We start from the raw sequence: 66520 nt of genomic DNA, 5'->3' as shown, positions 1-66520 counted from the left end.
GTCAGCGCTCCGTCGGTCATCACCAGGTGGGAGCGCCAGAGTCAGGGCACCTGCAAGGAAACGGGAGAGCATGCGGTTAATTTGCAAAGTGTCATTCCCTTCTGCCACGGAAGGGTTAGTTTGTTTGTGCTTAGTTAGAAGCAACTAGCATGCATGAGTCCAGTTAGCTGTTGAGTCATTCTTTCTATCACGGTAGAAAGGGAGTTAGGCAGACATTTGCACCTCTTCCCCTTTACGAGAAGTTCCCCCACTTTTTCGCAAAGTCCCCCGAGTGCATTCTGCGCCTGCCAACGTGAATGCCCTCAGCCCGTTTCGGTTTTCAAAGGGGCAATGCCACTCAGCACACGGGCAGAGCCTCTGGCAGAGTGCTCACTTACCTGGGGGTTTGGGCGGCGCTGGCCGGATGTTTTGTAGGGCGGGTTCTCAGATGATTGGGTGCAGAGAGGGGGGCTCGTCCACGCCGGGCGCGCACGCTGATTGGTCCCCGGGATAGTTCTCATCCTATGATCCTTCGGGCCATAGGGGCGGGGCGGGACGCTCAGAGAGGGGGCTGATTTTTCGAAGTTCCATGGACGCCTATGGGCTACGCCTTCTTTTTCCGTGGCGTAGCTTTTTTGCGCCGCTGTGGGCGTTCCCGCTTCTGGAGGAGCTTAGGGAGCGGACTAACTCTGACCCCGCCTTGTTCCCCGCCCCCCCCCGCGTCGGCGTAGGGCTCTACGCCACTCCTGCGCCGCCGCCCGGGCGCCTGTGGCTTGCACCGGTGCTGGCCCGCCGGCGGGCCAGCGCCGCGTCCCAGCGCGGGCGGAGGGCCACTTACGCGGGCGTAAGGGCCAGATGCGCCGTCGCAAGCCTTAGTTCGGTTCCTATTCACTTTCCCCGCCCTTCTTAGGATTGGGCTGCCCGTCTATTTCATGAAGAATAGAGACTCCCCTTTCCATGGTGGGAATCCTCACTAGAAAACTTAAGTGGTTACATGCAAATAAGTAACACAAACAGTTGAACTTTTATTATCTCCCGCCCACCTTCAGCTTTGAGGTCAAAGCAGTAACCTTTTGAGACTTTAAAAGAGGAGAGAAGAGCTGCTTTAGAGATTTAAGATTTTAAGGAGAACTTACAGACCCAAGCTGTAATTCACTTGGAGTCTCAGTGAGAAAGACAGATTAGAGATAATGTGAATAATTAACGAACAGACAACCAATCAAACCAAAGAAGTTTTTTGAGGCAGATGACTTGGAGCTTTCAGAAAATTTCTTAGGCTCTGTGTACTTTGATACCAGGATTTCTATTGATCCTACAAGGCAGAAGATTTTTAAGACAGAATGTCACTTATAACAGTGAAAGAAGTGTAGAAACAGAGTCATAAGATTAGAATTGATAGGGGGTGCTAAATAAGCACCAGGAAGACAGCTGATTAGTTTATAAACATAATGTGAGTTAGAGATGAACTTGAAGAGAATATTTAGTAATTCAGTGACCTTCATTTTGAAAAACATAACTCTTTTGAAGCGGCTACTGTTAGAAAAAAAAACTGTGGCAGCGGCTTAGGAAAACAGGCACTTGATTGTAGGAGAGAGAAACTATTATCTTTAGGTAACTGAAAAAAGACATCTCCCACAAAGTTTGCAAGAACAGTCTGAAACTTGCACAGAATTACACAGGAGGTGATTGAAATCATTTTTTTTTCTTAATAACAAAAACAGGAGTATTCCATGGACTAGTGGAGGGCTCCACATGCTGAGCTTGTAGCTGTTCCTGAATTAAATCATGTAATGCATTAAGTTTGTCCTGAGGAAGAGGCCATTGATCAATCCAAACAGGTTCATCAGTTAACCAAGTAAGTGGAATGGCCATAGAACCTTATTCTGCAAAAGAGAGAGAAGCTTGTAGCTGGGATAACAAATCCCTGCCCCACAAGTTCACATGGACTGGAAGAACAAATGGACGGAGAGGCACAGTCTGTGCTGAACCAGGTAGAGAAACTTGGACAAAATTAACACTCTGCCGTGCTTTCTGCTGTCCTCCAACCCCCCAAACAGTTGGACAGTCTTCTAGTGGCCACTCTGGAGGCCACTGTTGTGCACAAATTACAGTAACATCAGCCCCAGTGTCAAGAATACCTGAGAAGGAGCGGCCGTTAAGAAAGAAACGCTGTTGTGGGCGAGCTCTGGAAATGGATGCTGTAAGACCCACCAGTGTTGCTTGAGCCTGGTCCGTGGACCCAAAGCCTCCCTCCCCACGATCACGATCTTGTCCCCCTGCGGGGAGAAAATAGGGAAGGAGAATCAGCTGTGCCACGGAATCACCAGCTGCTAAAGACTGTGGCAAATTAGTCCAGAGCTGAATCTGAATAACTCCTTGATAATCACTATCAATGACCCCTGGGACTACAAAAATACCCCGTTTAGAACTAGAGGATCTAGGAAGAACTAGACCCACAGTCCCTGACGGAAGAGGTCCTTTTAGTTGAGAAGGAGTAACCAAGACTTCTCCTGGGAATTTGAAAGTTAGAGCAGTCTGTTAGAAAAGATCCAGACCTGCACTTCCCCTGGTTGCTGACTTTGTTGTAGGAAGATGGGATGGAATTAACCTAGGGTCAGATTTTGCACTGCCTGATCCAGTGCTGTCTCCGTTTGGACTGGGGCCAGAGACCAAAGGCCCGGTCTTGAGTTTCCCGACTGTGGGACAGACCTGCAATCACTATTCCAGTGAAAACCTTTTCCACATCTTCTGCATTTAGTTTTTGGCTTTTGAAAAGACTGATTGAATCGTGGATGACTTCCATGAGGACGGGGCTGAATTGCTCCCCCTCCTTTGGCTCTGCAATCTGCCTTAAAATGACCAGGTTTACCACAATTAAAACACCTCCCTGCTGGTTTATTAGCTTGACAAAGTGCTGCTGCCAGCAAGGTCGCATTATGAGAAGCAGAGCCAATATCCTGACAAGCTCGAATCATCTCAGCCAGTTCAGGATTGTATCCTAAACCTTGAATTGCTCGTCTACATTCAGGAAGAGCATTTTCCTTAGCTAACTTAAGCAATAGTTCAGTCTGTGCTACTTCATTTTTAAGTTGCCTTTTGATTGACTCTTGGAGGCGATCAACAAAGTCAGAGTAAGATTCATTTGGTCGCTGTCTGACCGTGGAAAAAGAAGGCTGAGATTTCCCTGATGTTGGAACTCGCTTCATAGCATGGAACGCAGCCTGAGCTGACTGCTCCAGCGTCCCTACAGGCAAAGCTATTTGCGCATCAGGCTGAGCAAAAGCCTCACATCCGTAAAGCTGAGCTGCTGTGTAAGCTCCACCTGAATTAGCTCCGCGAAGAGCGCATTCCTGCCTGAACTCACTCTCCCAGACTACATATTGAGCAGGGGTTAGAAGCATCCGGAAAAGATGCTTCCAATCCTCTGGAACCATACGACTGTTTCTGATCATTGCTTCTAGAAATCCATGAGTGAAAGGAGAGTTTAAGCCTGTATCTCATATAGCATTTTTTAACTGAAGAAGAACTTTATACTGAACTGGTCTGTACTCTACAAATTCATTTCCAGCAGCGTCTCTGTTCCCTGTAAAGTGTACTGGGCAGATAGCCAACATTTCTGTGAGTTCCCTAGTATGCTCCTCTGAAGCGTCCTCCAGAGCTGATTGCAACCTTTCTCTGAGATATCCTCCTTTAGGTTGAACAACCCGAGCTACTTTTTCAGGGAACTCCCTGCTTGAAATTCCAGCTTCAAATGTTTCAGAGTTAGAATCTTCGGCTTTAGGTGCCGAAGGAACAGAGGCGGAAGAAGGCAGGAGGTGAGGGGGAGACGGAGGCAGGACTTGAAGAGGACAGTACTGAGGAGTAAAAGAAAGAGAAGCTCCCGGGTGTTTTGAAAGTGGGCCAAGACGGTCCACCGCATGGCGACATTGGTGCCAAGTGTGTAGCATTTGAACAGGTGCCCTAGGCTCTGTATGTAGAATTCTGCCCACCTTTTCCCAGTCTTTGACTTTTAAAGATCCAGCCTCCGGGTAAGCTGGACAAGATGTAGCTAGGTGGCGCAGGAGACATGCAATCTCTCCAAATGTGGTAGACCCTCCTGACTTTTTGATTAAAAACCATAATTCATCCGCATGCCTTCGCTGAGGATGCGTCAAGGATGTACCCATGCTTACCAGTTGAAGAAGGGGAGTGCACTCGATATGGGGCCTATTCCAGGCGCTGGTAGATGGGGGAGGGTCCCTGGCTGTTCGGGCGCCAGATGTAGGAACGACATGAGACAAGGTCTGGATGCAAAGTCTGTCCCTCCAAAATGGAGGCGAGAGTTTTATTAACTTGTATTCAGGAACTCCCGGATGCCCAAATATGGCTATAGCAACAGTTACAAGTTACACATTCCATTCTCAGCCAACGAAGCACAATATTGCTGTGTTCAGACTTTTGTCTTATCTAGAAAGCATAACAGAATGAAAGGTACATCATGAGCTTCTGAGCATAGAAGAATGTTACTTAGAGTGTATGAGAGTATTGTGCTCTGTGAATGGTGAGAGACTTATTGTTACACATTTAAACTACTCCCTGAGTCTTCCCGTGTGGCATGCCAACTGACCAGGAGATCAGGAACGTAGAAATGTAAAAGAGCAATTAATGGAGGCTGTGTGGCATGCCTACTCCGGCCCACACCACCCCTCACCCCCCCCCAGATATTTTTCCCCATGGGGAATTAAGGAGAGTGGCTAGGGGGCACCTCCTTTGGGGGTCCATAGAATTGGACCTTGGGGGTCCATTCTTCATGAAACTTGGGGTTCTTTAAAGGACAGCCAGGAGTAGGTTCTCCACAAATTTGGTGAAGTTTTCTTGAAAAGTGCCCCCCTGCCCCCCCCCCCAGATAGTTTTCCCCATAGAGAACAATTGCCGAATGAGCCCAGAGTTCTCTGATCGGACTGAGCCAGATGAGAGGATGTTTCCCAGATTTGGTAAATCCTGGATTTTTCTGGGATTTCTGAAATCTGGATCTGGATTTTTGGGGGCACAGACCCCTACTGATGACTTTAAGGGTGGGAGTGGGACAACAAGCACCTGGCAGGGTGAGGCGAAGGGCTACCGTGCCAGAGGCTTTACTCCACGCAGAGTTGCACATCATCGTGGAAATCTTTGCTGCCACTATCAAGAGGCAAGTAGTACCGTCGGTAGGCAGGATTCCTGGAGACCAATGGCGGCAAGAACATCTTAGCGGTGGCAGCTTGAGTGGGCCCTAAGCATATTTACTGTGTGGCCCACAAGCTTCACCTAGTGATGGACGCGATATGTCTGGGTTCTTCTGAGGAACCCAGAACGTACATACGTTCCAGCTTGTGAGTGCCAGTGTCTCATCATGAGGTGCCCGTGCATCATGGGTCACTTCTTGTTCAGTATGAAAGCCACTCACCAACTGTGCCAGAAACAGGTCTGGGGAGGCAGGCCAGAGTACCGCCTGGCCACCAACATTAGCACTCACTGAACGTCACTCATGCCTTGCTCGCTGTGTGGCTCTGGCAGAACATAAAACTAACTGTTCCGTCTTGGAGAGCAACCCTGAGATGAGGAAGAGTCAGTTCAGCCCAATGGACCGGCTGACAATCTCCCAGATAGGTCTGACACAGCAACTAGCAGTGTGTGACCCAGGATTTGTGACGAGGCTGAATAGTCAGATGTATGCAGATCCAGCATAATCTGGCTATGGTGGGTCAAACTGGAGAATCCCAGATTGGATCTGGGGGCTGAACTGTCCTTGGCCAGATTTATTTGGCCAAGGCAGCTACTCTAGCTGGCAGCTGCAGCAGAACCAAAGCAGCAGCAAGCAAGGTGGCAGTGGCACAAAGCAGAGTCAAGCTCCACGTGGTGGCAGGAGAGTGGCATGAGGCTGGCAGGGTGGAGGAGGAGGAGGCGTCAGGCAGAATATGGATCGCCCTCCCATCCCGCTCCCCCAACCCTCTCAAAAAGAGCCCATCAAGCCACCACCAGCTGCCGCTTACGCTGGGTGGCTCTGGCAAGCCCTCCTCCCACCCCGGCTCCAGTTACAAGGGACCCTTCGCTGTGGTTCCTTGGTTTGACGTTGGGATCCGCTGGTTTGACATTGGTTCCGTTTGTTTCTGTTCAGGTTTATTAGTTCACCTTGCATTGGGAGTGGGACTAGCATTTGGGACTAGCTTTTGGCCAGGGGTTGCCTTTGCTAAATGCCTGTAAAGCCTTGGAAATGTTTCCCCGTATAAAACAATGGAGTTTGGCTGGGGGGCACCTTTGACAGGGCCCGTTGAATTAGGCCCTTGGATCCAATCTCCCTGAAATGTGGCGGGGAGTCTTTAATGGACAGGGGAAAGGAGGTTCCCTGGGTCTGGTGGAGTTTCCTCCCCCCTCTTGAAAAATCCCCCCCACCTCATAGGGAATTATTTCCTCATTGGGAATAATGGAAGGATAAATCACGATTAGAGAAACTGACCTGGCTTTCAGGGATTCCAGATCACCAGGAATTTGATGTATTGTCGAAGGCTTTCACGGCTGGAGAACGATGGTTGTTGTGGGTTTTCCGGGCTGTATAGCCGTGGTCTTGGCATTGTAGTTCCTGACGTTTCGCCAGCAGCTGTGGCTGGCATCTTCAGAGGTGTAGCACCAAAAGACAGAGATCTCTCAGTGTCACAGTGTGGAAAAGGTGTTGGCAGGTCATTTATATCGACTCAGGAGGGGTGGGGTTGAGCTGAGTCATCCTGTAAGAGTTTCCCAGGGTGTGGAATGCTAATGGCGGGAGGCTTCACTGCCATTCACTGCCAGGAATTTTGGCGGGGGGTGCACACCCCTAACGGTGACCCCCCCCTGGTCTGGTCATTCAGATGCTTCAGGGGGAAGTGAGCTCCCTTCTGGACCCAGGCACACGACAGGCAGACGTTGTTCCAGCCGCGCATGTGTTTGTGAGATGTCTGTAACAGGGCATCAAGTCCTGGCTGCAACCTTTCATCAAGAACAAATTACACATGTTGGCAACCATATAGGACCCACACATCAAGAAGGGAACTTTCTGAGCGGGTATAGTGTGTGCAGGTCAGGAGGGATACCCTGCGGGCAGTGGGGGAGGGGGGGAGACGAGCTGGCCTTCACACCTCCCCTTCTTGGCAAGGTTTCCCCATGGCCACTCTCCTATGGAGACGGTGGTCATGGGGAAGGGACTTGCCCCTCTGGGAAAAGGAGGCGCCTGGGAGAGGATATGGCAGAGGCAATAGTCAGGGACTACCTATCAAGGCTCTGCAATTTGTATACCACCTGTCCTCTGAGCTACTGGGCCAAGAAAGAGGCAGTTTGTGTAAGAAGAGAACTAATGCTGTCCCCTTACTCGGGTTTCACAGGGGACAAGCCAGTTAGAATGGTAGAGAGGTCAGAGACTCAGGGAGCTGTTTACCCTCTGCTCCTTACTGCCCCCCCCCTGGCATTATTCCTTTGATGTGCCATTGCTATCCTCAGGACTTACTCTTTGTAACACCTTTTTCTTCCTCTGTCACACATTAACCCCTTGCTTTCCATCTCGAACCGTGAATGCAGAACTTCTGCCATCCATTGCCAGCCTTAGACTAGATACCTAGATAGGGATCTTGCCAGTTTGGTCTAGTGGTTAAGAGTGCGGGACTCTAATCTGGAGAGCCGGGTTTGATTCCCCACTCCTCCACTTGAAGCCAGCTGGGGGACCTTGGGCTAGTAGTCACAGCTCTCTGGAGCTCTCTCAGCCCCACCCACCTCAAAAGGTGATTATTGTTGTGGGGATAATAATGGCATACTTTGTAAACCGCTCTGAGTGGGCATTAAGTTGTCCTGAAGGGCGGTATATAAATCGAATGTTATTATTATTATTCTCTTTCCTATCTAGTATGGAGTTCTTACAATACAGAAATCTCATTTCTTTTCTCAAGCTTAACCAAGACTCTGAGTCTCTCTCTCTCCAGCACCCGACATTTCTGTGCATTCCATGCCATTCTGCTCACGCTCTGGCCAGGCCTGTTTCTCACAGCTCAAGGGCTCCTCTCATGCCTTCGCTGCTCCCCTGTAGAGTTGAGCCATTGGACTTCCTGAAGGTCAGCTTGTCGCCCTTCAGTTTCCCAACTCTGGACTTCAGAGCGAGTGAAGTGAGAACCCGGTGCCTGCAACTCTGTCATTCTGTGTTGGGGTGACGGTGAAAAGCACCCTTCCCCAACTAAAAATTAGGTAGACACTTTATACACTGGGACACTTTATACACTGGGCACACAACAAAATGCACATTCCAACTTGGAATCTTCTGCCCTAAAAAAAAAAAAACTCTACCAATCTTAGCAAAAATCTGTACGGAAAATTAAGAAAAACAGCACCAAAAACGCTGTCCTCTTACCACTGGAACAGGAAGATTCAGAGAGATATTAGGGAATTTGACACCATGACCATGCCAAAATTTTAAATTAAAACAAGCAGAAGCAAACCCGCAGAAACACCAATAAAAGAAGGTAGCGAATGCTGTTTTGTTGTTCTTGTGTCCTGCTAACTTTCTTCTTTGCAGGAGTGGGGGGGAACCTCTGTGTGTGTGTGTGTGTCTGTGTGTGTGTGTGTGTCTGTGTGTTTGCCATTGCCTGTGCTTCTGCTGGATGGTTGATGCTGGTGCTTGGTTCTGTCCTGTGGTGTTCCCACATTGGCCCTGGTTCTTCCTGGCATTGACTCACAGTGGTTCTATTGGGCTTGCAACAGTGTCCCTTGCTTCAATTTGGTTCTGGGCAAGAGTCTCAGGTTTGACATTGGTTCTGCTATGATCCTCTGCTTTGACGTTGGTTCTGTTGAGCGTTCTTGGTTTAGCTTGCATTGGGACTGGCTTTTGGCCAAGGGGTGCCCAGTGTGTCTGGTTAAGGTATCTTAGCCCTGGAAAGACTTACCCCATCTCTGGAAACAATAGAGAGTGGCTGGGAGCTGCTTTTTCAGGGGTACATAGAATTGGGCATCTAGGTCCAAACTTCTTGAAACTTGGGGAGTCTTTAATGGACAAGAAGAATTAGGATCCCTACACTTTTAGTGGAGCTCACTTAAAAAGGCCTCCTTCAATCCCACAAATAGTTTGCTCCATAGGGAATAACTGGCAAATATATTTGAGATTCCCGGGAAAAAATTGGATCCAAATAGTGAATGGGACCGTTATCCGGAACACCGAACATTAATTGTATTCCAGGAAACAGGATCCAAATTCTAATGCTGAGGTTCCTTGAGGATCCATGCTTTGGATCCATTTATTTGTGCTGTGGAGACACCCTGAAGCAGCAGATCCCTGATATCTGGTTCAGGCTGTGGCTGTGATACATGATTGTATAATGAGTTTGGGGTGAGTGCATGTAACATTCCTGAGGATCCAGGAGGATCCATGTGTTGGATGCATGTTTTTCCCCTGTGGCAGTGCCACAAAGATGCGGATATGTCACATGAGTGGTTCAGGCTGTGGCTATGGACATGCTATGGGATTGAATGGCACATTTTGAGTTACCTCATGTAAAAATCCCTAGGATCCATGAGGATCTGTGCCTTGGAATCACGTTTTTGTGCTGTGGCATCAGCTATGCAGCAGTGAAGGTGTGATACTTGTGGTGCATTCTGTGGTTACAGACGTGATATGGAATGGTATGGTAAGTTCTGGGTGACTCCTTTTAAAAATCCAGAGCATCCATCCTTTCCAACCACATTTTTGCACCATGGTGCTCCTGCAAAGCAGTGGGTGAGTAATGTTTGTTGTTCAGTCTGTGGCTACAGACCTGATATGGGATTATACATCAAATTTTGGGCATGGCTGTGCCATGAAGTAGGGTGTGTGTGTGTGTGTGCATGATTGTTTCTGTGCTGCCTATAAAGTAAGACACGATCTACAATTTTTATGTTTTTAGAGTCTTTTTAGAGTCTTGCATTGTCCCTGGCGAGTTTTTCTTGCTAGCTGAAGATTTGTGAACGATAAGTGTTAAAGGCATCGGGCTTCATAATAAGCTTCTTGCATAGATATGCATACTCTGATGAATAATATGAAATGGGATCAATTTGACCTAGGAATCTCACAAAGGGAGCTTTGACGTGTGGAAATTAACCTTCATATGTAAACTCTGAACGTTCCTTAGAACCACCGAGTGGGAAGGTATCTCCAGGGTCATCCAGTCCCAGCCCTGCACAATGGAGGAAATGCACAACCATCTCCCCCCTCCGCACACACTAGCGTGACCCCTGCACGGTGTCCAGAAGACAGCAAAACACTTCCCGGATCCCTGGCCAAACTAGCCTGGAGGAAAGTGTTCCCTGACCCCAAAGTGGGACCGGCATTATTGCCCCCAGTGTGTAAGAAAGGGCCAGGAGAACGAAGCGCTGGTACAAGCCTTCCTCCAGGGCCTTGTTTTCTTCGCAGCTCAGACGGAGGGAGTTAATAAATCAACATATAAGGGTTTGTAAATTGTATTTACTGAGTTATTAGACCATTGGCCAATTTATAGATTTTATTATATTTTATTACCTGTGGATTAAAATTTCGCTAAGCATTGATTCCACACAGGAGAGTTTGTATGTATGCTGTCTTTAGAGGCTGCGTTTCCTCGCAGTTTTTGTTGCCCAGAGGGGGCCCGGCAGGGAGCCCAGCAGCCGCGCCGCCCAGCACAGCGCCCAGCCCTCGGCGGGCGACTCCAGCCGCCCAGCAAGGAGAGGCGCCGCGCCGCGCCGCGGGGCTCCCGCGCAGAAGCCCTGGGGCTCCGAGGCGGGCGGGCGGGCGGGCGGGGGTCCCGTGGGCCGTCAATGCGGCGGCGGCGGCGGCGGCAGGGCTGGAACAAGGAATGGAGCCAAATCCCGGGGGCGAGGCCAGCCCCGTCCGCCAAGGCCGGCGGGTCCCGGAGAGCTCGGTTTGCGGGGAGCCGGGCGCGCCTCTCGGGTGCCGCCAGTGGCCGCCCCCCTGCAGACCAGCACGGCTTCCGCCGAGAGCCCCGCCCGAAGACGCCCCCCGAGAGCTGCGGCCTCCCGTCTGCTCCAAGCCGACCAGCCCGCGCCCGCGCCCGCGCGCCTCCAGGGCCGAAGAGTCGGCACGGCGCCACCCGCGCGGCCGCGGGCGAGCAGCCAGCCCTCCGCCAGGCGGAGCTGAGGCGCCCCGAGCCAGCGCCGGGGACTGGGGCAGGCGGCAGGGCCGGGCCGTGGCAGCGAGGCTGCCCCGGGCAGGTGCCGAGCAAGGGCAAAGAGAAGCCCGGGGCTCCCGCTCGCGAGCGGCCGGCAAAGCGCGGGGAGGCTCGGCAACCGGCCCAGACGCGGCGGAGCATTCCTCGGCCCTCCCGGGCAGGCGGCCGCCCTGTTTTCGCGCGGGACCCAAACGGCCCCAGGAGCCAGCGGGCGGGCGGGCGAGCGAGAAGGCGGCGCCGCCGGCCCGGGCAGAGAGCGCCGCCAGGCCGGCGCGGGGGCCGCTCGCGCTTCTTCGGGCGGGGCTCCTGCCGATGCCCCGGAGGGCCACGAGCCCCTCGCTGCGCCCCGAGACCAGCCCCAGCAGCGGCTCTCCTCGCCCGCCTTCCCTGCCCTGCGGCGTCCAGCAGCACTGCAAGAGGCGGCGGCGGCGGCTCCCCCTGCTGCGCCCTCGCCGCTTTCCTCCCAGCGCCGCCGCCGCGGCCCCTTCCCCTCGGCGCTCCCCCTCATGCGGCGGCCCGACTGGAAGCGCCGCCCAGCCCAGCGCAGCCCCTACCCCAAGACTCCGGCGGGCCGCGGGGCAATGACTGCGCTCAGCTTCGGCTGACCCCGCTAGCCGGCCGGGGAGCAGGCGAAGCCACTCGGGGGCCCTTCCCAAGTGGCGAAGCTTGCGGCGCCAAGAGGCACAGCGGGGCCCAAGGAGGCTTCTCCCGGCCCAGCAGAATGAGGTCCACAGGGGCTGAGCTGTGGACCCCGCCCCCCTCTTTTGCCGCCTCCCCTCCTGCGCAGGCCTCTCCCGGCAGGCGAGACCCACTGCAAACGCCCCTCTTCAGTGCAGGGGGCCCTTGCTGCAGCAGCCCCTGGGAAGCCAGCTGGCCACGGCCAGGCTCTGGTGCAGACAGCTCAGGACTCCTCACTCGCATCCACCCCCCCCCCCACACACACTGGAGAACCTCTGCCTCCAGCCTGAAAAGGATGCCTGCCCCACAGCTAGGGCTGTCCTAGGGGGACCAGCCTCCAAGCGGGGTCTGGGGCACACTTGGAACTCCAACTGGTCTCTAGCCACCAAAGGTCACTTCCATATAGGAAACAAGTAAAGAGTCCAGTAGCCCCTTTAAGACCAACCAAGTTTATTGTAGCATAAACTTTCGTCAGATGCAGTCAGGCCAACTCCTTTGGATATAGGAAACAGCTGCTTTGGACACTTACACCTTGAGGTCCACCCCCTCCCCAACCCCCACTTTGTAAGTTCCATCCCCAAATCTCTAGGAATGTCCCAAACTGGAGATGGCAACCCTGGTCTCTCCCCACTGCCCACCTCCAGGAAAAGCTGCTTTACAGAGTATCCCAAACTGGCACCTCAATGGGCCGCTCTCCCTGCACGCCCTGTGCCAGGAGCGGCCTCCTTTGTTGACCGTGCTGAGCGAGGCACCTCCAGTCCTCACCCCCCTTTGGCGGCTGGGGCACCTTTTGATGTAGGACAGCCAGAAGCCAGAGCGTTCTGCTCCACACCTCCTGCCCTCTGTGTTTCCTTAAACCTCCTGAAGGCTGTAGGCCCTGAGGCAGGGGCCCAAACTCCAAAACCGACATCCCAGATAGGACACATTAAGGACACATGCCATTTCCCCTGGGAGATCGAGAGCTAGGCAGAAAGCGGGAAGGGCAGGTTCAAGCACCTCAGCAGAGACCTCCCTTTTCTACCTGTGAAGGAAAATGGAGGCGTCCATCATTATCTAAGGGGGTGAGTGGAGGGAGTGCAGCAGGTTCTGGGCCACCACTCCTTTCCCAGCCAGGGAAATCTAGCCTGCCCCTCCCCTTCCTTTTCAATTCCAGCCTTTCTACAAAGAAGTTGTATTTTAATCAATGTTGCACCTCTTGCCCTGAGCCCACTTGTGGGGAGGGCGGGTTAAAAATAAAAAATAAATTTAAAAAAATTAAAATAAATACAAGGGCTCACTGGCACAGCTCTCCCCTCTTATCTGCTAGAAGGCAGGTGAGGCCGACAGTCCCCATGGCTGAGCACCCACAGCTGACTCCAGGACCTTTAGTCACCCCCTCCCTGCTACCTTTTTGTCTGTTTGGAGTCACACAAGCAGAACCAGAAGTACTTTTATTCACGCCTGTCGGTACAGAACGAAGGCAAGGAAGGCATGTCTGGAACCACCAAAAGGGAGAAAGAAGAAGGCACGCCCAGTCTTAGGTTTATTCAACAAAGATATTTATACTGCTTTAAATACAACTGCTGATCACTATTCATCTGAGGATCACACCCCTTTGCTCCAGACAACTGCCAAACCCTCGGGAAGAAACAAAATTACCTGCAGGAGAAAAGTAAACAGAAGATTTGGAGAAGTCAGAAACCGTTGGCAACAAAAAAGAGCGCTGAAAAAGGGCGAGAGGGATGCCCTCCAAAGCCTCTCCTCAGCACCAGTTTCAGAGCTCAGAGGGTGAAATGGTCTTCCACTGGGCTACCCAAGCCACACTGCTAACCGTTGCTTGAATGAGTGAGCCAAGCCACACCCATAAAGGGAGGCCACATCTCAAGCAGGAGCCAAATCCAGCCACCCTAGTTTAACCCCTGCCCCCCCACCCCGCATCATTCCATTTCTATATGATCCCCTCTAGGAGGAAGAGGAACAGAGACCAACGCTGCCATCCTGGCCCAGCTCCAGAGGCTCCCTGGGTCTCCCACTCACAGCATCCCCCCCCCCCCCTCCTAGAGTTTGCGCACTGCCAGGCTCTTCCCTACCTGTTCAGCTTGACAAACACTTATTCATAAACGTCCTTCTTATCTGCTATATAATCAACAATCTCTTGCGGACACATCAACTTCTCTGCTTCCACATCTGGGATTTCAAAGCCTGGAAGAGATTGGCCCTCTTTAGTCCTCAGGAGAAGCAGTCCCAGCCAGCCAGAAACAAAGGTGCCTCCGGACAGAGAGGGGAGGGCTCCCACTTGCCTCCTGACAGTGATATGAATACACGGTGTGGGTGTGTGTGTGTGTGTGTATCAGGGAGGGCCCTTTAACCCTGCTTCCAGGGATATTTAGGAGGCCTGACATAAGGTATCTGAAACTGTCAGGATCCACTTGCTACGTTCGAACAATAGCCGCTTGTCAGCAAAGACGGCAGGCATGAGGGAACTGGGGTACTGTGGCAAGGAAAAGCTGAGCAGCGTCTTTTCCCGAAAGGTTTTGTGCCTTGTCAGAAAGCAGCAGCCCAGCCTACAAGCAAGAAAATCCCCAGCAATGAAGAGACAGATGAGGAAGGCTCTGCTTTGAGGCTGGCTTTTCTCACCAGGCACAAAGCTGCAGAAGGGCAGGCTAGGCAACTTGGATGACTCTGCCTCTCTGATACTCCGTGGGTCTAAGAACCTAAGCAGAGGGAAGTGGGAGAGCGCACAGCATCGCTAGGAAGGCATGGCAGGGCGGATGCGAAACTCGCAGTTGAGGATGCCCTTTCTCTGATGCTGTGCCCAGGGTCGCAGGGGACGAACACGCCGGGCAAACCTGCGCTTGCAGCTGAAGCTTCCCTCAGGGAGTCGCAGCTGACCCTCACCGACAGCCACTGCTCCAAGAGCATACTTTGGAAATCGCCCCTTTGAAGCCCACATTTTCTAAACAGATCTGCGATGCTTCTTAGTCACCTGCCTGAAGCTTGACTCCCTCCCGCCCTCCCAGGCCTTCTGAGCTGTCACGTTAAAAGGGCCTTATGGCACAGCAGCGTTACCAAACTCGTCCTCCATGGCCATGATGATCTCCACTTGGTCCAGACTGTCCAAGCCCAGGTCTTTCATGAAGTGGGACGTGACTGTCAGCTGGAAAGGGTGGAAGAAAACAAAGGCTGCCCTGGAGCACCGACACACCCAGGAACGCATTCTCATGACCCTGTCGTGGTCCTAAGAAAGGCTCGTACAGTGGCCATCTGTTCCAGCGGCTCCGTGGACCAGGCAAGCAGGGAAGGCAGGCCGTGGAGCCTGGAAATCCACCCAAGGCCGGGGGCGAAACCACGTGGGCGCGGCGGAGACCCTGGGGAGGCCCCGGAGGCCCCTGCTTGCCTGGTTCCCCCACACCCGCGTCGGCCGGGCCGGGGCGCTCCGCGGCAGCAGCGGCAGGAGGCGGCGGGGCCGCCACTCACCTTCTCGGGGTCCACTTTGTCGTAGAGCTTCAGCACGTACAGGACGCGCTCCTGGATGCCGCCCAGCGTCAGCGGGGGCAGGTGGGCGAAGCGGCGGCACGGCGGCAGCGCCTGCGGGAGAGCAGAGGGCGGTGGCGCGCGTCCGGGGGGCAGGAGCCCGGGCGCTCCCGGCCTGCGCCGCCGCGGCCCGGTTCGGAAGCCCCGCGGAAGCCCCGCCCCCGGCGGAGGCCCGGCCCAAGGTCGCCCGCCCGCCCCTGCCGCTGCTTCCCCCCCCCCCAACTCACCCGCGAGGGGCCCCCGGCGGCGCAGAGGGCGGCGGCGGCGGCGGCCTCGCGGAAGAGCCGCGGCGGGGCGCGGGGGAGGCACCGGCGAGCGCAGGCCGCGAGGAGGACACGCGCCGCCATGGTGACCCCGCGCCGCGAGCGCTGCTTCCCAGAATGCCCCGCGCCCCCAGAAGCCGCAGGGGGCGGAGCCTCGAGATTTGCATGCCCCGCCCCGGGAAGAGGGGGGGACGCTGTCCCCCGCGCATGCGCAGAAGCGGAGGGCCGGCGAAGCAGCCCTCCTGCCAGTCGCACATCTACACACGTCAGCAGGCCTTTTCCTTTTAAAACGAAGTTTAATAGTGCCTGTAACTGACAGCACAAAACAACAACATCCTGCCCAGAGAGAACGTGGTGAAGGAGAGTGCCCAGCAGGGAGGAGCAGCCAACCAAGGGGCTGAGCCCCTCGCCCTGGGCTCCGCTTGCTCCCTGCCAATCCCTTCGCCAGGACCCAACTGCCGCTCAGCCCTGCCAGTCTCTTGGGAGGGAAAAGCAGCCCTCTGGGAGGAACTCCTCAGGCCCAGGAACGCCCGTCCTCCAGGACAGGTGGACAAGCACTTTTTCCAGCGGTGACCGTCTCTGGGGCAGATCCCTGCCTCACCCCATAGCGATAAATGCAAACGTTGCCACCTGTCTGGCCAGCCAACAGAAACTGGTCTGTGACGGACCACCTGACAAGAGACCAGCTCCCCTCAGCACGAGGGGGCAGCAGCGCCGTGCACTCTCCCCGCAACAAGTCCCACACAGCGATGGCTCCAGAGGTCAGTACGGCTGCTGCAGACGCATCCCGCACGTCCCCTTCCAGGTACCTAGCAGCCAAACAGACACACAGAGGGAAAGTCGTTGAGAAAGGAAGTGGTCCTTGTGCCAGAAAGGCCTGGGCAAGAAGGACCAACAAGCTCCCACACAGTGGCCGTCTGTTCCAGTGGCTCTTTGCCAGGGATTCAACTTGCCTTCCTTGATGGCCTGGAGGCACGGATGCCGTCATCACCCTGCAGCTTCTGGCCGTCTTGGGATTGAACGCCACCACCTGAAAGGCCGGGCTCCCACCTGACTCCGTGTTCTTCATATGCGGGTGACTTAATACCACAAACAGGAGGCCCTGAGGTACAAGGGAGAGAGTAGAAATGGGGCCATCTGCTGCCAGTGCAGGCACCAGCAGGATATGGGAGGCGGGGCGCAGAAGCCCCTAAGTTCAGGAGAGCAATTTTGGATCAGTTGCAATGCAGCCGTAGCCCAACCTTCCCACACCCACTAGGGTTCCAGGCAGGTCTGAAACACAACATTACGCCCCACTAAGCAGAACAAATGTTCAAATCCTGGGCCTGCAGGCTTGTGTCCCTTGCCTGGCCAATTGAAGGATGCCTTGCCGAGTCCCCTGAAGACGCTCAGGCATGCATGTAAGTCAAGTCTCGGTGAAAAGAGGCTACTGTAGGGCAGGCAGCCCCTCAGACCTTGGTGAAGGCTGCCATGGGGTGCAAGCAGCCCCCAGCACATGCAGCCAGAGAAGGCCTCCTGGCTTCAAAGCCTGACTGGTGCCCTGCAAGATGACAGAATGCCAGGAGTGCCAGGAATGGCCGGCCGGGGGGGGGGGGGGAGGGAGTGCCTTCTATCTCTGAGCCCCCCGCCCCCCCGGTGTGGCTTTGTCTACTTTACGCAACTGACATACCGAGTCGGAGTAGGCCTGGTGGCACACCGGCGCAGGGTAGGCATAGCCTAGCAGCATCCTGCTCAGCAGCTGCCCAGTTCTCAGGTTCCTGCAGGAAGAAGGACGGCAGCGTTCCAGGGGATTCCGATTTGGGTTGGGCTGTACAGGAGATGCTCTGGTGGCTCTTGGGGCAGCTCAGAAAAGCACGTTCCAATTCTGGCCCCTGTGAGCAACAGGGCTCAGCAGCCCAGCAGTGAAAGGGGGCCGGGTAGGGGAGCACTGCTGTTCCGGGGGATTGCTCTAGAAAAGCCCACACGAGCCTGGCTGGCGGGAGGATGGGACTCAAGGCCCCTCTGTGCCCAGGGCTCCAGCGAGATCCAGCCTCAGTGAGCAGGGCCAGCCTGGCAGAGGAGCCTTCCTGTCACAGGCTTGACTGGCAGCCCCAGCACAGTCCAGCTGCACTCCAGACAAGCAGCTTACCAGACCACTAGGCAGTTGGCAGCCGTCAAGCCAACCAAAGCCTCAGCCAGCCCAGCCACTGCAGCAAACGCCAAAGTGGCCTCCTCTGGAGGAAACAAGGCCTGCCTCGTGTAGCTCCTAGGAAGGGAAGACACCAGCAGAGTCACAGAGGGCAGGGAAAGCAGAGGGGGCAGGAAAAGGCCCCGAGGGCATCCATGTGCACCCCACCCCCTGCACCTCTCTCACCCTCCTGCTTCAGGGAAGGAAAAGATGTCCACAGCTCGGTCACAGCTGCTGACCAACCTCCTGCTGCTCAGGCCAAGAGCAGCTTTGATCTTTCCAGCCTTGACCAGTAGCTGCTTCACACCGCCATCCTCAAGAGAAGGAGACAACAGCCTGTGGGGGAGGAAGGAGGACTTGGTAGCCTTCAGTTTGGATCCTGCACTCGGTTGGGGGAAATTAATGGGCAGCCTCCGGTAGGAGCAAACAGCCAACCCCTGAGCTGTTTTGGGGTTAGGGAAACAGCATGGGGGAGGGAGAGGTCTAAGCCCCTTCTCTTCAGGTGCTGTGGCCTGATCTGAATGGGACCCACATATACCTGGGGCAGCAGTTCTTCAAAACACTCTCTGCACTCTGGGCTCACTCCTCACACGGCTTCCTCCAAGACCTCCCTATAAGGCAGCTCTGCATGGTTCACAACCCCCGCCCCCCCAGCCTTGACGCAAAGCATGGATACATTCTGGGTTTTTAAAATGTTCTTCCAAGGGCACTGTAGTTGTCTTACTGAAAAAGAGACCATTTCCTCGTGTTTTCAGTCTCACTGGGCGTGCCAGCTGTTGTTTTCAAAAAGTGGCCAAGAGCCCTGGAAAAAAAAGTCCTCCGAGGCGGCTCACCTGACCGCCGCTATCTCCAGGCCTCCCAAGGCCACGCACACAAGGTTGTGAGCACCCGGCAGGGGCACGATTTGGAAGACGGGGACCTGTAGGGAGGGAGTTGCAGAGTTCAAGCCACCTTCACCAACACTCCCCTCTCCTCAGGCCAAGCCAAAGCTACCCTTGCCTGCCCCTTTGCAAGCAAACCAGCAGCTCTCAACTGGGAAGTCAGCCCCAAAGCGAGCCCACTTGCAGGGCTGAAGTGTTCACTCCACAGCTGCAAACTGTGCTGCTGGGAAAGCTAAGCTCTGAGCCAACCCTGAGCGCTCTCTGCACTTTGGGGTGGTGGTGGTGAGGGTTGGACAGTGACAACACAGTGAGGCAGACTCACAGCCACATCCATCCACCAGGACCCACCACGTCTAGAACACGTCTCCTGTGGCAAAGAACTTTTCATTCTGTGGGGCAGGGGTGGGGAGGACGCTGATGTTGCTAGGAAGGTGCAAACAGCGGCAACTGCTTGGAAAGAGGGGCTCTCCTGAGGCTCTTGAGGTGGTCCCAAGCTCAAGTGGCTGCACATCCCAAGAACCGGCTGTGGGAACTGCTACAAGCAACAGGTACCACCAAAGAGGTGGTGGCCACTGGAAAGCAGGCCCACAACACCATTTGTGGCGCTGTCCTCTACCTCGGCAAAGCTCCAGGTGTGGACTTTCTCCCAGCAGCCAGAGTCCAGATGTCTCCAGAGGGCAACGGAAGTCTCACAAGCAGTCACAATACACAACTCTGTGAAGTCAGCTGCTCCCCACCATACAGCACTCACATCCACAGAGCAGGAACCAGAGAAATTCTGGATACAAGAGAATTATTCCAGCGCAAGCATTTACTTACCCCAGACAGCAGCCGTAGTGTTGCGGTGTCCACAACAAAGCCCCACCCCTATGTTTTTGACTCCAAACCACACAGCCACAAAAATCCAAGAGGAGGCTGCTGGGCTCCCCCATAACCCAGTAGTTATGAGGCGGGAGAGAGAGAAGCGCCAAAGCTTCAGTCTTCTTGGAAGCCACAAACTGGAATGCAAGTGGGCAAATCTGTCTCTTGGATGTTCCATGGAACCCTGGAACAGGATCATCTCGCAAGACTCCTCCACGACCCACACCTGCGCCCGGGCGTGGGGACGTGCAAGGCCTCCTCCAACTGGCACAGAAGCAGGCCACAAAACTGCCGCCGTCAGCAGTGCCGCATCATTATCTCCCGCCCACCTTCAGCTTTGAGGTCATCTGCAAATGTTCTCCTCCCTGGGAGTCCTTCATCACACGTGCCCAGTCTTCTGCTACCACTTCACGCTGCTGAGAAGGGATCGAGATACAGTGAGAGGATGACCTCCCCCCACCCGAGTTCCAGAGCAGGCTCAGGCTCCCTCTTTTCAACCGAGAAGGCTGCAGAGTCAACCCTTCCCACGTATACTGAGCCCTGCGGTGGAGGGCTAAAGCACCAAAGATCCTGGCCGTGAGTAGAAGCTTGGCTGGGACAGCCTCAAATGCCTTTGAGACAAGTGACCTGCCACATCTAGCAGGCTCTGTCTGGCCTATCCCTTGGGAACTACCACGGCCTTCTGCGAAGAGCTATTTTGATGCCGTGGACATTCAGGAGAAAACTTTCAGCCACAGAACGCTGGCATCAATGCAGTGTCTCTGAGGAAAGTGAAAGGTCACTCTGGCCGGGAAAAGGAAAACCTTAACATCTGGAGGGTGATGTCGGGCATGAAGAAGGGAGTCAACAGGCGCAAAAACCGAGAGGTGGGAAGTAGAAAGGGCCGAGAGCATGCACACAAAGGAGGAGAGTGGCTGCAAAAAAGCGGAGGGGGGGGGGTGCAAAGGAAAGCAAAAAAAAAGAAGAAGCAAAGAGAAAAAGGAGCAGGGAAACCTCAGACAGGCCCTTGGGATGGGGGAGGACAGGCACAGGAGCTCTGGAGGCAGAGCAAAGAGATGGGGAGAAGATGCCCCCCCAGGGAAGAGGATGGAGGCAGGGCATTAGGACTGCTCTGCTGTGTAGCAAGACCCGGAGGCTGCTTTGCCAGCCACATCTCTGCCTTCTCCCAGGGCAACTCCCAGGCCTTTTCAGTGCTGACCACAAGCAAGCGGGGCAGACTGGACCTGCAGTGAGGCCCCTCTGCCTTTTAAGTAGTTTGCAGAGGCCTTGTGGTGCTCTCCAGGCACGGCTGCCAGTCCTTGCCTTTTCGCCATACTTACAGCTGCTTGGCCAGGCTCCCAGTTGGCTCCCCCTTCATCCTCTGGCCACAGTGCCCCCAGGTGGCATCGTTCTTCCTCCTTGCCCCATGCTGATGTGCTCAAAGCTGCTGATAAGACGCTTGGCTCCTGAGGGGCACCGGCTTGTGCTTGCCGAGGGGCACCAGAGCAGTCCTGTGTGCCTGGAGTTACCCCCACAAGAGGGAAAAGAGAAGTGGGCAACTGGGACTCCAGCTGACTGGTTCCCCCCTCCGGGACAGCATTGGCTGGAGAGAGGAGCAGCTTGCTCGTGTGCAAGCCCTGTGGAAAAGGGAAGGGCTCAGGGGGCTCATCTTCCAGAGAAAGAAGAGCACCACCCAGGCTTTCTTCTGCTGCCTGAAGACTGGCAACATCAACACCCTGGAGGGACTTGAGGGACTTGCCACCATCCAAGATTTCCAGCACTTTTTTGGCAGAAGCTTTGACTTTTTCTGATTTGAGGGAGCCAAACTCATCTGTGGGTAAGTGGAATTCTTGCAAGTCCAAGTCAGAAGGCAACCACTTGAGTCTGGCCCTTCCACCGATGCTGGGGATACCAAGGCAGCCAAGAGAAGCAGGATCCGGAGCGCCTGTACACAACCTGCCCCCCCTTCCACCTGCAAACACAAAAGAGAAACTCACCAATGACTCCAGACTCTCAGTCGATGGATCCACGGCTCTTGCACACACTTCAGCAGGCATTGCACTCTGCACAGCCCAGCACTCTGCACAGCCCAGTCCCACACCAGCAGCGCAATACTCAGAAGGGCCCATGACACCCGAGCTTCCACAGACAAGGCAGTCTTGAGACACCTGGAGATCTATGAAGGAAAATCCACCCGCCTCTGCCCTCATCTGCAGGAAGGTTCTGCTCCTCAAGCCCCACTGAAATGAACAGAGTGGCACAAGAACTCTACCATGCTCCTGAAGAGTCTTGCTCAGGGCTTGCACTGCAGGGCTTCAATCTGCCCGTCTTCCCCCCTGCTCAGTCCTGAAGGAGCCACCTGAAGCAGCCGAGTGGGACGAAACACTCCGGGAACTGCCCTCGAAGCCTCCCAGACCAGAAAGGCAAAGAGCAAAAACTCCCTGCCTTCAGAAGTCCCCTGGCTGGCCATTCCCCCCAAAGGGGCCAGAAGACGCGGTCGTGGCCCGGTCATGTTGAAGTGCTCTAAAAGACGATCAAGAGGCCACGGGGTATTTTTCATCCCCCCCCCCAGCACCCTGTCAGAACCACAAACCTGAAGATGCTCTTCCCGCCTTGCTTTTCAGAGAGGAACTTGAGGGTTTTCTTTGAGGTGAAGCCATTGCACCGCTTTGTGCTGGCTCCACCCTGGCACGGTCCTGGTTCCCATCCTGCTCTTGAGGCTCCGAGTGACACACTTCACTGGACACAAGAGAGCTGTTTCCTTTGAGACTCATCAGTGCCAACAGTCCTTGTGCCCCACGGCTTGGAGGTCTGCGCCGGGACCGCCTTCTCCCCTTCCGCCTCCCCGCTCTGCTCTGCTGGGTGAGAGCCCTGCTCTGAGGCAACCCATCCCCAGGAGCAGGGCTCTCCGTGGATGCTACATGAGACCCACTTCCGCTTTCCTGGTCAGCATCAGAAGACGGGGAAGGGGCACTACTTGCCACCAGCCCTGGGGAGGAGGGGATGGGCTTTGCCGCCTGCTCCTTCAAGGCAACTCCCTGGCCCTTCCTCCTCTTGCCCAGTTGGCTTTGAATGACCGCTGCCAGGTTGAGCTCCCTCTGGCAACTGGACATTCGCCGGGTGGTCCTCACATAATACTCGGCTGGAAACAGGAGCCCCTCGACGACTGTGCAAGAGTCCCACCGGCTGCTGGCGGGGGTAGCAGGAGCACCCTCCTCCAGGAGGGGAGGGCCAGCCGCAGCCCCTGAACTGTTCTTTGCTGGCCTGAGAGCGGGAGAGGCACTGCGACAACAGCTGGTGCTCTGTGACTCCCCAGACTGGCTTCTTTCTCGATGTGTTTCATTTCCACACAGATCTTCTTTAGCCTCCCTGTCTTTCTCCTTTTCTTTTGAGATATTCTGCAGGTCAGCAAGCAAAATGGTGTCCTTGTCTGCTGAATCTTCAGGGGTAGCAAAGCCACCTGCCTTCCACAGGTGCTCAGGGGAGGGACCTGGACTCTCCTCCAGCTGATGGCCAGGAAGTGGACTAAGAACTCTGGGGATGCCGTCTTCCTCAAGTGGCCCCTGAGGTGTCACAGGCATGGTAACAGTGCCTCCTTGTTCTGCCGCCGCCGCCGCCAAAGGCATCTTTGGGACGCTTGAATTGAAACCGCTGCTGTGTCTCTTGAAGACCGGTGACTGATGGCCCTCCAAGCTGAGCCCTTCATTAAATTCTCTTCTATCCTCCAAAGCCCCCCTGGACCGCTCCTTGCATCTGCTTCTGGACAGGCGGCTCTGCTTTCTTTCAGGAACAGGCCACACAGGCGCAATCGGGACTCTTCTGTGCTCACGGCCAGTACTTTCTAAGGCTGAGTTCTCAGGCAAGGGGCCTTCTCGGCTGAACTCCTCAGGCTCAAGATTGAAGGAGACTGATGGAGCTTTCATGGCATTTGTCTCGGAACAAGAACCAGCTGAGATGCTCTCTGACGCCTTGGAAGCATCCTGGCCAACGGAGCCTGTGAAATGAAAGGCAATTCCTGAGAAGTTCCCCATTGAGACGGTAAAAATAGGCACGTTTTAACCCCAAAGTTGAAAACTGCAGAATTCTAGAAGACTAACTGCAGCTAGTTAACAGGAAAGAGAAAGAAGAGTTTCAGTTCCTAAAGAGATCTCAGATACCCAACGCAGCAGCCCTTTCAACAGAAGGCAGGCAGGATGGTTCTTTCTGTCCGCACTGTCCGCAGCAGAGTCTGAAGGGGGCACCTCTTCAGGACACGCCGCACAGAGAGCAAAAAGGGCGCCCTTCCTCCAGAAGAGAAGGAAAACCAGCCAGGCCCCCCGGCCTTCCCCTCCCTCCGGTGCCTGAAGGGCTGGGCTGGAGGCGCGCAGGTGTCCCAGAACAGGGGGCCGAGCACAGTGTCGAGTTGGCTACCTGCAGAGTCCTCCTCAGCTTGCATTAGCAATTGGTTTTGCTCCGCAACGGTGTTCTTAACGTAACTCTTGACTCTCTCAGCTCTTTCAGCACGCTACAAAGAACAAGACATTTGTTGCACAACGGGGCTTGGGAAGCAAAAAGCTTCCACAAACTTGTTCCTTGACCCCCAACTGGAAAGGACCCCAGGCTGACCCACCTGCAATATGTTGAACGTCTTCGTGTACTCTCTCTGCAGTAAGGTCAGCTTCTTCTTTAGCTACAAGACACAGATATTACAGGGTTGTTGTTACTGATCACGCCAGGGAGAGGTAAACAGTTTAGACAGGAATTCTGCTCCCCAAATTACAACCCATCGAGAGAGATTGCGACCACAGTCACCCTTTCCACGCAAAGGACTGGAATTTCAGTGGTGTCAATAAAGGCGCCTCATTTGCACAGGTCAAGTCACTCTCAGATGCTGTCATCCTGCAAACTCCTTTTCTCAGGACGCTGGGGAGCAAGAGGCCAGCTTTGAAACTCTCATGAATCAAGCAGGATGAGGCCCAGAACACATCCATTCCCATATACCACTGGAGTTATTGCAGCCACAGACAGCTGGGAAACCTCAAGTTGGCCAAACAGCCCAGGTGGAGCCATGGGCTCAGTACTGAGGGGGCCAGGCAGAGAAATTCTACCTCAGGGCCGTGAAGGGAAGGTTTGGTGCAAGGGTCCCCCCACATATGCCCTGGGGCACAATTGTGCCAGCCAAGTGTTTTTAGAAAGTGGGTGGGGGCCAGGTGGGGCTTTTACCCAGCTCTGAACATTCCTTTGCATTAACAAAACCACCATGCAGTTAGAAAATTAACACAGCCAGGAGAAAATATTCCTTTATGCTGGCTTTCTAGGTGCTAGGAGTTTTCAACATAAAGGTGCACTGGAAAATGGAGATGCTCAAGGGGGAAGTATCCCTGCCTCTGAACACTTCCCAGGGTTGCTGTTGTGAGAATAAAAGAGAGGGAGCTCCACCTATGCTGCTGCCATCTCCTTGGAGGAAGGGGGTGGGGGATAAAGACCACTGGATAGGTAAGTCTTGTCCCTCCAAAGGAACAGTTCACATGTGCAAGGGAACAAGGGGCAGGGCAGGCTGCAAGTGGCGGCTTCCCACTCTGGAACTTGCTGCAATTAACCAAGTCCGTTTCCCAGACATCACTGTGCAAATACAGGACAGATACTTAAGAACCACCTTATGCCGAAAACCCACAGATCAGCAAACATTTCTACATGTCTCCAGTCACCATCCTCAACGCACCAAACAAGTCGCCTACAGCCAAGCTCTGCATTACAACCACATTTATTCCAATCCACAGAGATTCTCACCTGCAGGATCTTCAACGGACATTTTTGGAAATACAGTCCCCACCTGATGTAGTGAGGAAACTGATCAACAAAGCCAGAAGGATATCCAGGGATGAACTGCTATAAGACAGGCTCAGATCACAAAACAATGGAACACCGCTGGGGGGGGGGTCACATACGGCTCTCAGCAAAAAGCAGCTCAACCCATCATCATCAGCGACTTGCGACCTACGCTGGACAAGGGCAGGCTTCTCTCACAAGTATTGGGAGGCAAACCTTTTTTTGCCCGCAGGCAGCCCTGTAACCTTAAACCACTCTCTCAAAATAATGTAATTCCCAACACTGACATGGACTCTGGGACCACAGCCTGCAGTAAACCAAGATGCCTACTGTGTCCCCCTATTTAGTCCAACAGCAGAATCACTGGACCTAGCGACCACACCAGTCATGCCATCTCAGGTGCACTCGCTTGTTCATCTTATCACATGTCAACAATGCCCTGCTAATCTCTACACTGGACAAACAGGTCAGTCCCTACGCAAAAGAATAAATGGACATAAATCTGACATTACAAATTACAACACTCAAAACCAGCAGGAGAACTTTTTAATCTTCCAGGACAGTCCATTGCTGACCTAAAAGCGGCTGTCCTCAGACAGAGGACTTGAAGGGGAGATTACACGAGATTGCTAAAACGAAGTTTATTTGCATATTAAGAACAACAGAACTCCCCCCCCCCTCCGGGACTTCGGATTCTTATCCCTCTACAGATGCTAATTTCTGCTCTAATCAGCTGCATTGTTCCTTCACACCCTGAAGCCCTCCCACCTTTGGTTGTGATAGAAAGGCCCAAGGATCTCCAGAAGGGAGCTCTGACTTTGGGAAGCTGCCACTCTGAAAATCTTGTCGGTCTCTAAGGTGCCACTGGACTTGACCCCCCGCTGCAACTAGAAAGCCGGCACGAAAGAACTCTCCTTGGCCGTAGTGCCCTTTTCCAGCTGCAGGGAGGTTTTTCAATAGCCATGAACATTCAGAGCAGGGACCCTCCCCCGTGAGGAGACAAAGTCGCCTCTGCCCTCCTCTCCCTTCTGTTACACTTTCAGGCCCAGAGCATTTCCTGCACCTGAGCCTCACAACCACCCCGCAAGGCAGGCTCAGTGGGCAGAGACAGCGAACCGGGGCGACCCACCTCCTCCCTGTCGCGCGCGCCGCCCGCCTTCGCCGGGGCGTCCATCGCCGCCTCCGAAAAGGGTGGCCACGCCCCCTCGCTCGGACCGCCGATCAGACGCGGCAAAAACCGCGCCGAAGAAGAAAAGTTTCTGCGCACGCGCGAATAAAGCCGCTTCCGGTCCCGGCTGGCCGCGGGCTACAAAGGCACCATAGAGTGTAAGGGGAGGCGGAGCTAGAGCGGTCCCTCGGGAGGGACCCGGAAGCGCGAGCTTGGCGCCCCCCCCCCCGTTCCGTATCCCGGCGAGGGCGGCTCCTCCAGCGTACCGGGGCCGGGCGGCCTGCTCGGGCGCGGCGCCATGGAGCTGAGCGAGATGCTCTACAACAAGTCCGAGTACATCGAGACGGTGGGCGGGGCCTCCTGGGCCTGGGGGGGGGCGGAGGCGGGGCGCGCGCGGCTTCCCCACTGACCCCCCCTCTCTGCCTCCCCCCCCCGCAGGCCTCCGGGAACAAGGTCAGCCGGCAGTCGGTGCTGTGCGGCAGCCAGAACATCGTCCTCAACGGCAAGGTGCGCCTCCCCGCCCCTACCTCGCAGGGCTACCACCTCCAGGTCGGGAGATTCCTGGAGGTTTGGGGGTGGGTTCTGGAGAGGGCGGGGCTTGGAGAGGGGCGGGCCTTCGCGGGCCATCCCCCCTCCAGGGGAGTTGGCGTTGTCATGCCGGGAGACCTCCAGCCACCCTCTTCAGGCCTCATCGGCTTCTCTTCTCCAGACCATCGTCATGAACGACTGCATCATCCGCGGGGACCTGGCCAATGTGCGAGTGGGGCGCCACTGTGTCGTCAAGAGCCGCAGCGTCATCCGGCCCCCCTTCAAGAAATTCAGCAAGGGGTAGGCGCTGCGTGTGCTCTGGCGCGGGTGGGCTTTGGGTGCCCCCAGGCAGCTCTGCTCCCAGGAGCCCCACGCACTTGATGGCTCTCGTAGGGGAGGGGGGGACCCGGCAACTACCTTCTCTTTTATAAAATCAGAGTGGCCGCCCCCTTCCTGGGGACGGGGGTCCCCGCTCCCACCCTCCACCCTGTCCCCACTTACCTGGCTGGTGGGAGAGGCATGGGCATGCTTCCAGGCAGCACAGCGCACTGCTGCGGGCCCAATCTGGCCCGGATCAGACTGGATGGGCCACTGGAGCATGGGAGCACTCCTGCGCACTGCAGTGGCGTCTTCCAGGCCGATTCAGGCCCAATTCAGCCATCCCCATGGAGCATGGGAGCGCTCCTGGAGCAGCCGTGGTCTGCGCAATGACATCACTTCCCAGAAGTGACATCATCACGCAGGCCCAGGAGCACATGTGCACTTTGCACACGCGTGAGGAACAGAAGGAAAGTGCTGGGTCCTCCACCTCTTGTTGGAAGGACAGGGGGACCTAGCAACCCTACTTCTGTTCCTTGCAGGTGCGCTCCCTGGACCGTGCAATGATGTCACTTCCGGGAAGTGATGTCACCATGCAAACCATGGCTGCCCCGGGGAGCACTCCTGCAGGGGGAGGGATGCAAATCATACCCAATTTGGTCCAGATCAGGCCACTGAGAAGAATGGGAGCGCTCCTCAGCGGCCCCAATTCAGGCCTGGATCAGCCTGGAATGGTCCATTCTGGAGCGTGGGAGCACTCCTGCGCTCCACAGCGGCCTGATCTCAAAATAACCCCCTTTGACAAATCCAGGGCTGAGCTTCCAGCCTGAAGATTCAAACTCTAGCATTACATTCTTGTCAGTCACGGGACAGAGAAGCCTGATGGTTGGTCCTGCTGGACTTTCTGCCTGCCTCAAAAGGCCTCTTGCCTTGTCCTGTATCCTGAGGCCTCCCTCACCACCCCTAAACACCTGAATTTTGTCACAGAAGCCACATCCTGTTCCTGGTGCTTTTCCCTTCGCAACTAGAATGTTGATGAATGTTCTGTTACATCACAGAAGGGTAACTTACAGCTTATAGAGCGGCTACTTAATAATAACAACTGTGCTTATATACCACTCTTCTGGACAGATGAGTGCCTCAGCCACAGCGGTGAATAAGTTAGTGTTATTATTATCCCCACAATACAGCTGGTGAGCGGGGGTTGAGAGGAGTGGCTGACCCAAGGCCACCGAGTTCATGTTAATAGTAACATTTGAACCAGTAGAGTGCTGATTTGCAGCCAAATCATTTAACCGCTGTGCTGCAGCAGCCCTCTTTACAGATCAGTTTTTCACTTCCCGGTACAATTAAATGAAAGGGTCATTTCTGACTCCCTCTAGTTTTTATCATCTGCTCCCGCCATCTTTTTGGACTCTGCAGTCTCACTGCAAGGCTGAGGGAGGCAGTGGCGTTCAGGCTCAGAAATAATGGCTGCCTGCTTCAGCCCCTCAAGCTGAAGTATTAGCCAATGAAACCTGGAGACTGCTGAGGGGCAGGCAGGATTCTCCCCCGCCTCCCTGCTCTGGTCTTCCACATTCTCCAGAGGAACTGAAGGCAGCGTTCCCCCCCTAGACCCAAGTTCCATCGCTGTTCCCTGTGATGGATTTGTGTTTGTGGCCCAGATCCAAATGCCGCGCCTCTTTAATGCGCTGAGTGTTGCGGGGTGTGTGTGTGTGTGTGTGTGGTTGGGTGTGTAGCTGAGGCAGACCTGCAGGTCAGTCCCCTCCCCCTTTCTCTTGCAGAGTGGCTTTCTTCCCGCTACACATTGGGGACCACGTCTTCATTGAGGAGGACTGCGTTGTCAACGCAGCCCAGATTGGCTCCTATGTCCACATAGGCAAGAACTGTGTCATTGTAAGTGCCCACAGAACCTGTCTGTGGGGTGCCTGTGCTCCCTTTTCTGGGCCTGTGTCCGAGGATCCCAAGGGTCACTGACCTTCAGTTGGGGGGCATCTGAGCTTGTCTTGTGTGACGCTTACAAGTGTCTGCTTTGTGCCAGAGATCCGTCCTCGGGTAAAACAACTGTCAGTGCCCACTATGTTTATACCCGACCTCTCTCTCCACGGGGGGTCCACCGTGGCTTACGTTGTTCTCCTCTCTTCAGTTTTTATCTTCCCAACAACTCTTTGAGGTAGGTGAGGCAGAGAGCATGAGAGTAGCCAGAGCAAAGCAGTCGCTCTGTCCCTATGGAATGGACCGCTCAGCCTGGAAGTCTTTCCTGTTGCCCCTAGTTTCATACTTCAATTGGCAGAGCAGCACCTGTGAAATCCAGGATACAGGTGGGAGGGGGGACTGTTTCAAGGGAGCTGACCATGGGATGTGCTCCTAGGGCCGCCGGTGCGTCCTGAAAGATTGTTGCCGAATCCTTGACAACACTGTCTTGCCCCCGGAAACGGTGGTCCCACCTTTTACAGTCTTCTCAGGCTGCCCAGGTAAATGGCGTGGGCAGGAGGAGGAGGAGGTGTTTGGGGGCCAGATCCGCCACTCATGCTGTGTTTTGCCTGCAGGGCTCTTCTCCGGAGAACTCCCGGAGTGCACGCAGGAGCTGATGACTGACGTCACCAAGAGCTACTACCAGAAGTTCCTGCCTCTCACGCAGGTGTAGGCTTCGCCCCCCTGTCCTTGCTTATGTTGTGTTGTGTTCTCCTTTTGTGCATCTCCATCACGCAGCACTTCCAGGTTGGAGGCTGTGACACTTCGAAGCTCTTGCCCCTCATCAAGCGCAGTCCCACCGCAAATGCCCTGTCCAGGGGGAGTGGCTCATGGAGCATCAGCGCACTCCACCAGTCGAGCAGATAGAAATGAAGCCCCCACCCCCGGCCCCAGCCAGGACCACACAGCAGCGCCCCCTCCCCCTCATAGCCAGTTACTTGCTCAGCCCAGTGGCTGTGCCGCCACCTTCCTGCTCCCTCCCGAGGATAAGCGCTCATCTCTGGCTGGGACTTGTCTGCACAGACCTGGAGGGAGTGACAGGATGTGGTTATGGGGCCAGGGCACGTAGGTGTCTCTCTCCTCTCCATGTCCAAAAGAAAAGAGTTGCTCAGGCAAAATGCAAGCAGGGCAAGGAGCTGATCTGGTGCACAGCCCCTGGGCATCTCCCTGGCCTGCCGGGGCGCACAGTTGTTCTCAGCGGCCCTTCTGCACATGGAAGGAGCTCAAGGCAGGGCCACAGGGTGTCTGGGATGGTTCTGTGGGGCTCAGAGTAGAAAGGGTGCAATGCCCAAAGACAGGTGTGCTCCCAGTCCAGCTCATCTGCTGGCTTGGTCTTCCAGTTAGTAGAGAAAAACTGCTCTGTCAGCTGGCTTGGTTTTATTCTGCCCTACGGCTGGGGTGGGGGGGCAGGAGAGCGATGTCTGTGTGTGTGTGGGGGGGGTGCGCTTGTGAACAGGCCTTTGCCACACATGAGCCAGCACTGAGAGCTCCGGGGGTGGGGGGTGTTGTCCCCACTGTGTGAGCTGCCTGGTTAGTTTTTATGTTCCTCTCCAAATGAAAAATAAAACGTGCTCAAGGAGCTTGCCTGTGGTGCCTTTCTGTGGGCTGCTGGGGAGCGGGAGAGGGCAGCCGGGAGGGGAGGGGCGGGGCAGCCCTGCCGGCCTTGGGGGGCGTGGGGCGGGGGGAGGCTTCTCCCGGCTTTATGCAAAGAGGGGCACCCCAGCTCTGCCCGGGCCGGGAGGGGGGTCCCCGGCGGCTACTCTCAAGTTTGGGCAGAAAGCGGCTCATCAGCGCGCCGCCCCAAGCCCGGCTGCTGCACTTCACTCTGCTTGGCAGGGCCCCGAGCCCCCCCAGGGCCCTGATCCACCCCGGGGCGGGCGGGCTGGCCGGCCGGCCACGGGCGCGCCCTCCTGGCTCTGCCCCGGGCAGCAGAGGGCAGCCTCCGGCGGGGGACGGGCTGGAGGCAGCGCTTCGGCGGAGGGGCGTCCGGGGTTTTCCTGGCCTGCGCCCGACGGACGCGGCTGGCTGCCGGCCGAGGAGGAGGGTCGCCTCCCCGGGGCTGGAGGGAGCAGCTGCAGCGGCTCCCGTCATGCGGGCCGGGCCGGGGGTTGGGGCGGCGCCGCGGGAGCGCAGGGCTGTCCGGCGCGCAAGCTGGGCGCGGAGCGGGCGAGGCGGCGCGCCCCCGGGCCTCCGCGCGCGAGACGGCCGGCCGGCCAAGCGGTGGGGCGCGCGCGAGGGCGGCGGGGGCGCGCTCCCGGCATGCCGGGCGGCGGCGGGGCGGGGCGCAGTTTAAATCCCGCCGGCCAATCGGAGCGCGCAGCGGCGCCCGCAACGTCCCGGCCGCAGGTTTGAAATCGCGGCGCCGAGCACTCCGCGGCCAGCCTCGCCTGCGCCCCGGAGCCCGGCCCGATGAGCGCGGCGGCGGCGGCGGCGGCGGCGAGCCGGCCGAAGGAGGCCCGCCCGGCGGGCAAGGAGCCGCCCGAGGTGCTGCTGGACCCGCGGAGCCGGCGGCGCTACCGGCTGGGGCGCTTCCTGGGCCGGGGCGGCTTCGCCAAGTGCTACGAGCTGACCGACGTGGAGAGCCGCGCGGTGTTCGCCGGCAAGGTGGTCTCCAAGGCGCTGCTGCTGAAGGCGCCGCAGCGGGAGAAGATGGCCATGGAGGTGGCCATCCACCGCGGCCTCCAGCACCGCCACGTGGTCGGCTTCCACGGCTGCTTCGAGGACGACAGCTTCGTCTTCGTGGTGCTCGAGCTCTGCCGCCGGAGGGTGAGCCGGGCGGGCTGGGGCGGAGGGGGGCGCCGGGGCCGGCGGGGGGCGCGGGCCGAGGGGGGCGAGGCCGGGCCCTGGCTGAGGCTCCTCCGCGCTCCTCTCCCGCGCAGTCCCTGCTGGAGCTGCACAAGCGGCGCAAGGTGCTGACCGAGCCCGAGGCGCGCTACTACCTGCGGCAGATCGTCCTGGGCTGCCAGTACCTGCACGGCCACCGGGTCATCCACCGGGACCTCAAGCTGGGCAACCTCTTCCTCAGCGACGACATGGAGGTCAAGATCGGTAAGGGCCTCGGCCGGCCGGCCGGCCGCGTCGGGCTCGGGGGAAGCTGCTCTCCAGGGCGGGGAGGGATGCGAGGGCCGGCGGGGGACGCCAGCCAGCCAGCCTGCCCGATGTGCTGCTGGGGAGCGACGCTTCAGCCGCCCTTATAGGTGGTCGGCCCGCCCGACGGCCCCCCTCCCGGTTCCGAGCTGCAGAGTTTGGGACGGGACTGCTCGGTGGGTGGGTGGGTGGGGGAAGGGTGCCCGAGAGCCCCGGCCAGCGGGCTTCGTGCCTGCGCTGCCCCCCCCCCCCAAATGGCTCTCCCGGCTTCTCTCTGGTTAAGGGAAAAGCGCCACCCGGCCTGAAGAGCCGCACGATGTCAGCGCTTGGGGTCAGGCTCTAAGTACTGGCTTGGGGGAGATGCGCTGGCCTGTCAGTTTAGCGCCTCTGCTGGCCTCTGCTGGCCTTTTCAGTTCCCAGTTGGGAGCCCCCCCCCCGTTTCTCACGCTGAGAATGCCAGTTAAGTAATTAAGCCCCACGGGCGGATGTGGGCAGGCCAAGGAGACAAGGCTGCCTGGTGCCTTGTGGAGCCTCCAGCCGTTGTTCCTTGCTCCCAAGCCTCTTGGTAAGGATCTTCTAGCCAAGAAGCCATGCCAGAGAAGCCGGTTAGCCAGCCAGCAACAGAAAGTGTTGTTTGGTTTGCTTGCCTCTGGCCTGATTCGGAGTTCTTCCTGCTCTCCGCAGGCACTCTCTGTAATACGTTCTCAGTGCATTCAGTATATTTTATTTAGCCTGCGTCAAGAGTTACTTGTTGTACGTGATGACACCCTCAGAACGAGCCCAGAGGCTGAAAAGCCGCAAAGGAAAAGGAACCGAGCCGCCTTTATCTCCTCGGGATCTTGGTGTGGCTGTGGCTCGGCATCCGAGGAGGGGAGTTGGGGGTCTCTGGCTCCTACACGGGGGCCAGAAGGCCTCCCTGAAAGAGAGGCAGCCATTCTCAGGGACGTGCTTCTACTCCACTGGCGCATGGTCAGTGACCAGGCAGATGGAGGAAAAAAGCACAGCTCGGAGGGGCCAAGCCTGAAGGACCAGCTGGGGCCAGCCAGATGTTGTTGCCATTTTTACCCCCTGGGAATGAGGAGTGCGCTTGTGCCCATTTGTTTCCCCCATGCTCAGATGCTTCATTTGGGGTGGGGTACACCCGTCCCAAAGATGAGGTCTGCCTTGGCCAAAGCCTTGACCAGGGCTGCCTCCTTACATCTTTCCAGGGGACTTTGGCTTGGCAACCAGGGTTGAGTATGAGGGGGAGCGGAAGAAGACCCTGTGTGGGACACCCAACTACATCGCCCCCGAGGTGCTCGGCAAGAAGGGCCACAGCTTTGAAGTGGACGTGTGGTCCATTGGCTGCATCATGTATGTTGTGGGGGGCCTCGGGGCGGGAGGCTGTGGCTGCTCGAAGAGACCTTTCCCTTCCCCAACGTATTTGAGTATTGATTCATTCAAATGCTTGATTTTGCTTCCAAAGATGTATTGCTGTTGCTGGTCCTGGTAATGCATCAAGACCTGCTAGAGTGAGATTAGTTAAGGCAACAGTTTCCTTTGCCCCGTTCTGTAGGCAAGCTTTTCTTTTCCCCTGCCTGCAGGGGGGTCGTAGTCTTTTTGAGCAAATGACACCATGAGCAGGCAGGAGAACTGCCACTCTTTCCCGGCTAGGAAGCCGTTTCCTGAGCAGCAGGCCCTCTTTGGGGGGGGGGGGTGTTCTGTTGCCTGAGTTTCCACGGATGGGTCTTTCCACACAGGTACACCCTCCTGGTCGGGAAGCCTCCCTTTGAAACCTCCTGCCTGAAGGAAACGTACATGAGGATTAAGAACAATGACTACACCATCCCGTCGGTACGGCACTGGCGGGACGGTGGGGAGGCGGCACTCTCTGATAAGGGGGGCTGTGAGGCGTTGCAGTTGTTGGCTTCAGTGTTTAACCTGCATGGTCTTGGAAGTGAAGAAAGGCACGAGGAGCGATCTGATGCAGGATTAGAACTGCTTTGTGACCCTTTGATGGTAGCGTTAAGAAGTTGGCCCAAACCTGGCAGTCTCGATAGCGCTTCTGCAAAGTGGCACGACTGGTTCTCTGGCTGTGTGCCAGGGGCAAAGAAGGTGTTCCCAACACAGGAGGGGCCTCAGGGCTGCAGTGCAGGGCTGACATCAGGATCTGACCCTGTCGCAGGTTACTGGGCCCACCCCAGCCTTTGCGCGCTCATTTAGGTGTGGGGCTTCTGTCTCTGGCTTCAGCCCCATCTGCAGCATGAAAGTTATAGGAGAACTAGCGGGGGATTGTCCGGTCTGTTCCTAGTGCTTCTGAGGTGCTGGAAGCCAGAAGAGGTCCTTGATAAGTCCCTGATCTATGAAGGGCTGCCTCGGTCCCGTGGATGGGCAGTGGCTCGCCCAGTTCCCAAGCCGAGGTCTTTCACCCCACCTACTAGCCAGTCCCCCTTTAGCTGGAGATGCTGCCGGAGACTGAAGGAAGGCCCCTTTTGCATGCCAAGTGGGGCTCAGTCCCTGAGCCGCAGGCCCTTCCCGAAGGTACAGGGGGGACAAATGTGGCTTGCAGTCACCCCCTCCAGTCCCCTCCCAGAGGCTGTTGTCGTCTGCCTGGCTTCCTGGCTTTTGCTTGGACCTTTTAAGCGCTCGTTCTCTCCCTCCCTCCCAGCACATCAACTCTGTAGCTGCTAACCTGATCCAAAGGATGCTGCGTTCGGATCCGGCCACCCGCCCCACCATCGAGGAGTTACTGAACGACGACTTCTTCTCCACGGGTTACATCCCTTCGCGGCTTCCCACCAGCTGCCTCACGGTCCCACCCAGGTTCTCTCTGGCCCCGAATGGGCTTGAGCCCAGTGGGAGAAAACCCCTGACTGTGGTGAACAAAGGTGAGCCGGTTGAGCCGAACAAGTCAAGCCATAGCCCCCAAAAGTCCTGCCCCAGAACCAGAACCTCCTTAGCTGGTCTAGGCAAAGGGTGTGTGTGTGTTGCAGAGCCTGGATCGAGTCATTTCAATGCCTTTTCTCCTGGGAACCAGAGGGCTGGGCTTCCCCCCCACTTATAAAGCCGGCCTGTGGGACATTGCAACTTTGGATGAAAGGCACATGGGGCAGGCCAGCCCCCAGTGGGAGAGATGGGGGCTCCTTTGGCGTTCTCCTTCCCCCTTTTGTCCCCCAGAAAATATGTGGACACAAACCCACGTGCATTGGCGGAGGGAGGTTAGAAGGTCTTCCTTCTCCCTGGAGACCCTACAGCTGCTCATCTAGGCTGCTTTCTCCCCTCTCAGGCTTAGAGAGCCCCATGCTGGAAAAGGTGCCTGAGAAGGAGGAGGCGGCGGCTCTGCGGGAGCCGGGCGAGGCTGTGGACACCCTCCTGGCAGACCTGTTCCAACAGCTGACCCTTGTTAACTCCTCCAGGCCTGCAGAGCAAGTCCCTGTGAGGCAAGGTAAGGGGTCTGGGGGCGCGGGGCTTGCTTTTCAACCAAACCGGCCGGCTGCATTTCACTTTCTAAAGGCTGGTTCCTTCTTGTTCTCTCTTTCAGAGGAAGCTGAAGACCCGGCCTGCATCCCCATCTTCTGGGTTAGCAAATGGGTGGATTATTCCGACAAGTATGGCCTTGGTGGGTGTCAAGCTGGCAGGGCCCCCCACATTACCAGCCTCATTGCCTCAAGCCAACCTGACCCTGGCAGGGTGGGCCCGGACAACTTCCTTGGCTTGCATGTGGCTGGCTTCCATTCTTGCTGCTGGGAAGCAAAAAATCGCTTGGGCAGGTCTGTGTTTAAGGCAGCAATCAGAAGCGGCTGGTCTAGGGCTCTTGGAACACGGTGCTGTTGCATAAACACAGCAGGGAGGGGAGCTTACGCGCAAGGGGCCACAGAGCAGAGCCAAATGTCTCCCTCCCCGTGTTCCTCTCGCACCGGTGGGATCCAGGGCGCTCGCTCTTTGCTGGAGGGCCGCCTTGCTGGAGTTGGAAGTCTTCTCCTGGCAGAAGTGGCTAGCCTGGTCCGGGCTTGCTGGGCCAGCAGAATGAGGCAGTGGCCTGTGCTCTTTGTCCCCCCCCCCTTTGCAGGCTACCAGCTGTGCGACAACAGTGTGGGTGTGCTCTTCAATGACACAACTCGCCTCATCATGTACAATGACGGGGACAGCCTCCAGTATATAGAGCAAAACGGCTCCGAGTCCTACTTCAACATGCAGTCTTACCCAGACACCTTCAACAAGAAGGTCAGTTTGTTGGCGAGTGCCCTGTGGCGTGGGAGCAAGTGGGTGGCAGAGAGGAAGGGTGGGGGAGGAGGCATGAGCTGGCCCAGTGTGCTGAAATGGGCTGGTGATTTTCCAGGGGTGATCTAAGGCTGGTTTGGGATCAGCAGAGGAATCAGGAAGATGATGGAGCCCTGGCTGGCCCCAGTGGCTAGATCCACCCTGGAAGAAGTTCGGCCCTGGGCGGTCTCCCCTGAGAAAAGCAGCTATTTTGCTTGCTATGGGGCTGGTTAATGTGGCACCTTGTTGCCTCCCCAGATCACGCTGCTAAAATACTTCCGAAACTACATGAGCGAGCACCTGCTGAAAGCTGGCGCCAACATCACCCCGCGGGAGGGAGACGAGCTGGCCCGGCTTCCTTACCTGCGGACCTGGTTCCGCACGCGCAGCGCCATCATCTTGCACCTGAGCAACGGCACCGTACAGCTCAACTTCTTTGAGGTGAGCGGCAGAGCCTCGCCCCGTTTCCTTTTCCCAGTAGGCAGGGTGGGGGACTCACAGGCGAGCCTCGTTCAGAACCCAGGAAACAAGCCCTGGGAGTTGAGCCGGAGACCTTCCTCCCGCTGGAAATTTCCCATCATGGCTGTGGAGCATCGGAGGAGGGTGGCCTTAAAAACAGGCAGGGTTTCATTGTGTGTCAGGGTTCCAGGCAAGGGCTTCTTATATGATTCAGTCATGTTATTTTTTCATTTTGTGACTCTTAACAAAGATGTATTTGAGATGTGAATTTGATTGGCGCAAGCCAGAGAAGAGCCGCTCTTGATCTGGCAGCATCCTGAGCAAGCGAACCCTTTGCCCCTTTCTGCCCACAGGACCACACCAAGGTCATCCTGTGCCCCCTGATGGCCGCTGTCAGCTACATCAATGAGAAGCGGGAGTTCCGGACCTACAAACTGAGCCTCATTGAGGACTTTGGCTGCAGCAAGGAGCTGGCCAGCCGCCTGCGCTTTGCCCACACCATGGTGGAAAAGCTGCTCAGCAACAAGACGGCGGCAGCCAGTGTGAAGCCCTGTGCCTAGAGCCCACCTGGGACAGAGGACAGTCTCCCACTTCCAGAAGGGCTCCAGGCTGTGACGTTGCACTGGAGCCAGGGCACCCCTTCTGCCTGGCGGCTAAGCCCAGGGCTGGTTTCCACCCCAGGCAGTCCCTGCCTTCAGGTTCCTGGCGAAGCACATGCAATAGAAGTCGTCTTGGAAGGATCTCTTCTCCACTCCCCGCCCCCCCCCTGCCCAAATTCTGATGGAGAAGATGCCCTTTTGCCCTACAGTCACCTGGCTGACCCTTGCAGGTGACGGGATTGGAGAGGTGGGCTGTGGCTGCATCATGTGAGTTATTTATCTGTGGGTCCCTGCACTCTGCTTTCTCTGTCCTCTGGGCTCTCCTTCCTGTATTTGCTGTATCTGTGCTGATTGCCAGTTTGTTCTTGAAGCCTCTGTGGCTAATCACCCTTTTAATACTAGATCTAATAAAGGTAATTTTGTACGTTGCTCTGCGTTTGTTGAGGCGGCTTCTTTGGGAGACTTCTTTGTGAGCAGGCAGGAAGCCCGGCAATGAAACAACGTGCAAGCAAAGGCATCTTAACAGGCTTCTGTTTTGGGTGGGTGGGTGTGTGTGCGTGCGTGGCGCGCAATGCAGGGCTCACCAGCCAGTCTCAAATTGTGTGGCCCCTGAGAAGCTGCTCATCTTTATTTATTTATGTCATTTATAGCCCTCCTTTCTTACTAAGACTCAAGGTGGATTTCATAGTACGAGATTAGTACAATCAGTGTCAAGGACATTTCCATAAACAATGCCATAGGATTTTACAAAGACCATAGCATTAGCAAGGATCCAATACAGAGCTGAAGAATTGCTGAAACAGAACATAATCAATTCTAGGGCTGACATTAGAGTACATATTCAAAGCAACAGATAATATGCAAGGCAACATAGTGGTGAAGTCTATGGTCCCTAACTCATTAGCGAAACATCTGAGATATTCTCCCTACAATATTTCTCTCCTATCTGAGTGAAAAGATTTTTTGAATAATTTGGTTTTGCAACATTTTCCGAAAGCCAGGAGAGTGGGGGGGGGGCTCCTCCTGACCTACCCTGTTCCACAGGGTAGGGGCCACCACAGAGAGAGCCCATGAGTGGGCTGCTGTTGATTTTGCCCACGTGCAGGCTGGCACCTGCAAGAGACCCTGTTCAGATGAGTGAAGCTGCCATGGAGGGACATAGGGAGGGAGGCGGTCCCAGAGGTATGCCAGGCCAAGGCCATGAAGAGCTTTGTATGTAATAACCAGTACCTTGAATTGAGGACAGTAGCTGATAGGTAGCCGATGAAGTGACTGCAGGATGGGGGGGGGGTGATGCTCCTGCTCGCTCCTGATGGCAGACATGCTGCAGTGTTTTGCACTACTTGGAGTCTCCCTAGTTAATTTGGATGGGAGACCAACGTATAGAGCATTACAATAGTCAAGTTTTGATGTTACCATAGCATGGATCCACGTGGCCAGGTTGGCTGTGTCGAGGTAAGAAGCCATCTTCCAGGCTAGAGTGAGATTGTAGTAAGCATTTTTTGCAGCTGCCTTAACTTGTTTTTCTAGTAGTAGTGCTGAATCCAGTATAACCCCATGGCTCTTAACTGAGTCTGCAGGGGTCAGATGAACTCCATTGAAAGTGGGGAGTACAACGTCCTTCAAGATCTCTGCCTTCCCTACAAGCATCACTCCAGTCTTGTCTGGGTTCAATTTCAATTTGTTATTTTTCAGCCACTTTACCACGGCTGTCAAACAGCAATCTAAGATTTCCACTGCATCCTGCGGAGACCTGGATAGCGAGATACAGAGCTGGGTGTCATCTGCATATTGATGACACCCAACTCCATAGCTGCAAATGAGTTCCCTTAAAAGTTTTACGTAGAGGTTGAATAACGTGGGAGATAAGATTGTGCCCTGTGGAACCCCACAAGTTAGTTCCCATTCTGAAGATAGCTCATCTCCGATGGCAATCCTTTGAGTCTGTTCCCTGAAAAATGATTTAAACAATGAAGACGAGGACTGATAAACTGAGTTACAGCCACAGGTTCAAGAGCTGCTATAATGTAGTGGTTAAGTGATTGGGCTGTCAATCAGCACTCTGCTGGTTCAACTCCCAGTCCTTGGGTCAGCTACTGCTCTGAGAGGGGCACTAATCTTTCTTGAAGAGTGATACGTAAGCACAATGACATAGGCTGAATCTGCAAAGAATGGAACACGGCTAGATTCTCTCAATCCAAACCCTGTCACAAAGAAACATGCCTTCCTCCTTCAGGCAGAATTTTGCCAAGTAGGGACAGAAACCATGTCCCACAAACAGATTTCTGCCCCACGCTTCTTCCAAAGATCACAGAATGGTACATTTCCCTCCCCACGAAGCTGCTGGACCAAGGGCATCCCACGAGCCCCATAGCTTGACTGAGGATTTGAACCCAGGTCTCCCCTGACCTCCAGCAGCCAAGGAGGCGGTGCTTCATTCTTGTGCAGAAAGCGAGTCCCAGGTTCTCTGGGGATGGGGCATCACGTCTGGATCCCTGCCAACATGCCATCGGTCTGTTTCAGGGTCCAGCTGGGGCCCTCTTGTCAGGCTGGGCGGGGGCTTGCCTCCTGCCCTCCCTCCCAATGCCGCTGAGCGGGAGGGGCCGCTGGGGCCGCCCTCCTGCCCGGCTGAGGAGCTGCCTGCTCTGCCCTGCCTCCAAGGCAGTTGAGCAAAGCGATCCGATACCGGCAAGAAGCTGAGAAGCCTCTCTCTACCCTGCCGCCGTGGAAAGGATGGGGCAGAAGGCTCTCCGTTTCTTGGAGCACAGCTGTAGGCAAAGCTCTGTTTTTGTTTTTAATGTACAAAACTGTATTACAAGAATTCTTAGAGGCCGTGAATGAGCCACGAGGAGGCATCGTTCATCTAGGACGAGAGTGCTGTCAAAACAGCCTGCAGCCACAAACTCTGTCCACCAGTTTCTCAGGGCCTCCTCAAAGGAGGCTCTTGGGGCGAGGGGGAATCTGGCTGGGACAGAGTCAGGAGGTCCACTTCTGCTTCCTCTAATGGGCAGCGGCACTGAGGGGCTTTTGGACTCCAGCAGAGACAGGACTTCCAGCATGCAGACACATGCGCTGCTCTCAGCAGCAGGGTGAGGCCCACCCCCAGCTCTGCCCCCTCCCTTGAGGCAGGCCACACAGCCACCCTTGCGAGAGTGCAGGTCTTTCTCAGCCTGGAAGGCCATGCCTGATTCACGGCTTGTGGTAGTAATACGGCTGCAGCTGCCTCTCTCTGGCACACAGCCGCATGGCCTGGTGCGTGTGCAAGAGGAGACATGGGAAGCGAGATGTGAAGTACTGCACAAACTCATGTGGGACGATACCGAGGGCCTCCTGGACATCGTCTGGCAGCTCGCGGTAATGATGTTTCTGGGGAGGGAGAAAGAAAGAAAGAAAGAAAGAAAGAAAGAAAGAAAGAAAGAAAGAAAGAAAGAAAGAAAGAAAGAAAGAAAGAAAGAAAGAAAGAAAGAAAGAAAGAAAGAAAGAAAGAAAGAAAGAAAGAAAGAAAGAAAGAAAAGCGGTGTTCTCAGCAGCCACGAAGCTTCCTTGTACTGACTCAGACCGTCAATCCATCACAGCCAGTATTAGCTACACAGGGGTCTCCAGGGTCTCCGGCCAGGGGTCTTTCCTAGCACCTGCTCTGTGACCCTTTCACCTGGAGCCTTCTGTGTGCCAAGCAGATGCCTGACCCCTGAGCCACCACCCCTCCCCAAGGAGGCTGGAGAGAAGACAACCCCACAGTACACAGCTTGGTGGTGGTGGTAGCGGGGCAGCGGGGGGGAGGCCTACCTACAGGGCAGGGCACTGCAGCTAGTTTAGAAAACAAAAACAAACTGGTGAGCACAGATTGTAAAAGTCCAGGAGACGGGGTCAGCTGGACATTTAAGGGCTACAGAAGGAACACGGAAAGTCACCGCCTGCTGACTTCACTGGCTTGGCACAGGCACGGGTACATTCACTCCAATTCTAACTGCCCTGCAACCTCAAAGCCCTGGATACTTGCTTTTAAAAGTGGGGAAAGGACAGGGGAGATGCTCAGGACACAGCCCCACCCTGACCCACGGCAGAATCTGTGCCTGTGGCTACCTTATTCCTCATAGCCCGCAAGAGGTCCCGCACCGAGCTGCCCTTGTACGTCCGGAACTTCCTGAGATCTGGGGAGAAACAGAACAGGTAGGAGGGAGCAGCCACAGTCCTTGGGCGTAAAAGGCACCTCGGGTATAGGTGGCTTATGCACGATTTGATTGAAGCATAAACTTGCACGGGTTCTGTTTGCCCTCAAGGGGCCCACAAGACTCCTTTTCATATTTGCTGCATCAGACTAACACAGCTACCCACCAGCGTGAGTCTCCTTTGCACCCAGCACCCCGTTACTGTGCCAGTCACCAGAGCCAGTACCAGCACGATGCCCTAGCTCTAGAGACCGGTCCTCAAGGGCCAAGGTGCCCCTGGGTCTACCTTACCTGTCTGCAGTGGGATGGATATATGGTCTCGCCAGTTGCCCTTCACTACAGCCTGTCCTTTGGCCTCCAGGGCCCTGAGAATGGGCCCCCCCACTGGCTCCTTCTCCAGGCGGTCACTAACATCCTGGAAGGAGAACTGAGGGAGTTGGACTGGACACACGGAGGGCAGCCGCCAGAACTGCGCCCTGTTGGGTTCCTGCCTGTCTTATGAGTAGAATCGTCGAGTAGGGAGCACGCACTTTCCCGTGAGCTAACCTGGAAAAACTGCAGCTGCTTCTCTTGGCTCCAGAAGAACGGGTGTGCCAGGACTTGGGCCGCAGAGGGCCGCCGGTGGGGGTCACTGCTGATCATGGCTTCTATCAGCTCCCGACCAACAACCTTGTCTGGGGTGTGTGGAGAGAAACAGCCGTTGCAAAGAACAGGTTCCGGGGCACGCCTGCTTTCTTGGGCCCTCTGAGCACCTTACATTCATTCTTACAGCAGGCCTGCGAGGGAGGCTGCGAGGACAGTCCTCGCACTGCAGACTGGGGGTGGTGGGCATACTGGTTTGCCTGTGGGCCACGTCCCAAGTTCCTTCTGGCAGAGGGGAAATCGGACCTGCTGCCTCAGCCTCTCTGCCGGACGTGCCCTGCAGGGGCTTGGCTGGAAGTTCCAGCTTCTGCTCAGGACCCCGAAGCTGGAAATGCAGAAAGTTTTCCGCAGCTGCAGAAGCGCCCTTTGCCACCTTCCTCACCGTGCATCTCCTGTTGAAGGTGGTCCAGCTGGTAGGCCCCAGCCAGGATATTGGCCTGGCAACGCAAGCGGTCTCCAAAGGGATGCTGCCCGCCAGACACAGCGTAGTAAAACACGCAGCCGGCCGAGAAGATGTCCACTGCGCACGTCTGCAAGAGACAAGGCGGCTCTTGGGGGAGGGGCCAACGCCGGGATCGAGCATCCCACACTCCACAAGCGAGCCTGCACCCCACTTGCCGGATTCTCCTTTGGGGCCTCTCGCAGCATCTCTGGGGCAATCCAGCCCTCGGTGCCCAGGATGCCTGAGCGCAGGCTGAAGCTGCAGCGGCCAGCTTGCAGTTTCTTGCACAGGCCAAAATCGGAGATAATGGCACGGATCCGGCCACGGCTGTCAGGAGCTGAGATCAGGATGTTGCAGGGCTTCAAGTCACGGTGGACTGAAAGATAACCCCCCCACACAATGCACAGAGTTAACTTGGGGGGGGGGCAGGCGGAGTGCATGTCTTCTGATGCGTGGTCCCAAGACCTCTGCCCTGAGATCTGGGGCTTGCCCTTACCTATGCCAAGGGAGTGCAAATGCGCCAAGCCAGACATCGTCTGTTGTAGCATGGAGACAGTGTCCAGAATCTGGCCGCCGAGAAAGGGGCTCTTCACATACTGGGACGGGGGTAAAAAGACAGGGATTCACCTGTTGGGAACCAGAAGTAAGAGGCCTGTCCTTCCAGACAGAACCAAGCTTACTGAGAGCCAGTCTGGTGCAGCGGTTGAGAACGGCAGGACTCTAATCTGGAGAGCCGGGTTTGATTCCCCACTCCTCTGCTTGAAGCCAGCTGGGTGACCTTGGGTCAGTCACTTAAGAGCAGCAGGACTCTAATCTGGAGAGCCGGGTTTGATTCCCCACTCCTCTGCTTGAAGCCAGCTGGGTGACCTTGGGTCAGTCACAGCTCTCTCAGAGCTCTCTCAGCCCCACCCACCTCACAAGGTGTTTTGTTGTGGGGATAATAATGACATACTTTGTAAACCGCCCTGAGTGGGCATTAAGTTGTCCTGAAGGGCGGTATATAAATCAAATGTAATGATGATGATGTTACAACCTGGGGGCACATGAACTGTGACCATTTATGGACTAAGAAATCATTCTGGAGGCGCTGCCAGAGGCCCGAAAAGCTGGCACGTTCTCTTTCTTGCTTAAGAAAACACTCAGACATCATAACTTTGAGGAGGGAACTACGGTAGCTGAAATACTCTTAAAATCAAAGAAACATTCCAGGTTTCATATGTTCATTTGTACTAGTGGAGGTGTCATTTTTATAAATGCAGTAAACAGAATCTGGCCACCTGTTAGGGCACACCCCAAAATTATATACACAAAAGTGTGATGCTGACTGGCACATCCTCCTGTTGCCGGGGGGGGGGGCATGATCATATCCCCCTGCCCAGGGCCGATGTGAAATAGGTTTGGCACAATAAGGTAGTGCCTACTTCAGAGACCCCCCCCCCGCCCACTATCCCTGCCTGCTCTGGAGGTGACGGGCACCCTCTTCCCCCTTGCACGGAATGCCCCCCAACACACACTCACTTCCTGCAGCGTAGCCGCACAAAGCTCCAGGGCAATGTAGTGGAACTGCCGATCCTTCTCTGTGCAGAAGTAGCGCACGACGTTGGGGTGCTCGTCTGATTCACACAGCAGCTGGACCTCTCGGTCCACCAGATGGACGCACTCTGGCAGCAGCCGCTTCACTGCTACCTGGCGCCCTTCAAAGCGACCCCTGGCAATGCAAAGAGCCCGGCCAGGTAGGCCAGTGACATGACAAGCCGTCTCCCCGGGTGCGGACAACCCACGTTTGACCTACAGCAGGTCCCCAGAGGGCACACCTCCATCCCTGCCAGCAGAAGGGCTAATCTCTGCGGGAAATGCAGCTGCTAGGCAGCCGCCCTCGCTGGTCCCTTGGTCAAAGCCCAGCACTCTCCCAAGGGAGCGTCTTGCATCATTCCAGCTCCCTCAAACAGCCGCGGTTACCAAGCCACAGCCACAGCTCAGCCACATGGGAGGGGGGCTTTGACTCAACCCCCCCCCATTGAGCTCCTGTGGGAAGGCTCAGAGTCGCCTGTTGAGGAGCACATCTTACCTGAACACACAGGTGCCCCCTGCCCCATGACCCACCACATCCTTTGGGCTGAAGGAGATCTTTCCCACCACGAGGGTTTCAGGGCCAGCCCCTGTTGCAAGGAGAGAGCAGAGCTCCAGCTGAGTTGGCCCCGCCTTTGTCTGGACAGTGCCCCCCCCCACCAGCCTGTACCCACCTGAAGCAGCACCCTGGATGGACTCCCCACGGGCCAGAGGCAGGGGGGAGGAGGAAGAGGGGCACTGGCTGTGATCTGGCTGCAGAGAACCCTGCTCGACTCCATCTGGTGAGGCGCTGGAGCCTGCTAGGAGCTGCTCTGCTCGGCTGCTGCTGGAAGGTGCCCCCCCCAGGCTTGGGTGCTGCCCGGGCTCCTCCAGCTGCCACTGCTGATCTCGGTTTTGCCACTGAATAAGCTGAGGATGGGGAAAGCAAATGACCGTAGTGGGCATGGAGACATTCATTCTTCGTCTCCTCTTCCAGGAAGGCCTCCTTGCAGATGCCACATGAAGGCACTCCCCAGCAGAGCCGGGGCTGGAGATTCTTGCAGGAGCAGGGCAGGGGCAGAGCGAGGCTCACTCACCCAGAGCGTGAGGAAGAGGATGCCCCCACCCAGAAACACAGCGGCGACTCCAGGCATCACCCACTCCCAGGGACCAAACTCCAGGTCAGCCTCTGCTGGTTGCCGGGGGGCCTCTGCTGGATCATCCACTTGGCCTTCCGCGCTGCCACCATCTGCCACAGACTAGAGCACAGAGGCAGGACTTGGGGGGCCCAGAGGCAAGGGGGTGGAGTGGCTGCAGCTCTTCTGCTCAGCCCCGAAAGCCCTCCCATCTCTCCCCCCCTGCCCCAGTAGGCTGCGGCTTTCTGGGACGGGGGGAGGAGGAAAGGGTCAGGAACATGTCGTCTCCCTCCCCACCATGAAAGCCAGTGTGGAATAGTGGTTAGAGCACCGGACGAGGCCCTGGGAGACCAGAGTTGAACTCCCCACCCTTCTATGGCCACACGGGGGCAGCCACAGCCTCTTCTACTTCGCAGGGTTGTGGTGAGGGCGTGTGCTGCTTTGGGTCGCCACTGGGGAGGAAGGAGGGCTATAAATGAAGTGAAATTGTACCAGTTTGTCCTACCACTTACTTCACCAAAGAGCGCCTCGGAGGGGGACGCGGGGGGGAAACTGTTCTCGGACGTCCTCTGCAGGGTCTCAGGAAAGGCCCTCAGCATGGTGGTGTGGACCACGGGGGGCAGCTCATGATGCCCTGCAGGGAAAATACAGCCGTCCGACTCCACTGCGCAGCAGGGACCACGCCCGCAGGCCGTGGGAATACAGTGCCAGGGAGCAGGGACAAGAGAGGGCCCTGCTCGGGGGGGGGGGGGTCGGCCCTCTGCAATGCATGTTCCTTGAGGGCACTCCCAGGAGAGCTTCTCTCGCCCCCCATTCCGTTTTCCCCAGCAGGGCATGGGGACAGAGGTTCCAAAGGATTGCCTCCATGGGCCAGAGAATTGGACAGAACCGTGAGAGGCCTCTGGTCCCACCCTCCACTTGAGCCAGAAGCCCAAAATTAGAGCCTCCCCGACAGATGGCTTTCCGGCCTCTGCCTGACCCTCCAGCAAGGGAGCGGTAGGTGCTTCCACAGCTGAACTGCTAGGAAGTTTCTCCTGAAAGTTTCCAGCCAAAGTCTCAACCCCTCCTGTATCTGCTACGCATCCTGCCCTCTGGCACAGCCGAGCAGGAGTCCTTGCCCTCTTTCCAGGACAGCTGTTCAGGTACCCAGACCCCGCCCCCTCTCCCCTAGGCCTCCTCTCCTACCTGGTCCCTTCAGTCTCAATGCAGGTGCAGTTCTCGGTCCTTCAGCAGCAGCCAGCCAGCTCTGCTCAGCTAACAGCTGCTTTGGGCTGCCATTCTCTGTTCTCCTGCAGCCACTTACAAGGCAGCATGTGTGCGCATGCGCGCGCACGGAGGCACACTGAGATGTGGGACTGGAAGATGGGCACGCGCCTTCCTCCGCAGTGTGTTTTTATGAACAGGGCTGACGCCTCACACTGTGCATGAGGAAAGCAGCAGGACACTCACCTATGAGCAGCCACTGGCTGGGGGGGAGGGTGACGCTGCCCTGTGGGTACCTGACATCTGTGCTGGGCATGATTTCGCACTCGCCGGACTTCTGGAGTGTGACCTCCTCAGTGGTCGGGCCGTTGACTTGTGCCAGAGTCACTCCCTGAGGCTGGGGGAAGCAGAGACAGCTCAGGGGGCCCCTCCATGACCCGCTGCATCTTCCCCCAAAGGCAAAAGGAGGGGGGGGTCTCACCACAAGAGCCACTCCTGCATGTACCAGGGACGTCAAGGCATAGAGACACGTTGCATCTTTGCCCACATACACAGTTGGCCTGGAAAAGGGCGCCTGTTAGTTCCACAACACAGCCCATCAGAAACTTCTTAGCACAAATAGAGAGCTTCCGGGAAAGTCACAATCCTTCTGACTGAAGTGCAGTAAAAGCCTCTGCAACTCACTGCCACAGGATTCCCAGCAAGATCCCCCAAACAGGCATCAGTGCCCGTGTTTTTGTTGTCCGTTCTAGCCAGGAACCATTCCCCTCAGCGTTGCCTGCCTGGGCATATCTGTCAATTAGGACAGCTGCGGGAACAGATGGCCATGCACCCCCCTCCTCTAGATTCCCAATATTGCCCCTCTCAATTCAGTTCCCCTTCAAGTAGCCTCATTGGGGGAGGCCTAGAGACCGGAGACCCGGGAGCCTGGGAAGGCCCTGCCTGACTCCCCCGCCCAGTCCGCTTGAGCCCAAGGGTGGCACCCAGACCGGCCCCCACCCCATGCCGATACCCACAGTAGCTGTGCCTGGGCAGCAAACTCCTTTGTAGACTGATAGTTCCAGTTGAGGAGGGGGATGTCCCGGGAGTGCAACACCAGGTAGCGCAGGCTCTCCATGCCAATGTTGAGATGGGGCACACGCCGCAAACTGTCCTGGTGCCAGGTGTAGACCCCCACCACGGGGGACCCATAATCCTGCATCCACAGCAGACCCCCTCGGTCCTTGCCCACGGTCACCAGCAGCCCATCTCCACTCGAAGCAAAGTGAGCCATTCCTGGGAATACAGGCAGAGAGGAGCTCCCTTGGGCAACAGATGCAACTGACTGATAGTTGCCCAGCAACCCACAACATTGTCCTAAACCTGAGCTGCTCAAGAGGCCAAGAGCTAAGGTCTTGCAAATCTTTAAACCCACTTGGAGTACGGCAAGGCTGCTCCACTGGCTTTCCCACCCCATCCGTGGCTGGCCTGTTGTCTGGTTTGGAATTCGTGGGGTAGGACAACAGGGACCTAAAACTCGCGAGGTGTCTAGAGGGTGAGCTGATGACACTGAACAGATTAACAAGAACGTTAACAAGAACAGCAGAAGGGTCAGCAATGTAAAGAGAGTAAACAATTGAGCAAATACTGAAAGGTCTATCGAGGTATTCTCAGCATTAATTGTAACGAGGGCAGGGGGTCTTCAGCAGCGGGACAGGGCCTAAACCTGCCCCTTGCGGGGTTTCAACATGGGGGGGGTGCCCGTGTCCCCCTTTTGTGACTTTAGAGTGCTCCTGCAGGAGGTCCACCCCTGATTCACAACGAGCTCAGGGCCTTTGCTGCTCACAGCTGCTGAGGAAGGAGGATGAGGGAACCACCCTGCCCTTCCCGCCGAAATCCCCGTTACTCACCATATTTATCATTTGGCTGGTAAAGTGGAGCGGAATAGTCCAGGTAAGTGCCATTCCAACGTAACTCGCGGGTCTTGGTGTCATACATGGTGATAACGTACTCTGTAGACAGGTAGTATGTGTGACTGTCGGGGCGGCGGGGGGGGGGAGGATTGGCCAAAGAGCAAAGACCCTCACAAACAGGGGGCACAGCCAGAGGTTGTGTTCAAAACTCTGCCATTCTAAGTGAAAATGCAGAAGCCAGAAGCGCTCCTTCTTGTTAAAGACAACTGCAAAATAAGCCTGAGCATGTGGCCCACGTACGAACCCCTAACCCTACCCACCTTGCACCTATGGACACGTGCCTGAGTTTCTTATGGGATTCAGATCTCAGCAGGTAGCCTTCGCAGTGCAGCATCTGGCTGCCTGGACCACAGTGGGCATCCCTTTGGGAGATGCCGTGAGGCCGGGTTCATAGCCCTGCATGAGGCGGGGCAGGTCTGGGAGTGGAGGCCCAGGGTGCCTTACGGGTGCGTCCGATGTACAGCAAAGGCACAGAGGAGCACAGCTCGTCCCAGGCCTCGGTTGAGAGCGTTGTCTGCCTCTGCCCTGAGGCCGGGTCCACCACAGACCAGGTGTCCTCCTTCTTCCCTGGGAAATCAGAGGGGCTCTTCACAGTGGGGCCAGGGCACCCCTCCCACGTGCGGGAGGGGGAGTCTTTGCCATCAGCCAAGGGCGTCCGTCTGCAAACTCACGGCAGTGAGTTGGTTTCTGTCCTTAAACCCAGGCGACTCAGCAGGGAGGGAAAGGCACGCAGCATGAGCGCCGAGGCCTCCTTCCTAGGACTTTCAAGACGCTGAGAAACAGGCCCTGGGGCACAGTCACCGGCCCCCTGGCTTGGCAGGCTGTCTGCTTTCTGACCTTTGGCTTCACGGGTTGCCCCAACACCCAGTGGGCACCTCCACTGCTGCTGCTCCCCCCATGGCAAGTTCTTACCCGTGTAGAGAATCCCATTGGAACTCCGGCAAGGAGAAGACTGCACCAGCTCCGGGATGGAGAACGGCAGTTTCTGTAACCACAAGAGACGGAAAGGCTCCGCGACGGCTTGCCAGGGCCCGGCCTGGGGGAGCCTCTCGCTCAGCCTTGTGGGTGTGAAGGCACCCCGGGAGAGCACAGACCCGAGGCAGGCCGGCCGGCCTGTGGCAACGGAGGGTCTTCTGTGGTGGGCCACCTGCTGCCCCTCCCCACACCACAGCCCAGGAGATGCCCCTCCCTCTGCTCCTGGCAGGGGGCCCCCAGCCAACTGCTCACCATCAGGCCCTCTTTGTTTCTGCCCCCCAGGACGTACAAGCTGCCATCGCTGGGGTCTGGAAGAAAGGCTGGCCTGGGCAGGGGACAAACAGATGGGGCAGGACTCTTGGGATGCGTCCCGACCGATGGCAGGAAGAGAAAAGGGGCTTTGGGGCCAAAGAGGCTGTGGGGTGGAGCCCTTGCGAAGCACCACTCCACAGCCCCTGGTTCCACTCTCTGGTGCCCAAATCGGGGAGCAACGCCACCGGCTTGTGCCCCACTGAGACTGGCTGGGGGAGGAGGAAGGAGCCACGACCACGGAAGGAAATTGGCCTCCCTCCCCACCTTTAGGCCAACCCCCCATAGAAGCCACTCACTTGGCCATGTCAACTGGCACCTGCAGAGCTGGTGCTAAAGGGGGGAGAGAGAGAGAGAGAGAGAGAGAGAGAGAGAGAGAATGTCCCGATTAGGGGAGGACAAGTCACAGGTTCCCCCCTCCTGTGATGCCCAGAACAAAATCAAGAAAACCCTTGCAGAGTGCCGGGCACCAGCACAAAAATTATGGGGAGAGGGTAGCCCCAGGGCTTTGGCTGCCAGTTGGACTCTCTGATGAGTAGAGGGATTCTCCCCCCCCCCTTGCCCCACCCCAGTGAGTGATCGGTGCTCACCCTCCTTGAGAGTCCACTGGATGTCCCCGCTCCTCTTGCTCACAGCATGGAGGCTGCCATCCAGGGTAGAAATGAAAAGCAGCCCTTCTGGGGCAGTCCCTGCACTGCCATAGAGACACTGGGCAGAGGAGAGAAGAAGCAGGGGAGAGGCCAGGTGGGCATGAAGCAGGGAAGATTGAAAGGAGTCAAGATTGGGAGCCCCCCAAATGCCCCCTTCCCCAGACTCTAGCCAACCCAAGCTGGACGATGTTAAGGGGCAGACAGCAATGCCGGTTTCAGAACGGAGGCTGGGGCAGGCGGAGGCCCCTGCCGGCTGCAGCCCCACAGGCGGAGGGCACAAGGGGGGAGGTGCCCCAGGTGCCCCTTCCAGGATGCTGCCACAGTGGCTCCAAGCCTCAGGCAGGCCGGTTGCCGCATCCGGGTGCAGGGCGGGCGGCGGGCGGGCCCCACCTGTGCCAACTCACCTGCTCCACCCTCCCGCTCGGCAAACAGCAGGCGGGGGGGGGGGCAACAGGGCGCTCGAGGGCGCCTTCCTGGGCACCCGCGCCGCAGGGCCCCTCCCCCCTCCCCGGACCCTTTTTTCCTCGGGGGAGGGCGAGGGAGGGGGGCCCTCTGGAGCCCCCGGGGGAGCCCCGGCCAGCCGTTGCCTCTGGGAAGAGCGGCGGGGGGGGGGTCCCAGGCGGAGATGCAGGGGCGGCCTGGGCGGCCGGAGGGCAACTGTGAGCCCCGGCTGGCGCCTGCCCCGGAGAGACTCGGCGCCCCTGCGCCGCTTGAGGGGCAGCAGGGCTGGGGGAGGCTGTGGCCCGCCTGCCTCCGCGCTCCGGCCGGGCCGCCCCACGAGCCGCGCCCGCCGCCCGCCGCCCGCCGCCCCTTACCTGAGCCGCCGCCAGCAGCAGCAGCAGCAGGCGCCGCGCCGCGTCGGGTCGGGGGCGCCCCGTCGGGGCTTGTCGGAGCAGCCCACGGTTAGCCTGGCCCGGGCGGCGTCCCTCCATGCCCCGCGCCGCTCGCCCAGCCGCCGGAGCTGTCCCGGGGGCGGGCCGGGCCACCGCCGTCCCGCCCAGGGCGCGCCCCAGAGCCCGCCGCCTCCTCCCCGCGGGCGGCTTCCGAGCGCTCTGCACGCTCTCAGAGGCCAGGCGCGGCCCCACCGCGAGGCGCCCTGTAGCGCCCCACTTGGCGGCCGGGCGGGGCGCCCAGGGAGCGGCTTCGGGGTGGGCGGGGAAGAAGAGGGGGCCGCGGGCCGCCCCCGCCGCGCCCCCTGCACGACGGGCCGGAGCGCAGCGGAGCAGGGCCGGGGCTTTCGCGCCTGCAGCCGGGGCGGGGGGCGGGGGCATGCCAGCCCAACCTTCCGACTCAAGACCCGGAAAAGCAGCTCCGGGGACGGTCCTTTGGAGGCAGGCTCAGTTGCTGGACCTTGGCTGTAATTTGGCCGCGGGCCTTTCCGACTGGCATTCGTTCCTCTTGGCAGGCACAGAAACCAGTTGTGCCAGTTGGGAGGCCAGGCCCGAAGCCCAAGCCCTCTGGTCTCCGTGCCCATTTCGGGAGGAGCTGGCCAGGAGACTCTGCCCCAGCCGCTCTCAGAGCAGAGGGAGGATTCGAACCCAGAGCCGAGGTCACCTCTCATGTATTCAGGGGCCAGGCCCTATTGGCAGGCTCTCCGACCGGGCCAAGACATGCCGCCCTGTAGTACAGCGAACGCCTTAGGCCCTGCGGCGATACCCAGAAGGGGCAGCCCAGTTTTCAGAGCGTGCCCCCCCCCCCCGGGGGAGGGGAGTGTACTTGGGGCCAACCCCCGACTCTCCCAAGGGAGGGCTCCTCTTCTGACACCTGTTCAGATGCAGACTTAATAGGCAACACTACAGGAGGAGGAGGAGGAGGAGGAGGGAAAAGCAGTCACCCTTGGGGGGGGGAGGTAGCCAGCCGGCAGCCTCCCACCCTCCTGCCGGCCCCTTAGCGACACACACCGTAACGAGAATTCTGTGGCAGCGAGGCTTCCGCAGCCCAATGCATACTGCTCCGAATTAATGCAGGCTTTCATTCGCTGGGGCTGCACCGGAGGCACCGTTACAAAGCGGGAAGGGGGTGGAGTTTTTTGGCAATGCCCATAACGCTTCTTTCAAGGCATGGCTGGGCAGGCACCCCTTTTGAATGCCTTATAGACACAGTCATGGGGGTTTGGACCACACGTGTCTGAAGGGACTAGAAAGCCACTGAGCCCTTCCCCCCTTCCCCCGCAGCTGCTGCCATTCAGACACCTGCTGCCCAGGTAGCTCCAGACAAGACTGGCAAGCCGCATTAATGTTACCTGCACTTCTATACCGCTCTGCTAGACTGATTGTTCATCACTCAGAGCAGTGAACGGTCAGTATATACAGCTGGGGAGTTTGGGTTGAGAGGAGCCGCTTACCCAAGGCCACCTGCTGAGCTCATGGCAGTGGCAGCATTCAAATTGTAACCCAACCACTTAACCACTATGCGGCATTCCAGGTGGAGGCCAGATAGCCAAGTTCTGAGTGCCAGAGAGAAGCTTCTTGAGTCCAAACATTCAAGTTCAGTGATCGTTCATATTCCAGCGCAGAAAAAAAGTTATTCAGGTGGGACCCCTTTGATTGCCTCCAACTCTTTTTTTTAATAATATTTTTTTAATAAACATTCAACAATATAGATACATAGCAAAGAAATAGTTCTTACTGTTCAGTAATCTGAGATTTCTTTATCCACATGCTGAACAAGAACTTTAACTGTAGGCATTAGGAGAGTCTGTTCCCTATTACATTACAGTTTTCTTTTTACAATAAAGAAGGGAGAAAAAAGTTACTGAGCCTGATAATAAAACAGGTAAGCTCTACCTATTACCCAGTTGTTTATGCATTTAGTATTGACTGGTAAATGGTATTTGCAGGGTGCAAGTCGTATACTGTGATATACTCAATAAACGGTTGCCATTTTTCATAGAATCCTATTGTTTTTTTCTTTTCCAGGAGAACTTTGTATGTCTTCTGTGATTTTTTCCATAATGATTTGGTCCCATGTTTTTTTTTCATACCGCTGACTTACAGCGCAATCCTATGGCCGGCCCCAACGCCGACGCGGCTGCACTGGTGGTGTGGCGGCGCCGCCGGGCCGGATCCTGTGCCAGCAAAGTGTGGCCGCAGCGGCGCCCGCAGCGGCGCAGAGATGCAATTTTGGAGAACCAGAAAGTGTTGTGGGCGGGTCTGATGCACGGCCGCCGCCAGGCGCAGCCAAAGGGCGCTGTTCCTGACAAGCGTCAGGGGGAGGGGCCAGGAAAGGCGCAGCCTATGGGCAGCACGCGATCCCGGCCAGGCCCCAGAGCAGCAGGCAAACCGCGCCCATGCCGGCAGACTGCCTCGGCTCGTGTGTCGGGCGGGGCTCGCAGTCGGGAAGGAGAGGGGTGGGCGTAGTCTGAGAAGCCTTTCCCCCGTTTGCCCAATGTAGCACCAAGTCCGTGGCGGCCGCATCCAGAGAGGTTGGCATGGGACTGGCAGGCGCCCTGCCATGAGGAATCCAGGGCAGCAGCCAGTCTCTGGCAGCAGGGGACAGCCCCCAAGTGGCGCCGAAGGGGAGGGCTGGCCTGAGGCCGCCACCAAGAGGCAGACACAGCGGGCCTGCCCCCTCGTCCCCGTCCCAAGCCAAAGACCACAGACACCCATTGCACAGAAATCAGCCTTTACTATTATATCATCCCACCTCCCCCAGCAGACGTGAGGAAGGGGAGGCGTGTAGGAGAGCCGCCTGTGCAGCAAAACACCCCACCCCACCCCCAAGGCGGCAGCGGCGGTCACCGGCGAGGCCGGCGGCCGGACCCCCTTGGCCGTCCACGGGCCCGGCCTCTCGCACGCAACTGGGCCCGAGGGAGGGGTGCCTCTGGGGCGGGTGGAGCTGCTGCAGCGGGTGGGGCCGGAGGGTCGAGGATGGCGACGAGCCGCCCGAGCAGGGCTTCGGCACGGACTTGAGAGGCACGGACCCCTTCCCCCACTTCCAGTACCGCAGCCATGAACTCCCGGCCGCGGTTGTTCGCCTCCTCCCATGCAGCGTGCACCTCTAGCCGCTCCCTCTCGATCGCCGCCCACATTGCGGCTAGTGTCGGGGGAAGCCGCTGGGCAGGGCGGGGGCCGCGAGCCCGTGCGCCTGGAAGGATCCCCTCCATGGGCCCCTCCCCCTCAGAGGCGGAGCCAGGTCCTTCCCGCACACGGCCCATGGCACCCGGGGGCGGGGGGGCTGGAGGGGATGGTGCTGCAGGCTGGGACAGCTCCTCGAGCGGCTCTGTCGATGAGGTGTCCTGAACCGGCGGAGTCCCAGGGCCACCTTCACCCTCCATCGACACAGGGAAGCCGAGCGACTGCAGGAGAGCCGCTCCGGCAGCAGAGGTCCTCCGGGAGGGTGGCAGCTCGCGCAGCTGGGCAATCACCTCCCCGCCTATCTCCAGGCGCATGGTCCCTGCTGGAGCGAGACATGGGTGGGAAGAGGCCCCAGGGAGGGAAGAGCAGCGGCCCAACATGGGCTGCCACAGGCCACCGAGCCGGGCCAAGCACACCCATTCCAACTGCGGCCGCAGCCCCTCGTCTTGAGACCGGTCGGCGCCATGAGTGGCCTTGGATGTGTGGCCGAGGCCGGCGGCCGAGCCGGTCCCTGGCCCCACCAGCAGCAGGGCCACAGATACATACCGTGCTCCGGATCCATGCCCCCCGACGGGCCCGGTTGAGGCTCCTCGTCGCTGGCAGCAGGGGCTTGCTGTGGCGGTGGAAGGGCTGCCTGTTCCTGGGCCCCGCTCTCTGCCAGGGGGGGCACAGACTCCGCTGCCTCTGCCTCCGCCTGGCTTGGGTCTGGACCCTCAGGGGCCGTGCCTACTCACGGGAGAGGCCCTGTCACACATGTGCCACGATCCATACGTCCCCCCCCTCGCCTCCCTGAATCCACAAATACTAACCGGGCAGGACCTCAACGCCCAGGCCGCCCACCACCGCCTCCGGGATGACCGCTCGCATGACCGCCTCTGGGCCTGGGAGCCCCTCGTCAAGGGCCCGCTCATAAGGAACCCCCTGAGACATGAGGAGGCGCACTCGTTTGCGCGCGGGCCCGAAAGAATCATTCCAGCGCTTCATTGCCGAGTGAGCAGTGCGGGGCGCGTTGCCCACAGCCGAGACCCTGTCAGCTGCCATCTGCCAGAATGCCCGTCGTCGAGACCGGGACGAGGCGCCCCTGTGCGTGCTCAGGGCGACCTCCGCATTCTCCACCACGAGCCCAAAAAGCAGCACTCTCTCGGCCTCTGTCCAGTTTGCCTGGCGCTGGCTTCCGCCGCCACTAGTGCTCTCAGCAGACATGGGGGTAGTGCCCGCTGGAATGTCCGGTCCCCGAGATAAGTGGTGGGAACCAGCCACCTAGTCATGTGCTCACCCATCCCCTCGGCAAGATGGAGGAGGGCACAGGGGGTGCAGGACCGGGAAGGGTGGCTGGGACGGCCCATGCAGCGGACAGAGGACCTGCTCCTGAGCACAACTTGCAACGGGCCGCTGAGACCGGTAGGCCTGCTGCTGTGCGTGGGGGGGGGGGTTCAGGGTGCTGAAACTCAACCTGCGTTCCTTCCAGGCAGGACCTTGATCATCCCCGCCTGGTGCCCGCCACTGCCGCCGCGGCTCCCAGCCATCCGGACCAGCCACCTCCTGCCAGCCGTGTTTGTCCGAGCGGCCCTCAGGCGGCGGCGCCTCAGACGCCGCCGCCGGTTCCAGGCCAGGGTGCCATCCCTGCTCCTGGGCGACATGACTTGCCTGGACCGCTTCCGCCTGGACAGGGCAGCCATACAGGCTCTGTGCGAGGAGCTCGCGCCCGCCCTTCAGGGGCAAGCTGCGGCTCCCCGGGGCATCCCCGTCCTCCAGAGGGTCCTGCTGTCCCTCCGCTACCTTGCGACCGGCTCCTTCCAGGGAGTCATGGCTGAGGCCTTGGAGGTCTCCCAGTCATCCGCCAGCCGCTGCCTGCATGCCTTCCTGGACGCCCTAGTTGGTCGGATCCGCGAGCACATCCACTTTCCCACCTCGGAGGCAGAGTTGGCACCCATCCGGGCTGGCTTCTCCTCCTTTGCAGGCTTCCCCAATGTGATTGGAGCAGTCGACTGCACGCATGTGGCCATATGCGCTCCCAGAGAGGAGCCGCAGGTCTACAGGAATCGGCACCGGTTCTACAGTATCAACGTCCAGGCAGCCTGTGACCACCAGGGGATCTTCACGGACCTCGTTGCCAAGTTCCCGGGAAGCGTCCACGACGCACAGATCTTCACCACCTCCGGCCTGAACAGGCTCCTGTCATCATGGCCTGAGGGGAGAGGCTGGCTCCTAGGTCAGGAGTTGGTGGGGGAGCTGTGAGGGGACGGGGATGGGAAGGGAGATCCTAACTCCGCCTCCCCTTGCAGGTGACCGTGGCTATCCATTGCTGCCTTACCTCCTGACGCCATACCCTGCGGATGAGCCCGCCGACAGAGCCAACTACAACCAGGCCCACCGGCGCACGAGGATGGTGATCGAACGTGCTTTCGGTCAGCTGAAAATGCGCTTCAGATGCCTCCATCACACGGGCGGCCGCCTGGCCATGCAGCCGTTCACCGTCGCCAAGCTCGTGGCTGCCTGTGTCATGCTGCACAATATTGCCGTGCGCCAGCAGCTCCCCTTGCCAGCCACAGAGGGCCCAGGCGAGGACCCCTGGCTGCCGCCCGCCGGTCGCCTTTCTCCTGACGCCCCTGCAGAGCCCCAGGAGCATGACCGAGCTGTGCGAGACAGGGTCGCGGAGCACCTGTGGCATGCTGCGCGCTGAGGGCCATGCCTGGCCATGGGGGGCTCGGCCGGCCAAACACTCGCCCTTTACGCCCCTATGGTGTCCCAGGCGGCCCCTCCGAGTCCCCGCTCCCTCAACCCCTGCATGTAGAGAGCATGGGAAAGCCGCCCCGGCCAGCAGCCACCGCCCCCCATGGACGGGCTGCACGGGAAAAGCGGTTAACGAACTTGGCTTTATTCCCAATCGATTCCAGGGCCGCATCAGGCGCCCAGAGAGCAGCTTGCCAACCCAGAACCCCGGCCTCAGCAGCCAGGAGGGTGAGGGCTAGGTAGCGCGTCGGAGCAGGGGGAGGCCAGCGACCCCGCCACGGCATCCCCGTTACAGAGCAGGGGCCCGGCTGGGGTCCAAGATGCCTGTGCCTGGGATAGCATATCGGCAGCTGCCCGGCCGTCTGCGGGGACGGGCTCCAGCTTCGGCCGCTTCCTGCCAGGCCCCTCCACTGGGTCACCCTCTGGGTCTTCAGCGGGTGGCGGGTAGCGGGGTGGAGACCAGGCGGTGAAGCCCCTCTCAAGTTCCTCCTCATCTGGCGAGGGGCTCCGGGCGGGCGCCGCTGTGGGGGCAAGAGGTGGGGGATGGGAGCGTCAGGGCCCCTGTGGGCTCTGGGGTTGTTGTCGCGGCCGCAGGCCGCCCCACCCCACATGCCCGTGCCCCTCCTGTTGGCGAGACTCACATGGTGCCGCTGCCCGCGCCTGCTGGAATGCCCCGTGAACCCGGTCCATGGCAGCCATCCACCTGTCATTGATGGTCCCTGCAGAGGGGGGAGAGAGGGAGGGGGGGCACCCGTTGGTGGCAGCCCGGCATCTGCTGCAAGCACCTGCAACCTGCGCCTCGACGGAAGTGGCTGGGACGCCTCCGGGCCCTTATGGCCTGCCCTCTGTGGCAGCGGAGGAGGCTCCCTGGATGGCGCCGAGGACCCTGACTTACTGCGCGCAGGGCCCGCAGCCACCTCCTCTTCCAGGAGGTCATGCTCCACCTCGCACAGCGCCGTGTCTAGCCACGCTCGTATGAGGTGGGCCTCCTCCGCACGGCCAGGGAAGAGCTCCTCCAGGTAAACTGGCCGCGCAGTCATCGCACCCTCATCTGCCAGGAGGTCATTCCCGGCAGCCTTGGCAATGAGCTGGGCCCCGAGCCTGGCCGCCCACTGCTCCCGCCACCCGTCGCCCTCCATGCAGCCGGGACCGCTGTGGGTATAGTGTTTCTGTGCTGCCCACCGAACTGCACCGCCCGCCGGCATGACCTTGGAGGGTCTGAGATGTAACAATTCCCTATCTTCTGTCTGGCAGCTGCATAGTTCATGGATAGGTTCAGCACAGGCCCCCCCCCCGTCTCAGACCTGTGGGTTGGAGGGGAGGGGGCCGTGGTGGTTGGCTTCCTATGGCCCCAGGGCCCTCTTCCCTTGCGGGGATGCTGTGCTGCTCAAGTGCATCCTTGCGGGACGTGAACCCTTGGGCCTGGCTGTACGTTGCGCCGTGGGACTGGGAATAAAGCTCATCTACCCATGGACCCGTGTCTGCCTGCGATACTTTGGTGAACTGCCAGCCATATCCTGCCCTGGCACCATGAGCGCATGACCAGGCCCGCGGTGACAGCGCATCCCTTCCAAGGGGGGGGGGCTTAGGATGCACAAGGACTGGCCAGGGGCCGCTCTGGCATGTCTTCCATATTGCCCTAACGCACCTGCCCTGCCTGGCATGCCGCCCTGAGCTGGGGCAGTCACGCAACCTGCCATCGGGGGGCCCTCCCGGGCCTGGGGTGGCCACCCAGCCTGCATGGCCCGGCCGGGGAAGGGGCACGCTGTGGCAGCCAGCCGGGAGGCCTCGGGCTCCCGCATTTTAGCCACTTTGCGCAGCTGATGCGCTCTTCCACTGCCCCTGTGGGCGGGGCCAGCGGCCTTCCCTGCAGGATTGGCGGGGCTGGCAGCCTCGGAGTGGTTCCCCCCCCCGGCAGGGCAACGCGAGTGGCCACAATTGCTGAACGCAGGAGACGGCGCCGAGCCAGGGCGGAGCCACGCGCAGCCTCGGACACACCCCACCCCTCCCAACAACCATGGCCTGTTGGCGTGGGAGGCTGGCAACTGCTCCACGGGATTGGATGCGAGGCAGGACGCCCTGGGGTGGAATGACCAATGGGGCTGCTGCAGACGCCCGAGGGGCTGGACCCACTCTGGGAGGCGGCCGCTCATGGGACTGTGTTGCTGGGGCTGCGGCTGCGATGGGGGCGACCCTCCCCAGGCGCGCGAGACCTCCTGCCCGGGATATGGCATCCGCCTGCCACCACCCTGGATTATCCATTGGTGGGGGCTAGGATTCCAGCGAGCGGACCGTTTCCCCTGCCATCTCCCGCTCCCTTGCAGCGGCAGCTCGCACCACCCTCTCCCTTGCTTATCGGGTGCCAGCTACTCTCCCCACCGGGGATTGATCCCCCTCCCCGCTCACATGCCCCGCCCCAACCCTCTACCTGGCCATAGATGCAGGGGGGTTAGCCGTGTTAGCCTGTGGTAGCGAATTCAAAAAGGGTCCCATAGCACCTTTAAAACTATCCAATTTTATTGTGGCACAGGCTTCTGAGAATCAAGTTCTCTTCGGCAGATGGGTGGTACAGACACTGGTCAAATACAGAGGAGGAGGGGGGGGGAGGAGGAGGGAGGGAGGGGGCGGGGAGGCAAGACGGGGTGTGTCGGATACATTTGTGGCAATGTGCAGGTGGGGAGATGTGACGGGAGTGTTGGGGGAGGGGCGGAGGACGAAGTCAGACTCGCAGACACAGAAAACAGTTGTTGTACATCTCGTTTTATTGCACTGGAAAGAGCGGGCTTGCGTTTAGGCTGGCGAGGGAGCCGGAGCATTCCACACAGCCCTCCTTCCCGCTCGGAGGGGCGGGGCTGGGATGCAGGCCGCGGCGCGACGGTGCTTCCTGGGCTGCAGCCAACCGTCCGTCAGAGATGTTTGGGGAGGGCGGGGCGTGGGGGAGCAGCCATGCCCTGGACGTGCCTGTGGGGGAAAAAGACACGTGTGGGCTTTGCCTCGTTCCACTGGCAAGGCAAGCCCCACACTCCGCCATCCGGGGGGGGGGGTTGCACATGGTCGAGGGCAGCAGCTGATGCATGACGGTCTGGTGAGGATGCACTCGGCCTTGGCAAGCCTTTACCTTTAAGGGAGAGAATGAGCTGGTCACAACAAACACCTGGCCACATGTGGTTTTCGAGGCGCCTGCCTCTGAGGCAGCCAGGGGCGGCCGTGGTTGCCCCCCACCCCTGCTGGGCCTCACCCAAAGCGGCAAGTGAGCGGGTGGGTTCAGGTGAATGGGCGGTTTGCACTAATCTGCGGAATGCCCCCCCACCTCCTCCTTACCTGTCAGCGCTCTGTCGGTCATCACCAGGTGGGAGCGCAAGAGTCAGGGCACCTGCAAGGAAACGGGAGAGCATGCGGTTAATTTGCAAAGTGTCATTCCCTTCTGCCACGGAAGGGTTAGTTTGTTTGTGCTTAGTTAGAAGCAACTAGCATGCATCAGTTAGCTGTGGAGTCATTCTTTCTATCACGGTAGAAAGAGAGTTAGGCAGTTAGGCACCTCTTCCCCTTTATGCGAAGTTCCCCCAGTTTTTCGCAAAGTCCCCTGAGTGCATTCTGCGCCTGCCAATGTGAATGCCCTCAGCCCGTTTCGGTTTTCAAAGGGGCAATGCCACTCAGCAGACGGGCAGAGCCTCCGGCTGAGTGCTCACTTACCTGGAGGTTTGGGCGGCGCTGGCCGGATGTTTTGTAGGGCGCGGTCGCAGGTGATTGGGTGCAGAGAGGGGGGCTCGTCCATGCCGGGCGCGCACGCTGATTGGTCCCCGGGATAGTTCTCATCCTATGCTCCTTCGGGCCATAGGGGCGGGGCGAGGCGCTCAGAGAGGGGGCTGATTTTTCGCCGTTCCATGGACGCCTATGGGCTACGCCTTCTTTTTCCGTGGCGTAGCTTTTTTGCGCCGCTGTGGGCGTTCCCGCTTCTGGAGGAGCTTAGGGAGCGGACTAACTCCGACCCCGCCTTGCTCCCCGCCCCCCCCTGCGTCGGCGTAGGGCTCTACGCCACTTCTGCGCCGCCGCCCGGGCGCCTGTGGCTTGCACCGGTGCTGGCCCGCCGGCGGGCCAGCGCCGCGTCCCAGCGCGAGCGGAAGGCCACTTACGCGGGCGTACGGGCTAGATGCGCCCTCGCAAGCCTTAGTTCGGTTCCTGTTCACTTTCCGTGCCCTTCTTAGGATTGGGCTGCCCTAGTTGGTGTCATTTTAGCATTCCATCTTGACGTGACTGCTTTTTTTGCTGCTGTAAGAAGGACTTCTGATGAGATCTTTTCTAGTTGGGGGAACAGTATTATTGTCTTGCCATAGATCTAAAAAAATTATTAGCAGTTGTATCTGTAGAGGATAGTTAGTTATTCTATAAATAATTTCTGCTACTTCTTTCAAGAAAATCGATATTTTTTTGCATGACCACCAGCAATGAATATATGTGCCTATTTCTCCACGCTCACTCCAACATAGTGGGGAATATTGGGCTGTTATTTTTGCTAATTTTTTGGGAGTGTGGTACCAGTAAGTTATGATTTTAAAAGTTTGAAGTTTGATGGTTATTACTGAAGAGTTAAATAATTTTGACGTCCAAGTTTCTTTCCATTGGAGTGATTATTAATTCCCAATCGCGTTCTCATTTTGTTTGATATGTATTTTTTTTGTGTCTCCTGAAGTTAGTAGAATAGTGTAAATCTTAGAAAGAAGTCCTTTCTGTTTGTAGTCTTCTTGATCTAGAATTTTTTCCAAACCTGTTTTTGGTTTTTTACAAATGTCCATAAGATGTACTTGTGATGCCAAAAAAATATGTAAACTAAGGGATATGTTGAGTGATCTTTTTTTCTAGCTCTGCCTTTGTTAAGATTCTCTCATTGATGATATATCTATTAATCTTGCTGATTTGGCTTGCTTCCAAGATTTGTTTATTAGCAGTGTTTTCCCTGGGGGGAACCAATCTTGCATTATGAATACAGAATGACAAGAGACTCCAGGCATAAGCTGTCCCTTCTGTGTAGCCCATATTTTAAAGATATCCATTAGAAATCGATTTTGTTTTATTTTTGGGAGGGAATTCCTGTCTCTGTTCCATATAATTTCTTGAATAGTGATATAAATGAGTCAATATCTGGATCCAATCATGGTTTTCTTTAGTTTGTAACATCTGTAGAGCATTTGCTAATCTAGCTGCTATTGCCTATGATTTTAAATCTGGGTAATTAACAGTGCAATCCTAACCCCCCCAGGCAGCGCTATCGCTCGTGCGCCGGTGTAAATGGGGTGGCACTGGACGGCACCCTATTGACTTTTGCAGGATAGTTCCGCCAGCGCCTGAGCGTGGCAAGGTGAAATGCAGCGGCCCCTGGGAAGTCCCGCCCACCGTTCCCCCGACAACCCTGCTCACACCAGCCAATGGCCACACCCCTCCCCTCACATCCAGGTGAGGGGAAAGCAGCGGTGCAGCCAATGAGGAGGCCACGATCCCTGCCGCTGCTGCCGCCGCCACCGCTGCCGCCAATAGGCCCTCGTCAGAGGGCAGGCATCCCTGCCAGGGAGGGAGGCAGAGGTGACAGTGAAGGTCCAGATCGAACACCCCCCCCTCGCCCATCCAGCCCCCATTTCTGATGACGCTTTCGGTGTGCCTGCACATACCTGCTTCCACTGCCACCCCCCCAAAGAAAAAGGTTTCCCCCCCCTGAAAAGTAGGGCCAGACAGTAGAGAGCTGATCTCTGTTGCCTGGAGAGCAGTTGTACTTCTGGGAGATCTCCAGCTACCACCTGGAGACCGGCAACCCTAATTAGTCCCCAGGTTCCGGAGAAGCAGGTGGGGGGGGGAGGCGGGGCTGTCAATGAGTGACAGGAACACCCATTGAAAACCACGTGGGAGGCCGGGAGGCTGTTTGGAAACGAGGGGAAGGAAAAGCACACTCAGACTTGCTGCCGCGCAACGGGAACACATCACTGCATCTCTACAAAGTGAGAGCGGGGGCTGGGCCTTGATAGCCATGTCCCAGTACTGGGGAGATGCCCCCCCCAGAGCCAACTGAGAGACCCTCCCCCTGCCAAGCCCATCCCTGCTTCTGCAAACACAACCCCCACCCCCTGGCAGCAGCTTTCCACCTGCACCCCGTCTTCCTGGCTTATCAGATGCCAGCCCCTCAGCCTACCAGAGAACGAAAGTCCTCGGTGCCTCCCCACTCCCTGCAGACATTCATGGGCCACAGTTCAATTCCCACCCCTCTGCCTGACGTTACATTGGGGGGAGGAAGGGGGCAGGGAGGCTGAACAGGGTCCACTTGATACATTTGTGGGGATATGTGAGTGGAAATATGTGACAGGGATGTTGGGGGAGGAGCTAAGGACAAAGTCAGTCAGGCATGCAAACACACAAGTTCGTTGTTGTTCAACTCGTTTTATTAAACGGGAAACAGTGACATTGTTTCTAGGCTGGAAAGGGGGCCAAGGCATTTCGCGCAGCCCTCCTTCTAGCTCCCAGGGGCGCGGCTGAGATGCGGACTGCTGTGAGATATTGGTTCCTGGGCTGGATCCGGATGTCACTCGGAGAGGATTAGGGGGGGGGCGGGGAGAAGCGGCCATGCTCGGGATGTGCCTGCAAGAGAAAGACACACATGTGGGCTTTGCCTCGGTCCACAGCCGAGGCAAAGCCCACACTCCAACATCTGAGAAGATGCACATAGTAGAGAGCAACGGTGGCAGCAGCAGTGACCAGCTGATGCAAGACCATCTGGCGAGGATGCACTCTGCCTTGGGGTGCTTTTACCTTTAAGGGAGGGGACAGGCAGGTAGTTACAAACACCTGGTCAAGGGTAGTTCTCTGGGCAACTGCCTCTGGGGCAGGCAGGGGCTGCCGCCATTGACCCCCCCCCCCCACCGAGCCTCACCTGAAGAATAAAATTGGTTAGTCTTAAAGGTGCTACTGGACTCTTTTTGATTTCACCTGAAGCGGTGAGTGGTCAGTGAGTTCAGGTGATGGGGCGGTTAGCACTAATCAGCGAGACGGGTCAGCTGTTGCCCCATCCCCTCCTTACCTGTCAGTGCTCCCTCTCTCCATACTGAGCTGGCACTTCAGAGTCCGGACACCTGCAAGGAAACAGGAGTGGCTGTTGTTAGTTAGCCACACATTCTGGACTTTGCCCTTCTTCCCTTCAGCGAGTGCACAGTTCTCCCACTGTCCTTACAAAGTCTCCAAAGTGCACCCAGTGCCTGCCACCGTGGGCACCCTCTCTCCCACCTCATGTTCAAAGTGTCCATGGCACACAACAAAGGGGCAGAGCTTCCCGCCATGTGCTCACTTACCTGGGGCATGGGCAGCGCTGGCCAGATGTTTTATAGGGTGCATTTGCGGGTGATTGGGTGCGGGGAGGAGGGCTCATGCACACCGGGAGCGCACACTGATCAGTCCCCATGATAGTTCCCATCCTATGCTCCTTCGGGTCTGTCAGACTATGGAATCCCAGTTTTCTAGAGTTCGTCTCCCCCTTCTGCAAGAAGCTCAAGATTTCTTGGTTTCAAAAGGTTTATTGGAAGATTATGCTCAGGATACAGGTGTCCACAATCCAAAGGCTTGAGGCCCTTGGCTGAACAAAAGCTTTGTTGAGAATGACACATGAAATGAAAGTAACAACACTTCAAACGCCCATTCCCAGCCTCCCCCCTTAGTCCTGTCTGCGAAGGCATGAGAAGACAAGGACGTCAAGGTCTTCAGCCGAAACGGGCTGATAAGAACTCTTTGCTCCCATGGATATATGCGGCCTGGGCACCACCTGGGCCTAGAGGGAGAAAAACGAAACAACTACAGATTATAGCAAAGTAAAATGGCGTAACTGGCTAGAGAACTGACAAGCAAACTGACACTCTGACAGGGTCATGGGGGTGGGGCTGGGTGCTTGGAGAGGGGGCCGAGTTTTCGCCGTTCCATGGGCGCCTATGGGCTACGCCTTGTTCTTTCGTGGCGTAGTTCTTTTGCGCCACTGTGGGCGTTCCCGCTTCTGGAAGGGCTTAGGGAGCAAAGTAACTCTGGTCCTGCCCTCCTCCCCGCCCCCTCCTGCACTGACTTGGGGCTCTAGGCCGCTCCTCCACCTCCGCCCGGCCAGCTCTCGCTTGCAGCAGCACCAGCCCGCCAGCGGTGCTGTGCCTCGTGCCACTGCCGACGGAAGGGCACTTACGTGCACGTAGGAGCCAGTTCCACTGTCGCAAGCCTTAGTTCAGTTCCTATTCACTTTCCCCATCCCCGTTAGGATTGCACTACCCAACCTCCTAGATTGGTTTTTGCCTTCAACGTATTATATGAGATTCTAGATTTTGTATTGCTCCATAGAAATTTATTGAGCATATTTTGCCATTGTTTTATGATTGTGAATGGTGGAATTAGGGGGATCGCTCTATAAAGAAATAAAACTTTGGGGAAAATAAAAGATTTTATAAAGAGAAATATATCCAACCGTGAATATTGTTGTTTGTTTTTCTGAACTAGGTCTTGTTTGATTTCGTTTATATTTTGGAGATGATTATATTTCAATAAAGAGTTTAGATCTGTTGTGATGTTAATGCCCAAATACGGTAGCATCTTATCCATCCAGCGATACTTAAATTTTATGAGTAAATTTTGTTTTGTCAGTGTCGAGATATGTAAAGGTAGTATATTGAATTAGATGGATGTATCTTTAAACCGGTCACTTGTGCAAACGGATATAGTAATTCTTGTAGTTGTAATAAAGAGTTTCCTGGATTTGTAACAAAAAGTAACATGACATCTGCAGAAAGACTGAGCTTATAAACTTTTGATCCTATTTCAATTCCTTGTATTCCTTAATTCTGGCGGATTGAAGCTGCTAGTGATTCTATAGCTAGTGCAAAGAGGGTTGGTGATAGGGGGCACCCCTGTCTTGTTCCTCTTAACCATGTAAACGTTTCAGATGACATTCCATTTATTGTTATCTGTGCCGTAGCTTGTGAGTATATTGCTTTTATTGAGATTATGAATT

At 57.1% G+C, this 66520-nt stretch overlaps 5 protein-coding genes across 7 annotated transcripts; 2 read left to right on the top strand and 3 right to left on the bottom strand.

Moving 5' to 3' along the window:
* Positions 1-13334: 13334 nt before the first annotated feature.
* NDUFAB1 (NADH:ubiquinone oxidoreductase subunit AB1) lies at positions 13335-15749 on the bottom strand. Its single transcript, XM_054993573.1, has 5 exons — positions 15566-15749; positions 15282-15392; positions 14874-14961; positions 13895-14006; positions 13335-13463 (listed from the first exon to the last, which is right to left on the bottom strand). The coding sequence occupies exons 1-4, from the start codon at positions 15683-15685 to the stop codon at positions 13915-13917; spliced, it is 411 nt and encodes a 136-aa protein (XP_054849548.1). The 5' UTR covers positions 15686-15749; the 3' UTR covers positions 13335-13463; positions 13895-13914.
* Positions 15750-15877: 128 nt separating this feature from the next.
* On the bottom strand, positions 15878-26523 carry PALB2 (partner and localizer of BRCA2). The gene is made up of 13 exons (XM_054993572.1): positions 26427-26523; positions 24099-24158; positions 23900-23993; positions 22083-23483; positions 20830-21461; positions 19840-19926; positions 19266-19427; positions 18602-18687; positions 17955-18104; positions 17730-17846; positions 17271-17358; positions 16555-16703; positions 15878-16410 (listed from the first exon to the last, which is right to left on the bottom strand). The coding sequence occupies exons 1-13, from the start codon at positions 26469-26471 to the stop codon at positions 16116-16118; spliced, it is 3366 nt and encodes a 1121-aa protein (XP_054849547.1). The 5' UTR covers positions 26472-26523; the 3' UTR covers positions 15878-16115.
* A 140-nt stretch (positions 26524-26663) lies between these two features.
* On the top strand, positions 26664-30864 carry DCTN5 (dynactin subunit 5). Its single transcript, XM_054995472.1, has 6 exons — positions 26664-26811; positions 26904-26972; positions 27175-27293; positions 29096-29207; positions 29683-29785; positions 29861-30864. Exons 1-6 carry the CDS (start codon positions 26764-26766, stop codon positions 29956-29958), a joined length of 549 nt encoding a protein of 182 aa, XP_054851447.1. The 5' UTR covers positions 26664-26763; the 3' UTR covers positions 29959-30864.
* A 747-nt stretch (positions 30865-31611) lies between these two features.
* PLK1 (polo like kinase 1) lies at positions 31612-38098 on the top strand. The gene is made up of 10 exons (XM_054995619.1): positions 31612-32051; positions 32165-32333; positions 33581-33725; positions 34112-34205; positions 35020-35239; positions 35638-35796; positions 35893-35970; positions 36421-36575; positions 36870-37052; positions 37424-38098. The coding sequence occupies exons 1-10, from the start codon at positions 31695-31697 to the stop codon at positions 37628-37630; spliced, it is 1767 nt and encodes a 588-aa protein (XP_054851594.1). The 5' UTR covers positions 31612-31694; the 3' UTR covers positions 37631-38098.
* Positions 38099-40449: 2351 nt separating this feature from the next.
* On the bottom strand, positions 40450-51938 carry ERN2 (endoplasmic reticulum to nucleus signaling 2). 3 transcript variants are annotated; one of them, XM_054993100.1, is made up of 22 exons: positions 51511-51938; positions 50636-50753; positions 50345-50378; positions 49989-50061; positions 49674-49746; positions 49206-49328; positions 48699-48800; positions 47826-48084; positions 47291-47369; positions 47056-47206; positions 46119-46240; positions 45568-45729; positions 45166-45400; positions 44991-45081; positions 44441-44630; positions 43419-43518; positions 43099-43298; positions 42863-43010; positions 42385-42512; positions 42130-42253; positions 41753-41820; positions 40450-41035 (listed from the first exon to the last, which is right to left on the bottom strand). In XM_054993100.1, exons 1-22 carry the CDS (start codon positions 51625-51627, stop codon positions 40859-40861), a joined length of 2874 nt encoding a protein of 957 aa, XP_054849075.1. In that variant the 5' UTR covers positions 51628-51938; the 3' UTR covers positions 40450-40858. The 3 variants fall into 3 exon arrangements, with proteins under 3 accessions (XP_054849075.1, XP_054849077.1, XP_054849076.1); XM_054993101.1 differs by lacking the exon at positions 42130-42253 and having other exon boundaries at positions 40930-41035; XM_054993102.1 differs by lacking the exons at positions 49206-49328; positions 49674-49746; positions 49989-50061; ... (1 more) ...; positions 50636-50753; positions 51511-51938 and adding an exon at positions 49022-49137.
* Between the last annotated feature and the right edge of the window lie 14582 nt (positions 51939-66520).

Source organism: Eublepharis macularius, chromosome 12, assembly GCF_028583425.1.
Source record: "Eublepharis macularius isolate TG4126 chromosome 12, MPM_Emac_v1.0, whole genome shotgun sequence".
Classification (NCBI taxonomy): Eukaryota; Metazoa; Chordata; class Lepidosauria; order Squamata; family Eublepharidae; genus Eublepharis; species Eublepharis macularius.
This window is presented reverse-complemented; position numbering and strand designations above follow the sequence as displayed.

Coding starts and splice junctions, on each gene's coding strand:
- PLK1 (XM_054995619.1), top strand. CDS start 31,695: ATGAGCGCGGCGGCGGCGGCGGCGGCGGCGAGCCGGCCGAAGGAGGCC. Junction 32,334..33,580: donor CGACATGGAGGTCAAGATCG/GTAAGGGCCTCG, acceptor ACATCTTTCCAG/GGGACTTTGGCTTGGCAACC. Junction 33,726..34,111: donor TGGTCCATTGGCTGCATCAT/GTATGTTGTGGG, acceptor CTTTCCACACAG/GTACACCCTCCTGGTCGGGA.
- ERN2 (XM_054993100.1), bottom strand. CDS start 51,627: ATGGAGGGACGCCGCCCGGGCCAGGCTAACCGTGGGCTGCTCCGACAA. Junction 45,401..45,567: donor TCCTCTTCCTCACGCTCTGG/GTGAGTGAGCCT, acceptor CCCCATCCTCAG/CTTATTCAGTGGCAAAACCG. Junction 41,036..41,752: donor TGCGGGCTATGAGGAATAAG/GTAGCCACAGGC, acceptor CTCCCTCCCCAG/AAACATCATTACCGCGAGCT.
- NDUFAB1 (XM_054993573.1), bottom strand. CDS start 15,685: ATGGCGGCGCGTGTCCTCCTCGCGGCCTGCGCTCGCCGGTGCCTCCCC. Junction 14,962..15,281: donor ACAAAGTGGACCCCGAGAAG/GTGAGTGGCGGC, acceptor CACCCTTTCCAG/CTGACAGTCACGTCCCACTT. Junction 14,007..14,873: donor GGCCATGGAGGACGAGTTTG/GTAACGCTGCTG, acceptor AATCTCTTCCAG/GCTTTGAAATCCCAGATGTG.
- PALB2 (XM_054993572.1), bottom strand. CDS start 26,471: ATGGACGCCCCGGCGAAGGCGGGCGGCGCGCGCGACAGGGAGGAG. Junction 23,994..24,098: donor AGACGTTCAACATATTGCAG/GTGGGTCAGCCT, acceptor TGTTCTTTGTAG/CGTGCTGAAAGAGCTGAGAG. Junction 18,688..19,265: donor ACACCTGGAGCTTTGCCGAG/GTAGAGGACAGC, acceptor CCCTCCCTACAG/GTCCCCGTCTTCCAAATCGT.
- DCTN5 (XM_054995472.1), top strand. CDS start 26,764: ATGGAGCTGAGCGAGATGCTCTACAACAAGTCCGAGTACATCGAGACG. Junction 27,294..29,095: donor TTCAAGAAATTCAGCAAGGG/GTAGGCGCTGCG, acceptor TTTCTCTTGCAG/AGTGGCTTTCTTCCCGCTAC. Junction 29,208..29,682: donor TAGGCAAGAACTGTGTCATT/GTAAGTGCCCAC, acceptor ATGTGCTCCTAG/GGCCGCCGGTGCGTCCTGAA.